Source organism: Talpa europaea (assembly GCF_964194135.1).
Source record: "Talpa europaea genome assembly, chromosome: 2".
NCBI lineage: Eukaryota > Metazoa > Chordata > Mammalia > Eulipotyphla > Talpidae > Talpa > Talpa europaea.
In genome coordinates, this window is record NC_140068.1 from 30,591,393 (window position 1) to 30,663,481 (window position 72,089).

Consider the following 72,089-nt stretch of genomic DNA (forward strand, 5'->3'; position numbering starts at 1 on the left):
GGTATTTACCCAAAGGACACAGAAACATCAATCCCTTATATTTCTTACCAGAGTCTCCACCTCCATGCCTCCACGCATACTTTGTTTCTAATCCACCTGGGACTATTCATCCTCACCTGTACTCCCCTCCAGGGGGCGCCACGGGTAACAGTCTTGGGCTTCAGCCCCTGGTCACACTGCAACATCAATTTATGAATATTTCCTATTATTTCAGCAGTATTTAAAAAGTGGTAAATAGTGGGCCTCCCTGGTGGTGCAGGGGTTAAAGTCTCAGTGCTATCAAGCAATTGCCAGTCACTGCTGCATGAATTCAATCCAGGCTAGGGAGCTAACTAACCTACATGGTGCAGCAGACCTCTCCTGTCTTGCTTGCCACTCCCCTCAGCAGTGTATTTCAGTGAATCTGTCTGTTCTGCTCCCCACTCTTGTCTCTGGTGAATTGTCTCACCTCCCCCCCACACACACACATCTCTGGTGTACACCCCAGTTCTTGTATGCATAAATAAATAAAAAAAAATCTTTAGGGCCTCCCCTGGTGGCGCAGGCAGTTGAGCCCAGCGCTGTGAAGCTGTCCGCAGCCTCTGCAGCGCCGGCCAGGCAGCGAGGGTCCCACATGGCGCAGCAGACCTCTCCTCTCACGCCCGCTGCTCCCCTCAGCAGTGTATTTTGTCAGTCTGCCTGTTCTGTTCCCCATTCTGTCTCTGTGAATACTCTCACCCTCCTGCGTGTCTAGACTGTTCCCCGGTTCTTGTATAAATAAAAATAAATAATAAAAAAAAATCTTAAAAAAATAAATCTTTTTTGGGCCTCCCCGGTGGCGCAGCGGTTGAGCGCTGGGCTGCGAGGCTGCCCGCGGCCTCTGCAGCACCGGTTCGATCCCTGGCTGCCGAACGAGGGTCCCACATGGAGCGCAGACCTCTCCTGCCGCCCGCTGCTCCCCTCAGCAGTGTACTTCGTCATTCTGCTCCCTGCTCTGGCTCTGGTGAATTCTCTCACCCTCCCACACTTCTGACTGTACTCAGTGCTTGTATAAATAAATAAATCTTTAAAAAATAAATAAATAAATCTTTTTTTAAAAAAGTGGCAAATGGTTACATTACAGGATTTCTTACATGTTAAAAATCCAGTCTAAATTGTAATGACAATTCACACTGAGATTCTCAACATTTTTTGTTGTGGTATCATTTTGTGCATAGTAATTTTGATTTGTTAGGACAAGTTTAAGTTCATCGTGTGCAAATACCTTTAAGCATGTCTGGAATACTCTGTTGTATGAAAACTGAGCCCAGCTGCACATAACAGGGAAACTCAACATCCTGTCAAGTCAGGATGAGCTGTATGTGCTGAATGAGGGAGAAACAGGCAGTTCTTGCGTGATTAGGCAGTTAGGAAATGAAATCTCTACACTGAGGCTAGCTACTTCCAAACAGCTGATTTGATTATCCTAATTAGAATGATGTGGCTTCTTCACACGCATCTTCTGACATAATGAAAAAAGACTACTCTGTCAAGGCCATTATCTTACTCTCAGATTAGACAGAATTAAAAACAACTTTCAATTAATAGAAGTGTCATGAATATAGTTTTTTAAATACTGATGTGATTAGAACGTTCGAAGAATGACAACACTCATTTTCTTGATTGTTTTCCTACTCAATTTTATTACTGTTTTCAGATCGTAGTGCTGAGACTATTGTGTACAGAGATTTGTTGGTGAATGAAGATATTTGTTTGTAGCACTGTATCTCCGCATTTTCTAATACTATGTATGCAATGTGCTTCATGTGGTCTAAAAAAAGGTGGTAGTGACATTATAAAAGACCAATTCAAATGTAGCAGGTCACCACTGGCAGGGCACAGAGATAGAGTACCTGCGTGCAGCAGTGGGCAAGCAATAGTTACCAGCCAGCTGCAAGTATAGGGCCTCAGCACAAACTTACCCAGTTCTCGATGGTGGCAGATGAGATAACAGGTCACGAAGCTCATCAATGGGGTAGGACAAGTCTTTATTACAGCAGCAGGAGATACATGGGTAGAAACAGCATTATCTGGCTGGCTGGCCTGGCAGCAGCAGCCTGGCCCAGTGGCCCAGGTGGAGGTAGCTCTCTTCTAGCCCAGTGGCAGCAGGCCCCTTGGGTCCCCTGGGCTCTTTTGACCCCCTGGGGCCCCTCACCCCCCCCCCGGGCTTTTTTGACCCCCTGGGGCCCCTCACCCCCCCCCCCCTCATCCCCAGCAGCAGCAACAGCAAAGGCAGCAACAGCAGCAGCAGTGACAGCAGCAGTAGCAATAATGGCAGCATCTAGCAGTGTCAGCCCCCTTGAGCTCCAGCCACAGCGGTGTCCCTCAGCCCAATAGTGGGCGCCCCTTGTCCCTACCCCAGGAGCCCTATAAGCTTTTACATGATTTTATAGACAAAGCTGGCACAGGGCCAAGTTTAAGCCTAGTATGTTTCCTACATGCGAACTATATATCAAGGTTACATGTTATTTACTGCTCTTTGCACATGCGGACTACATTGCAAGGCCACATGTTATTTACTAGGCCACCTGGGCTGGAAGGTCAAGGTGAAAAATAGTCTGGGAAACTGAGAAAACTGTTTTTCATGGGTCCTACAGCCAGGTTTGGCTTCAACCAACAGGCAAGAAGAATGAATTAGGGAGAATGCCTATGCTCCTACTGGCAGGGTTTTTCCACTCCATTTGCTCTCTGTGGTTCAGCTTTACACCCCATACCTATCTCTGCTAAGATCTCAGACTTCAAAGATTATGTGATTCCCAAGCAGCTTTATTTTCAGTTATGTGAATGGACTATCCTGCCAGCTTGAATAGACTTGTTTAGATTGGTTTTATTTCAGTGTCACATTTATTCATTTCTACTTCACAATAAATTTATTTTTTATTTTTATACAAAAACTGGGGTACAGGTCGGAGCACAGGAGCGTGAGAGGATTCACCAGAGACAGAGCGGGGAGCAGAACAGACAGATGGACCAAAATACATCGCTGAGCAGTGCGAGAGACAGGAGAGGTCTGCTGCGACATGTGGGCATCTCCCTGGCCGGCCAGGAATCGAACCTACATTGCAGAGGCTGAGGACAGTTTCACAGTGCTGTGTATAACCCGCTGTGCCACCGGGGAGGCCATACTTCACCATAAATTTAAAAAGAAAATTTGACATATATGTACTAAGTGGGTATAGGGTAAGTAAATGATATTAGGCTTTTCTGCTTCCCACCGTTAAGATTGATGATGGATCCCTGTGGTCCTGAATGCATGCCTGATGGCGGGCACCTGGAGTAGGGTGTGGGCTTATGTAGATGGGATTCACCTGGGCTAAGACTGGGCTTTTAAGGGCAGTGTCACGGGGACGCCAGCAGAAGCAGAGAAGAAGCAGAACCACGAAAAGAACGAAACAGAGAGCAGAGAAGCAGAACCACGAGAGGAGCAGAGAACAAGACCCCCGGAGAAGGCCGGAAAGCCCAGAAAGAGTGAAGACCTGCTGGGGGCTGGGTGGACTGGCGGGGCTGGGACCCCTGCCTGCTGTGAACCCAGGAAAATCCCAATGAAAGCCTGTAAAAGCCACTGACGGCTCCAGGACTCTCCTTTTACCCAGTCTGCTTGGGTTGTAGAGATCCTGCTGTGTCATCCTGCCCTACAGTGGGCTATATATAGTATACATATTAATTGTGGATTTCAGTTAGGTCTATTCAGTGTGCATTCAAAAATTGTACCTGTAGGTTGCATCTCTGCTACCTGCTAACAAATGTATGTTCCCATTTAGAAGAGCAGCACAGAATCCGGAAGATAAAAGTTACTGCAGAAATCTGACATAAATAGCTCTCCTACCTGCCTACGGATATGGCAGGTGTCTTTTCACAAATATTTTCCCTTTGCAAACTTGGAGCAGCAGCAATCCTGCCCACCTGTAATGATTCTGGTAACTCTTTTTCTTTTTACCTTTCCCTTATAAATCTTTTTTAATGTTAAAAAAAGAAATCTGATTATATTAGTAATTATATTAGATGCTTTTTTCATTCATGTTTACAATTTACAAATGGGAAAGGATTACAGATGCTGCTTCCCCCCGTTTTCAAGCTACCCCCTATTGCGATATCTCTTCCTTAGGTTAAATACTAGTCTATGTAGACTAGAGAGGGATTTCAGAATTGGAGATTGTTTCGGCACCCTAAGGTAACTTGGGACTATAATTACAAAAACTTTCTCATTTTCACCAGAGCAGCAGAAGTTGATTTAAAATGGCATCTGCAGAATCATGGCTATCACCCTTTAAGACAAAATTAAGAATCCAGAGTAGGGCTTCCCCGGTGGTACAGCGGTTGAGCGCTGACTTGCGAAGCTGCACGTCAGCCTCTGCAGCGCTGGTTCGATGTCTGGCTGCTCTCCGGCCACCGGAGGAGGGTCCCACATGGCGCGCAGACCTCTCCTGCCACCCGCTGCTCCCCTCAGCAGTGTACTTCGGTCCTTCTGCCTGCTCTGCTCCCTGCTCTGGCTCTGGTGAATTCTCTCACCCTCCTTGCCCTTCTGACTGTACCCAGTGCTTGTATAAATAAATAAATAAATCTTTAAAAAAATAAAAGCTGTTCAAAAGTCTCATTAAAAAAAAAAAGAATCCAGAGTCGTCATTAAAATCAGTTATTTTAATTGTTTAAGTAAACAAACATAATTGATACAAGTGAGGGAGAACACAAGCAGTTAGATGAAATTTGCAGTCATCCCATTGCCAGAGACAGCAGAAAGAGCCCCAGTCCCCTAGATCGGCTGAACTGAAAGTGGGGTTCACTCAGCCTTTGAAGACATGCATATTATAAAGGAGTCCAAGCAGAAATTAAAGCAAAATTAATAGCTTTCGTGTTTGGAAATTAATTACATGAAGGCAGGGATTTGACCCTCTGTGTTCTGAAGCTGAGGATATTTTAAATATGCTAATAGAAATATTGAAGTGTGATGGTCAAGTGGCCCATGATTAACACAAATGCAAATGGAAATTATTGTATTAAACTGTGGAGAGGGCATAAGAACAAGGTCAAGGCCTGAATCCTTCCCAGGAGGAATTTGGTCTTTACATCGGGGAGCAGGGCGGGGCAAGCTGGGCGGTGGGGGCCCCCACCCCGCGACCCTAGCACTGCAGTTCCTCTTCGGGGCGCCTGGCAGCCGCTGTACTCTGCGCACTGGCCTGCGCTGTGGAGCTGAGCACCTCTTCAAAGCTGCCTCCGCCCGGGTTCGTCCCGCCTACTTTCGTCTGAAACCGGTAGAGACACAATAAATAAAATAGTCATTTAATATTATTTTGCAGTTTTGCAGTGTTTTCACAAAAAAGCCGAAAGCTTGATTACTTTCAAGTTCGGAAATCAGTTGTTTCTTAAAGGGATGAAAAGGATGGAGAGAAGTTGTTTCCTTTAGCAGAGTGCTAGGAGGCGTTCATACTTGGGTTCTGGGAAAGTTCTGCAAAGTTTTGGTACAATTGTCTCCTCTCCAGCTAAGATTCTCAAGTCCTCCAGGGCCATATATAAAGCCACGGATCAGCTCCATCTACCCATTCACTCAGAAAACCAATTTAATCAATGGAGAACTAATTTTAGATAAAATCCCTCAATTTTACCAATGTATGGACATGTTCAGGTGACTTCAATTTAGGTTTACTACTTGAGATTTAGCAAAACAACCTTGCCTTCTGATAAATGTTTCCTGAAAAAGGCAGAGAGGACCAATTTAGCATTATTTCTGGTCTTGGCTTTGAGAGCTGGAGATCCCAAACCAAATCTTAAGCACTGTCACTTCACATCTTTCTAGACAGTTGTCTTTATAGGACTAATATGCCTTAAAATGCAAAGTGACAATACTTTACCGGGTCTCCTTTTTAGTGTTCTTGTTACTGGTAACAAATAGAATCATGGGGAAATCAATCTATAATCAAGAAATATGGTGATGTATTTTGAAAAATACAGAAAGAATATGTAGTGGTCCAAAATGCTTAATGTAAATGCTCAAACTGGCCTTAATTTAACCATTAACAATATGAAAAAACATTTTTGAGGAAAAAGAAGGTATAGAATATATCTATGTTGTGATTCCCAAATTGCTTTTTATGCTTCACTGTCTCCAAAGTGATTGCTAACAGAAGCATCACTCTTACTAGACCATTTATCCTCTCCCTGCCTCATTTGCCCTTTAAAAAACTTAGCCAGGGTTTAACAGCAGTTCATTCATTGCAAAACACACACACACTTTTCTCCAGTTGTCACTAAAATCCCTCTTTGCCTCTTTAAATTCAGTTACAAAGTTGAATTTTTTGCACTCAGCTCCAGATCAGAAAACTCGTTGTGAAATGGGTCAGTTAGTAATAGTTTAGATTTGGGAACCACATAATCTCTGTCACAAATACTCAAATCAATCACTATAGAAAGCAGCTATAGTGCGTAAGCATCGTTTGTGTTCCCAAAACACTATGTATTGACACTAAAATGTAATTTTATGTAATGTCTACATGTCACAAAATATAATTCTCCCTTTGACTTTTTTCAGCCATTAAACAAATTTAAAAGCTCTCCTTAGCCTACTAGCCATTCAGAAAAGGGTGACCAGCTGGAATTAGCCCCCAAACCTTAGTTGGCAAATCTCTTCCAGAGTAATTGATTCCTCCCCAACTCTGTCATCTTAGCACTGGGAAGAAGGGGTGATTGTTTTCAATTATGTGTTTTTCACTATGCTTATTTTTTTCCTGGGGAAATAAGATTAATTGACTGTAACATATACTCTATTACTGCTTCCCATTCCCTCCTCCTCACTTTTTTTTTTTTTTTAAATTCCCATTCTTTTTTACAATAGAAATCACACAGATGTTTGAATCAGGTGAATATCAGTTACTGACATTTTCTTCTGAGTTTTGTTTCATTCTTCTCTTCTAGCCCTAGATTTTCTCAAATCAAAATAGAATAATTGAGAACAAGGGAAGTATTTTGAAATAAAGCAATTTGGCAAAGAGGAGAGTGGAATAAAGAGGTTTTCTAACTACGTGGGTTTAATGACTACACAACAGTACTTTACGTAAGGACCTGCCAAAGCAAAGACATAAGTAATAAACCTCTCCAGAACCCTTCTCTTCACAACAGGTTTTTTATCCAAGAATCTGTCACTTTGTCCCCAAAACTATAATCGCTTCTGCACAAAAACTTAATTAAATTACTGATTTGGGCTTCCTATCTTGTATAACAAAATAGCTGGTTGAAAGGACATATAGATACAGTAAGTATAATATATCTCACATTTTTTTAAGGTTTTAATTTAGGGCATATAATATAGTCATCAAAAAGTAAGTGCTCTTAGAATATGGTCTGCTTGAGACCTGGGTGCAGAACAGTTGAAAGGAATGTACTTACTCTTGAATGACTGGAGGATGGGAAAATGTACCAAATGTGGTTTCACAGGAGCTGGTCCTGGGTCTGCTTGTTTGTTTTAGATGCCATAAGTGTGCTCATCGAGTGTATAGGTGATTTCAGTTGAGATGCCATCAAGCAATACATTGATGTATTACAAGAAAGGACTAGATTTTAAATGATTACAATGAACTGGAGAATGTTCCATCATAAAGCAAACCATCTACAGAATCAGTTATAAAGGAAGAGCAACTGATTGGGTACAAATGCCACATGGTATGTGACAGATTGTGTGAGAAGGTGGCAGGAATGAACCTTAGCTCCTAGCAGAATGTTATTTCTAATAGAACACAAATAATTGAACATGATTCTATTCAAGTGGTGTTTTAAAAATCAAGCTTAACGTCATAAAGGTGCATGGAAATACAGCACAATAGATTGCAAGGAATTTCACTCATATTTGCTGATTTATGAGTCATTTCCTCAGAAAAAAAGTCTAGATTCACAATAGAAGTTCTAGAAAATTTGGAGATTTAGAAAGTAAATCTGCAGAAAATACATGACAGGTTGAATATCTATTATTTAGTCTGAAGAGGATAAAAGGAATCAGTAATTTGTAATTATTGAGGAAGTGGGAGGTCTCACACAAAGTATAATTACTTGCTATTATCGATTGCCTGGGTAGACAGAAAAAAGAGAAACCAGGCATTGACCATGACAGAGGAGGTGAAGTGAGTCTTGTGAGTCTTGTTAGACCCATACACAATCATGTGAGTCTTGTTAGACCCATACACAATCATGCAGACATTGAATCCATTTTCAGGAGATCTTGACATTGGATAGTATTTAATCTGCAGATAAGCTAAGAAAAGCGAGAGGCTGAAAATGTGGATAAAGCACTGAAATCACATGTGAGCTGTAAGCTTACCAGTGTTTCCTAAAAGCAAATGATAATATTTGTTCTTCATTGTTCTTTTGCTTCTTCATATCTCCTTCTTCTAAAGAAAACTTAAAAAGTACAACTTCTCCTACATTAGAACTTGTCGAACAAGCAACAGGATCTCTCCTTGTTTTGTCTAAGGCTGAGAACCAAATGTTGAGAAATTGACTGCTAGATTCCTTTGACCTTTTTGTTTCATTACTAGACAGTTCAGCAAGAGATATGTCTGCAACGCTGCATGTTCCTCCCTATCAAAAGTTTTTCCTACAAATGGGAGCAATTTAATGGCGTCGACTGGTCCCTGTACACTTTAAGTGATGACGTCAAGGAGGGTAATGAAATTGCACAATAGAAGCTACTGGTTAATGAAGCCAAAGAAGGCCAGGCAAATGCTGAGTAATCATTTCCTCTTTGGTCTTAGACACCTAATCACAAGCCCAATAAAGTAGAAGACTACATGAAGACCCTCCTCTAAGGGGAATGGGCCCTCCAGGTCAAAATCAATCAGAGCATCTAGAACATCGAGTAAGGAAGAATGTATGCCCTCACAGTCCTTATCAGGAAGCTCATGACCAATAGGGGATGAGCTGCAGCTAGACACACAGCATGTGCCTGTCTCCTGGTTAAAGGTCATATGTATTCTTATTTTTCCCAGTAATAGGGAAATAGGAAATAGATTGTATGCAGAATAATGATAATGATATCACATAAAATTGTCATTATTTAAGGCAGTACCTTTAAAAAAGTAAGCTTAGCAGTTCTTGATTTTGAAAGTTCTATGCATATTAAGACTTAGACATTATTGTTGCTCTTTTTTTCCTCTGTAGACTGATTTATCCATGCTCAAACAATACATCCAATTAATTTTTTAGCACCTACCATTTAAAGCACATTTCGGTTTATAATCAGGGATCAATGCATTTTTACAAAACAATGCATTTTGTGACTTGGTTTTATTTTCCCTCAGGTAATCTTGCTAAGCTTGGGAAATTAAGTAAGCAAGTGTAGGTAACTGAAGGGTAGCGGATAGCAGGATAACATAGAGCCACACTCATTTTGTTAGTCTATTTCCAAACTGGAGAGCTTCAAGAGTGTAAGCTTTTATTTACACTCTTAATTCAGAACTCACATACCCTTTGTCCTGTCCACAATCCCTTCTCACAAATTGGCTTTGGGAGGGAGAGTATTAAGAGTTCTAACTAAATGACTTACACAAACAACTCTGTGAGGATACAACACTATTCAATACTGGTTTTATTTATAGATTGATATGTGAAGAAAAGGACTAACTGCAAGATTTGCTTTTTGGCTGCAGGGAATGCTGGGGATCCTGCCTTTGTACTAACCACAGGGATGACTAAGCTGTCCTGATTTAAAGACCCAATGACACAAAATCACTTCATCTGTACCTTGAGGCTTGTGACAGTTGTCTCAACCCTCTCCTCAAAAGATTTGAAAGTAGGAGAATTCCTAAAATAGAAAAAGAGAGGTCAGCTCCAAAGACCTACTTCTTAGCAACCACGCTGTCTGGTTTTCTGCTCTTATTTGTAAATATCACCTCTGCATCAGAGTTAGCTATTGATCTGCCACCTACTCCAAGCATGTTTTTAAAATACATTTCACTTCTGCTAGGTAAGACCCAGAAACCTCAACTTCACATAGAATTTTACAACGTAAAATACTCAACTACAGAATAAGTAATAAAACACTTGGCAAGGGTATGGCAGTAATACTACAGTGCATTGTAAATCATTTCCAATGAGTCAGAGAAGTGATAACTTAATTTTTCTTTTACTAATTAATTGTTTTTTTAAATCACAACACTCTTCTTTCCAACTCACACTTTTTGATAATCAGTGGAAAGTCTACCTGAAGAATATCTCATTTGACTTTCCCAGTTGGAATTTTAAAGTCACTTCTTTCAGTGAGTGTGAGGCAATACAGAAATAGCACAAGGACAAAAGGGTTCAGAAGTTTTTTCTTCTCCATGCCTTAAAAAGTGATCGTTTTGTTAACCTCCATGAGGTGGCATTTCTGAAAGTCAATGTTATCATTATTTAAGTTTAAATATACCCATTATTTGTCTGATTTGTGATCATGTAATGAGTGTTTTTCCTTCTCCAAGAAGGCTGTAACTATTTGTTCTCTTAGCAGACAGAAGCTTTGCAGTCCATTGGCATTTTATTTGTGACTTATTCATTGTATTAAGTAATCTATGTTCCATCTTATTATATTAAGTAGTAGACACTTCATTTGGTGCATTTTCTATATTGAATTTGGCCATATGGCATTTTGAATTAATGACATCATTGCCATTGAAAATATCACCAAGTCCAACAAAAGAAACAGGATCTGAACTAAAAACGTATCTTAAATCTTGTATCCATGTCAGCAACAACAATTACCACTATTTCAGGTTAAATAATTTAACTGAATGTGACAATATTTGATAAATATTTTGTTAATCTCTCTTGAGTGCAGAAGAAATAAAGTGATGAATGGCCTACAGAAACTTCATACAGGAGAATGAGCTAAAAATGATACATTTTTTAGTTGAGATCCTGTTTCTTTAGTTGGACTTGGTGATGTTTTTACTGATAATGAGGTCATTAATTCAAAATACCATGTGGCCAAATTCAATATAGAAAATGCACCAAATGAAGTATCTACTGCTTAATATAACAAGATGGAACACAGATTATTTAACACAATGAACAAGTCACAAATAAATATGGGCTTCATTGTAGGTTGTGGGATGAAACACGGCTCTAACACTAGCAAGAGAAACTAGCATAGAGAATAGTTTTTGAGTGAATTTGACTGTGGGATTGTCTCCTGACACACAGGCTCCAGATGACCAGATGTGCATTCGCATTAGACTATATGACTCAACAACAGTGAGTTCAAAGCATTCAAGAACAGCATCACATCTTGTATATGACTCAAACATGAGTCAACTCCCTAGGAATTCTCCATAATACCTCTGTTTCATGATGAAATATTAGTGAAGTTATATTGGAATGACAAACGTATATACTTATTAGCACATGACGTCCACTGAAGGCTTTATTTTGGCAAGCCTGCCTACATGACTGCTTATCATCCATCAGTTACATAGCACCACCATGGGGAGATGGCTCAGCCTAATGGATCATAAGCATACAGTACATGAGTATGCCTTTTCAAAATGAAAATTTAACTTCTGTTCATTAGGGCTTCATTGATGTACATGCCATTAGGTGCATTCCTGGTTCACACAACAAAACCATGTTAATTTTTTCAAAGCCTTCTCTGGACACCCAGATGTAACATTTAACAAGTAAAGAAGCTCAGAGTCATAAGTTGCACTGCTCAATTTGAGTGTCATGCTAGAGGGAGGAAGTCATTCAAACACAGACTAAGCAATCTTGAAGCTCTCTATCACCATGTAGGGAAATCAAAATATTCTGGTTAAATTTCCAAAGTAACCAAATGACCCCAGTGTAGAAGAGACATCATCAGACAAGATAAAACAGACATTCCTCAAACTAAATTATACTAGAATGCATGTTGGAGAACAGGGAGAAACTTTACTCATATTTAATCACATCATATACAACCACAAACTTTTAGCACTGCAAATGAACACAGAAGGAATTTGGCTTCAGTGGTCTCAAACTCTACAGGGTAATTGAACCTCCTCTAGGACATATTCACACCAACAACATACAATACAAAGCAGGTAGAAGAGGCACAGTTTTAACTATAGGGAGAAGGGCCTCCTAGGTTGGTACCTCCACTCTGCCCCCACCATGGCACTCCAAAGCAGCCTGAGGGCTCTAGGGAGCACAAGGCACAACCAGTAACTATGCTCCTAGCCTCTTATTTTAAACATGATGAAAATGATAATACTGAGGTGCCTTTCCAAGGCAACAAAGTTCATTCTTGATAGAGCTGGTCTATTACCGGCATCTTCTGATTCCCAATCTAACACTTATTCCTCTATTCACTACCAGTGTAATCTTATCCTATCATATCACTAAGCCATACAACTTGACAGGGAACATTGTTCTCAGAAGTTTTCAACTGGCCAGTAATTTTAATCACATATTTATTGTTTATCAGACACTATTTTAATATCTACCTTAAGAAATTCTAAAAATGTCTTTTCTAGAACTGTTGTCCTCTTAGTCTTTTATTCTGTCTTTGGTGGTGGGTTTGGTGAAATAACATATATTTGTAGAGGTGTAAACCTCTACAACACTGCCTCAATAAATATAACTTAACAAAAAAAATAAGTAAAATGAGACAAAGACAGGAAATACATAAATACATACATTCATACATACATACATACATAAGCTTTCTCCTGGGGTTGTATTTAATTATGCTGAAATAAGACGCGTATCTCCACCTTCGCAAGAGTACATGGGATATTCTGGATCCTGTACTAAGTCCTCTACACAGATTATTTTGGCTATGTGCCACAACAGCCCTGTGAAGTAGGTCTTATTTCTCCCAGTGTATGGATAAGAGAGTGGAGATTGGGATAGGTTGGGTAACTTGTCTCAGGTGACATAATTTGAAGAAAATGGATTTGAGCCAACACATCTTGTCAAAAGCCCAGGCCCGTTACACTACAGCTCTTGGGAATTGCTAGCCTTTTCTCCCAAGGACCATCAGAAAAGACAGTGAGGTAGGCCATTGCACTTCCTTTCATATAAAGGAGGAAAAAGTTCACGAAGCAAACATCAATAGCACTTTATATACATTCTATATTAATATGATGTAAAATAATTTGCACACATTACCTCATAGCAGGCATACTTATGGAATGGCGAATGGAGTAGCTTCAGGGCAAAAGCAGTTAAGGGGGAAAAAAAAGAAGACAGCACAATATAAGTACATGAGAAACTTCCCATCACAGTTTTAAAATAGCAGTTTTAACTATCTGAACCATTCCCTGCCCACCCCACCAGGATGACATTTGCTTTTTGTTGGGCAGGACAGGCCATAGTCAGCTTTCAAGGTATACAGGAAGAGTAGCTGGTTCGTGGGTGCATGTTATTTTACTCTCTGTGGGTTCCCAGAAAGCTAAGAAGAAGCTGTGGTTTCCCCAGGTAAGCCCAGCAGCCAATGGACTTATTCTGGGGTCCACCCTCCTCCCCACTCCCATTTCCTGTTCAGGAAGACAATACAGGGCAAAGGGCACTGCCCAGGGTATAGAGTCAGGCAGGTAAAAGCTAACTGTTCCCTTGAGGAGAAACTCCACAGAGGAATATATGTAGATAACAAGAAGCAGTCAAGGAAACACAGGCCAGGTGATTGCAATGGAGTCTAACTTGGAGCAGATACTATTGCATCTATTCTAGAACCTTTGGTACAAGGTTCTAGACACATTTCTGAGGATGCTGAGAACTTCAGTCTTCTCATGCTATTAATCCTATAGTAGCTGACTCATCTTCCCTCTAACTGAATGCCTGTTATGTCTCTGCAAGTTCCACTCAGGAATCAGGCTGGGCAGAGGGTGGAAGCAAAACTGGGCCTACTTTTGAGGGGCTAGTGCTCCCTGAGGTCATGAACGCTGCACTAGAACTCAAAAAAAAAAAAGGCCAAAGAAACTTAAGGGGTTCTGTGGCCTTCCCCTAGACATTCAGAAGCTATGGGCAGAATATTTCATGGGGTATTATATTTAACAAGAATTATTCAAAGTAATTCATCAGTCTTATCAAGATATTTTTCTTCAGAAAAAAATTCCCCCCAAAGGTATATAATAAAGTTCCAGTTCAAAAGAGGCTTAATTCAGAGGCCTGGGACCAGACAATTACACACTTCCTTTCTCTCTTTAACCTTTCTCTCTTTAACTTCAGAAAGTACAGAAAGTTGAAGGGGAGTCATCTGTAAAAAGAACAATCACATGAAATTCAGAAAAACATGGCAATCTAGAAAAAAAAATTATGTTGACTCTCCTCAATGTTTTATGAAATACATACAACTCTCAGTTTCCACTTCTCTCTTTTTCTTATTTCAAACCAAAGCAATTCTGTCAATGTAGGCCGGAGTGATTCCTAGGAGACAGTTCGGCCAGTGAAATTGGGGTAAATGTTTCAGAAATGAAATGAATGTGTGTGTAAATAAATTCAGATCTACTAGAAGCCCTCTAAACTGTAGCTGCCCCATCTCTCCAACACTATCCGGAAAAGAGATCTAGGTTTTTCATTGAGACACACCCACTGTGTGAAAGAAATGGTCTCTGGGAAGGAGGGGAGGGGTCAGGGAGCAGCAGGGCCCTCCCCCAAGGCTGAGCTTACCCTATGGAGTGGGACCTGCAGCCAAGGAGGCACAAGAGAGAAAGCAGGAGTAGAGTTAGCACAGCAGGATGCAAAGACATGACTGCTTGCCCATTCAAGCGCCCCACAGCAAAGATGAAGTAAGTCCATTGATTACTCTTTTTGAGTACATTCATTTTTTAACATCTTTATGTGCTTAACAATTTTCTTAAGAATTACCAATATGTTATCTAAATTGTGCTTCTAACTATTACATTCCTGGATAGAGATGGCTGGACTCTCTAATAAGATGATCTGCCTCTTCCAAACATTTCATCTCCAGGAGATCACAGTTTGAACGAATTCATGGCGAAGTTACAAGAGGACGCAAATATTATTATAATAATGATTACAACTGCTTGGGTTTCTTCAGAGTACTTTCATAAATGTGACCTCATTTTAAGTTCACAGGAAACACTTTAGTTAAGCAGCTATTAGCAATAGTACTTTACAGATGGAGAAAGAGACAGAGACTGGGCCAAGAGGAGTTAATGGAATCAGGCTGAAAATCTTAGTCTGAGAAATATTACTTATTTTTACAAAACAAATAAATCCTAACATAATATTGTTTGTTCCATTATTAAAAGCTCCAAATGTGAGGTTTTCACAATCTGTATTATTATTTTAACTACTTATTATTAATTAATATGCAATGTGGTCTATTTTCTGTAACATACATTTTTCTAATAACGTGTACACTTATGAGTATATATTTAAATATACTTTTTCTTAAAGATATCACATCTGTGAAAGAAAGTCCTGTGTTTTCATAAAAGCGTTCAGGAACAGAGAGAGAGACAGGACTCAAGGACAGAACTTTGCTGATTCCATTGTTTTTATCAGCCTGGTAAACACGAGGTCAAATATATCTGACTCTGGGCCCAGAGGCCAGATGCCATAAATGTCTTTGGCCCATAATATTTTGTTTTCCTAGTTTGTCCCCAGCCTGTGCATTCCCCAGCCTTTGCAGCTTAAGTTAACCTGTTGAAGACTGGGTCAGACTGGCACTGTGGACACAGTTTCTCTATGAATTATTCACCCATCAAAAGGTCTGCAGCCCTGCACAACCACCTAGCTTTAACTTTTTGGTGCTCACAACTGGCAACAAGATATGGATCATGCTGGGCTCAAACGCCAGCGTTAAAACCTGTATAGATGCCTAGCTTGGCACCTCCAAGAGCCTCTCTGTTTTAGGAGGTCTCTCTAGGCTCTCTTTATTGCTCTATCGCTTTTTAATAAATCTTTTCTTTAGCTGCATCTCACATTCCTCATTCTAATCTAGTCTTGAGGTACTCAAAGGTCCAGGTCTTTTGGGGATTTGTCCTGGAAAAAGGTTTCTTGGCTCCCAGAAGGCGAACCGGCAGGTGAAAACCTCACTCATGTTGCCAAGGACCTGGGTGAGACTCTCCTTTTCCAGTTATAAAAGAGAGAAAATATATTTTATATTTAAATAAAAATAACTGCAGAGATTTATCCCAAATGGTAAAAAGTACAATAGGAATAAATTTTAAAAATTGCTCACTATCAGTTTACAAATTAGCAAATCTGTAATACATATTATTAATAAAAAATCAAGACAAACTAATTTTTCTCATTTGTGAATCTAGTTGAACTTAAGCAATTTCCAAATATGACTTTTACATATATTACTTGTTTAACACAGTTTAAAATTTTCACAGGAATGTATCCTCATTTATAAACAAACGTTAGATATTAAAGCTTGAGAAAAACATAGCTCTGAATTTTGCAAACTGTACAAAATATTGTAGGACCATATTTGAGGCTCTAATTTTTATCCAGTATTTTTAGCTACAAGAAGCTACAAATTTTGCAATTTTGTTGTGGCCAATCTATAAGGCAATAAATAATGAAAAGTTTGGACCGCTTGGAAACTAGGTTATCTATTACACTAAAACAATGCTTCATTGAAACAGGAGAAAATGCAGTCAACACAATCTTGATATTATACCCAATGTGTATGGACACAAATATTTCAATAAAATACGTAAGTGAAACAGTCTTTGTTTACTAAACGAAACAAGTAGAGTCTATGAAACATGGTTCACTCCTGCATATGGACTTTTCCCTCATCTGGAGCCAATTTGTAATTGAGAGAGTTACTTAGTAAAGATTAAAAACTTGCATTTATTGAACACTTAATTCACAGCAGGCTCTTTTCTGCTACTTTTATAATAACCTGATAGGGTTGATATACTTATCCCATTTCAGAACTGAGAACATATGGGTGTAAGTAAGTTAGATCTGGTCTCCTTATAATCTGAACAACTGAAGCAGGAACTTGTTACAAATGCAGATTCCCAAGCCCTATCCTGACCTGCTGGGGCATAATCTCAGAGAGGTGGAACCTGAATTATGCATTTGGAAAAACTTCAGAGGTGTTTATAAGATCCACTAAAGTTGGAGAAACACTGTTCTAAATACTATGAGGTCCTGGCATTCAAATGAAAGACTCCAACAAAGTATGTAAAGAACAAATGTTATTAACATGAAGTATATTTTCTCAAATATAACAATATAATTATGGTTAAATATTAATCCAACTGATTTATCTGTTCTTCAGATGCTGCTTCTGAAGAATTTCAATGACTTCACTATTGCATTAGTAAAAATGAAAGATAAAACAGTGTACTCAGATTCAGGCACATGCGCTTATTTAGCTAACTTATTTAGCTCCTCATGCCATGATGCTAGTTGGTGCATAAATATGAGACAACCCAGCAGTTCTTGAAGCCAAAAATAACTGAAATATAAAGATATAGATATTTGCCTTTAAGTATCAAAGCTTCAGGGTGATAAAACAATAGCTTAAGAATTCAGTGAAATAATATGCAGTTTTTTTTTTAAGGAACAAGTTTGAAATGTACTTGAAAGCTAAAAGTATGAATTTGATTCCTAGAGAGAACAAAAATTATTTTTAAAATATTAAGCATTATCAGTCAAATTCAAATTAAATTATGATAGGCAATTAAAAAAATAGGCAATTAAAAAAATTAAAAGCAAGTAAAAAAATATGAGTAGTAACTACATAATTTCTTACTATATAATATAATATAAAAAGTAAAAAAAAAAATACTACATTGTTTTCCCAGTGCCTAGTGAGAACATCTGTTCAAAATTTACCTTGATATTCATCCTATTTTATATAATATTGAAATGCTGAAAATAACCAAAATGTGCAAGGAGATTTGTTTAAATGTTTTGCTATAGCTATGCACTGGAAGAGTAATACAATTATCAAAAATAAAGGTATAAAGACTTAAGAAATATACATTAACATATTATATGTTATAACTACTATATTCACAATATAGCAGTAAAGTAAAAAAAAAAACTGTTAGAAGTGTATGTCATATGACATCTTTTTGGGAATAAAAATATATACGTGTTTAGATAGAAAAAATATATAGTAAGTTGATATGCACAAAAATCTAGAACAATTTATCATTGAATGCATATTTTAAATTATCCTTTAAATCACAATGATTAAGTATGTGCTGCATCCTTTGAAATCTCTACTCATTACTACTGATTAAAGGCACCCTCTATTTTCTGCTTTTAGTAGGTCGGGTCTAGTGGAAAGGGCATCTTTGGGACCCACTTAGCTGACCTTCAGGCAGAAAATGTTCCAATACAGATAGTTCCTGACTTAAGATGTTTCAATTTATGATTTTTTTTAACTTTACAATGGTGTGAAAGTGCTACACATAGAGTAGAAACCATACATCAAAATTCGAGTTCTTATCTTTTCCTGGTCTAATGACATGCAGTATGATAATCTCTCTGGAAGCCACAGCTCCCAGTCAGTCAAGCAGTCACGAGGGTAAACACTGTGTCTCTACAGCATATTCTACCAGCTATTCTTGAGTGACATCAAAAGAGAGCTTGATGCATGTCCCCATTATCCAGCAATTAATGGTAGCTCAATGCTTCAAACATCCTTCAGCTTTCAGCTGTGTATGTTAATTGTGAGAGTCCAGACAATTATCTGGTTTTCACTTTTAGTAAATTACAATAAATTACATAAGCTAGTCAACACTGTATTGTAAAATAAGCTTTGTGATCAATGATTTTGCCCAACTGTGGGCTAATATAAGAGTTCTGAGCATATTTAAGGAAGGCTAGGCTGAGCTTAGATGTATAAAATGCTTCTTCAACTTACATAGAAATAAGACAGAACCCCCATCAACCTGGTTATAAGTCAAGGAAGGTCTATATAAAAATTTATCTCAGTCACACAATTTCTATCCCCCCAACGATAATACATTAGAAAGACCAGCAAATCAACAATGTTCCCCTTTCTTGGGAAAATCAAGGGCTTAGCACCACTCCCCTGGTTCTTTCCCACAGTACCTCATGTCTCCAAACTTCTTGCTGATGGCCGTCCCGACATTGCTGAAAGCCGCAGTCGCCTTCTGCCCCGCATGACTCAGAGTTTCTTGTGTCTTCTTGTAACTACGAGTAAAACAGAGTAATAGTAAGACTATTTATATATCACCACAGCCCATAAAACATTCCCTGCCCTCTCTCCTTACTCTTACTCCTTCGCTTTCCTAAGCAGAATTAGGAAAAAGATGATCTATAGACGTATTTGTGTCTATTCATTGTTTGGGGATGAAGGACTCACTGACATTCATCAGAGGGAAAGGCTCATGCAGTGGAATGTGCCTGCCTGCCATCAGAATTTCTTGTGGCCTTACATGATAGGCATTTGCAGTGAGTTAGGCTAACTTTCTTTAGCACCAGTGTTTGTGGAGCGAAATATAATTCACCTGTGGGCAATATGGGTTTGAACTGCATGGGTCCAAACATACATGCTTTTTTTCACTAAATATATTGAAATTATTTTTGGATACATGTGACAATTTGAAAAACTCACAGATGAATGATGAAGCCTAGAAATATGGAAAAAAATTAAGAAAAAAATGATTCGTTCATTAGTGTATAGGCTAAACAACCATATTGATTACACTATGGTATGCTGAAGCAATTATATTGCTGCTTCTCATTATCTGTGCGTGAACTGTTATACTGGTCAATAAATATAAATTTGTTTTTCACATTATCTTTTCACTCTTGATACCTAGTGTTAGTAAGATATATAATATCTACAGTGTGTTGTATCATAAATAAGATAATATTGATGTAAATACTGACCAAGGACTCAACTTGTAAACAATATAGAGTAAGAAAAATACACTTGAAATGCATTTTCTTTTCTTTATGATTTTATTAGTAATATTTTCTTTTCTCAAGCTCACTTTATATAAGGATACAGTATATAAAGATATATCTATAAAATGTATGTGAATCATTATATTATCAGTAAGACTTCCAATCAACAGCAGACTATTAGTAGTTAAGTTCTGTAGGTGTCAAAAGTTACACATACATTTTTGACTGTGGGAGGGGTGCAGTCTCTGGGGTGTCCCTACTCCCCACACTTTCAAGAATTGGCTGTTATATTACTGTATTTCAAGAATCCAAGATGCTCATTCCCCCTACACACAACTTTACATCTTTCCCTTAGGCTAAACTTCCCTTTCGCTTTAAAGAATTAGTAATCATTTTTTATACATTACTTAAAGACTAATAATTGAGGGAGAGAGATTTTCAGGGGGTAGGCAATGAGAGAGGGTTATATGCGAGGAAATGATTTCCAAGAACAAAGAAACCAGGACCCCATGAGAAACAGGCCACTGCACTAGGAGCACATGAAAGCTCCCAGGAGCACCACTCACACTGCTCACAGTCTAAGTGCAGGCTCCCTCTGGACTGGCGCATCACTTAGATCCTGTAACTTTCTGCGGCATCCTAATTGGGCTCAGCTTAAAATGGAAGAAGGCGCCACCCAGAGGTTAGGCGCCTGCATCATGAAGAAAAACCCTCTGTCAGGGTCCCTGGTAACTTACCAACCCAAGGAAGCTGACATAGTTGCATTTTAGCCCCTTTCACTGTGCCATGAATTTCAGTCCATACTTTGTACTACTAATGCATAAAGCTGTTTTGCAGCCCTGGTATATAAATATTCAAACAATGAAAAACAATTTAAATACCAGCCTTCTGACTGACTTTGCAACCTTGTAATTTAAATGGAAATGGTATTTAGCATTTCAGATTGCTAGCAGCATCTCTTATTTATTTTTTCCCCATTATTGGTTTACAACACTTTATATGATTTCGAGGAATAGGTTCATGCCTTCTCAGGCAGATGCTACCACCCCACCCCCACCAGTCCTTTACCGTGGATTACTCTTGCCCCTCCTCACCCTCCATCCTCCTCCAGTAGCTTCAATTCTGCAGTCCTATTTCCTAGGGTTTATTTTGTTAGTTCCTTTGTTTGTTTTCTCTGTATTCCACATAAGTGAAATCATTTGGTATTTGTCTTTCTCCTTCTGACTTATTTCATGTAAGACCCAATTCCATCCATGTTGTCACAAATGGCAATAGTTCATCTATTTTTTTAATAGCTGAGTAGTACACCATTGTGCACATATTCCACATCTTCTTAATCCACTGCTCTGTCACTGGTTGTTTGTTTCCTTAACTTGGATATTGTAAATAGTGCAATAAATGAATATAGGAGTGCAAATACCTCTTCACGTTACTAATTTTATCCTTAATTTTGTGTTCATTTGGTAGATACCTAAGAGTGGAATTGTTGGATCATATGAAAGATGTATTTTTAATAACTGGTACCTCTTATTTTAAGTTAAATATAAGTTACAACATGGTTAACCTGCATAATTGAAAAGGCAGAAAGGTAATTAATACATTTTCTTTTTTAAAAAAGCCAAAATGTTGAGATATCTTTAGGTTGCTATTAATTGTGCTTAAGAAGTCAAAAATTTGGGAATATCTGTTTTAAGAAGTGGGTGTTATGTGCCTCTCCTTTCGGTTTCTGTAAGATCTTTTCCACAGTTCTTTCCAAACATATATTCATTGTGTTGCAATTTTGGCCTTTTCCAAGTCTGGATTCTATGGGTTGGTTTTTTTGTTTGTTTGTTTGTTTGTTTTTTTCTTATGACTTCTCTGAACTTTCTGAGTGCAGGAGCCATCCCCAGGCCTGAATAAACCAGGGCAAGAACCACATGAAGGAAAGTGAATCCAGTTTAATATCCAAACTTAAGTTATATGGACAAAGTCAAGACTCTCCAGTGTGAAGTTTTTAAGTCTGGAGGAGAGCAATGGGGGTTTGAAGGAAAGTTGGTGTGATCTAAAGCGATGCTGAGACCATCAGCTCTGCAGGGATCTGCCCTTCCCAACAAAGCTCCCATCTGGTCTGGTGCTGAGGCTTTGGCAAAGATTTACCTGAGAGAGCAAGCTGCTACACATACTTACAGAGTACATTGCAAGCACTGATTAATGGAAGACTGCTTACTGGGAGATGTTTTTGTTTTGAGTACAAGCAAATTTCCTGATTCAATGAAAACCAACAGGAAAATAAACTTTTCAGAGATTCACTGGCTTGAATGGATTGGTGCTTTTTAAAGAAGCTTTACTGAGGTCTAATAGACAAAATTAAGATATTCCAAGTGCACATTGCTATGATTTGCGGTATGTACACAGCATGCAAGTATATCCCTTCCAAATAATAGTACACATCCATGAATTCACATATAAATTTAAGAGAGAATATTTATGTTCTACTCTCTTAGCAAATTTTAATTATATCGGACAGTGTTATCAACTGTAGTCACTCTATATCTTAGGCCCTCAGATCTTATTCATTTTATAATTGAAAAATTTGTACTCTACCAACCTATTTCTCCCACCATCCAGACCCCTTGCAAATCTTTCCATTCTCTGTTGAACTTGATATATTTTTTTAAGATTACACATGTCCTTCATTGTTGGGGCTGAATAATATTCTTTTGTGATCTAAAGTGTGTGTGTGAGAGAGTGTGTGCGCGCGCGCGTGCGTGCACGCATGTGTGTTCTTTAAGAAATGGATCACATTTAATGGCCAGGACAGGTTAGCTGTTTGGCTGGCATACTGAAAAATCTTCAGTAGTGTAGGGTAAGGGTTTCTGTAAGCCAAATAAAACATATTCTATTGTTTTTTCATGCAGATTCCTCTTGCTATGTCTTACTAATTTGAAAGTCAATGTTAATTATCAAAAGGAGAAAGCATGTCTTCAAAAACGTTTTGACTTAAAACATTTTTTACACACAACTACAAAAAATTTTAATTCAATGCTATTTTCACAAGAAGATACTTTATATCACAAATATATTTTCTATTAAGGGATTTAAAAGAACATTCTTTTAATGGCTTTTTAAAAAGAACATTTCCCTAAAGAAAAAAAAATTTACTTATTTTCTTCCAAGTTTTCCTAAATGTGTTATCAAAACACAGATTTACCACTTGAATCTAAAAAAGAAGAATGTGCTTCCTACCTTGTGTGATAAGAAAGGTAAGAAGAATGAACAATTGTGTGAGATTGGCTATGGTTGTCTTTTTATTTTTTTTAAGATTTATTTATTTATTTATTTATTTATTCGTTCAAGCACTGGGTACAGTCAGAAGTGCGCGAGGGTGAGAGAATTCACCAGAGCCAGAGCAGGGAGCAGAGCAGGCAGAAGGACCGAAGTACACTGCTGAGGGGAGCAGCGGGCGGCAGGAGAGGTCTGCGCGCCGTGTGGGACCCTCCTCCAGTGGCCGGGGAGCAGCCGGGGATCGAACCGGCGCTACAGAGGCTGCGGGCAGCTTCGCAACCCAGCGCTCAACTGCTGTGCCACCGGGGAGGCCCCGGGGAGGCCCCTATGGTTGTCTTTTTAAACGAGATCTTTTTAAACCTTCACTAAAACTTCTGAACCCAGTGGTGCCAAAAGAGGTTCCACATAAAAAGAAATAATAATCATTACTGATGATAACAGTCTGGAAGTTTCAGAAGCACAAAATCAAAAAGTAAATAAATAATAAACTAAACTTCAGTTTTTTGGCATTGTGCATTTTTAAAATATTAGTTTTACTCCTCTTTATATAGGATAAAGTTATTAGGCTTTCTAAAAAGATATAATGTTTTGGGGGCCTCCCTGGTGGTGCAAGGGGTTAAGAACACACTATGAAGCTGTCCACAGCCTCTGCAGCACGAGTTCGAGCCTGGCTGGCCAGGAAGCTGCCCACAAGGCAAAGCAGACCTCTCCAGTCTTGCCCGCTGCTCCCCTCAGCAGTGTTTTTCAGTCAGTTTGCCTGTTCTGCTGTTTCCCATTCTGTCTCTGGTGAATCTTCTTAACTCCCCCCGCACCAACCCCTGTTCACATCTCTGGCATGTACCCCAGCTCTTGTATGCATAAATAAATAAAATTTTAAAAAAAGATGTAATGTTTTAAAATCCTTTCCAAGGGTCTCCCTGGTGGCACTGGCAGGTGAGCACAGTGCTGTGAAGCTATCTGCTGCCTCTGCAGTGCTGGTTTGATCCCTGCTGGCTTTGGAGCAACCCACATGGCAAGCGGACCCTCTCCTGTCTCGCCCGCTGCTCCCCCAGCAGTGTATTTTGTCAGTCTGCCTGTTCTGTTCCCCGCTCTGTCTCTGGTGAATCCTCTCACCCTCCTGCGCATCTGGCCTATATCCCAGTTCTTGTATAAATAAAATAAAAATCTTTAAAAAAAATAATAAAATTCTTTCCAAAACTTCCCCTTTGTAAGTCTACCATTTGTCTGTGGTACAACTCAGAGGCTTGATTAGTAGGGAAATTTCATGGGTTAGCCAAAGTTGAACACATATTAAAATGAAGGGTATCAATTTGAATAGAATTACAGAAGAAATTTAATTTTTCCTCCAGTACCTCCTACCTTTTTACCTCAAAGCTACCCAATTTCCTCATGTCTTCTTGAAAACACAAAAAGGCAGCAGGTAACAAATTCTTTGAAATTAAAGCACATAAAATACTAACAAAAACAATGGTAACAACAAATCCTGGACATAAAAGATCTCTTGACCTGCTACTGTTAGTTCTCTCTCTACAGATTAGACAACTTTAGTCTGTGGTGTAATTATTCCTACTCATCTTGTCCTACTCCAATTTGAATCCTACACAAGCTAAAATATGCCAAGATCTTTCATTAACATACCATAGATTTCCTTTTCATTATAAATCAAACTAAATAGGTCATGATTACTTAATCAGTATGCAAAGTATTGCCTCTGGGAATCACCTGCAATCAATTCTTTGACAGCTAAAATTCTTTTCAGTGCTTTGAAATCTAATTCTACCCAACCTAACCCTACTCCAATTCCCTCACATCAAAATTTTCAGCACTGAGGTACAAAGCATGTCCCGGGATGGATATCATGAACATTAACAACAAGAATTGAATTAATCAATTCAGGGGGAAAATATATTATTTTTCCCTTCACTTGGCAGTCAAGAAAAAGGGTGGGAGGAAGATGCTCTCCAGAAATTACATAGATAAGAGAGATATTCCTCCCTTTTAAGAAAGGGATTGATTCTTTCCTACAGAGGAAAGTTCACATCTATCCTGAAGATTAGTGAGACCATAATCATCCATACTTATTAAATAATCTCTGAGGAAATCTTTTCTAGTTCTATAGCTTTTAATGACATCAGTATGCAAATGACTCCCAAATGTCCACCTCTGTCCCTGACTTTTCCTCCAAGTTGTTCTCTCAGTATATAAACTTGTTTATCTATTTGGCATTATTTCAGACTTTCCATAGCTCAAGCAGAATTTTCAGGTCTCCCTACCAAAGTTGTTTCCTGGTACAGCTAACATATCTACAAAGTGCCAGACACTGAATTGCACGTTTTACAAATATTAACTTATTGAAGTGTTACTACCTATAGGATCCCATTTCACAGGTGCAGAGGGGTCTAGAGTTGACCCAAACAATCGGAGTCTATAATGCTACACCCTAATTTCCATAAATAATCCTAATAATCAATAACTAGATCAAAGACCTCAGGCACACGTGATCCTCCCACCTCCCACTACTTTCCTCATCCTCCCACCACCAACCCATAAGGAAGTCCAATCACTACTGATGATAATGATCTGGAAGTTTAAGCAGCACAAAATCAAAGAGTAAACAAATCATAAACAACTTCAATTTTCAAGCTCTGTGCATGTTTAAAATATTGAATGTTAGAGTTTTATTTCTCTTGATACAGGATAAACATATTAGGCTTTCCAAAAAAGATGTAATGGTTTAAAATCCTTTCCAAAACCTTCCCCTCTAGTACTATCCCATCTCTGTCCACCATCAACACCCACCTGAACTACTGCAATAGTTCATAAAAAATTTTTCCAGTTTCTACTACTGCTCCTCTACTATCTCTACTTCACAAAGGATCATTTTAAAAGGTGAATCAGAACACGTCCCTGCTGCAGCAAACCCTCCAATGGCAGCCACAGCCCTTGGAATAAAATCCCCACACCCGTCCATGGTTTGGGAGTCCAAGAGGCTCTGACCTCATTGCTCACTCTTGTTCCATGCACAAAGCTTTCTTTTGGCTTCCAAAACCTGCAAAGTTAGTACCTCAGGGTTTTGGCAGTGACTTTTTCTAGGCCTGAAATCTGTCCCCGAGATCATCACAAGTCTGGATCTTGTCATTCACGTCTCAGCTCAAAGCAACCTCCCAGGACAGGATTTCATTGAAGCAGCTTCCTACCTCTCCTCCAAAATTTCACCTTAAGCTATGCAGAGTGCTTCCTGATAGTTCCTCATTTTTTTTTTCCTTTTTTTTTATAGAGGCATGCTTTATTTATTTGTTTGCTGGTTTGTTTGTTTGTTTGTTTTGTTTATACATGCACTGGGTACAGTCAGAAGCGCGGGAGGGTGAGAGAATTCACCAGAGCCAGAGCGGGGAGCAGAGCAGGCAGAAGGACCGAAGTACACTGCTGAGGGGAGCAGCGGGCGGCAGGAGAGGTCTGCGCGCCATGTGGGACCCTCCTCTGGTGACCGGGGAGCAGCCGGGGATCGAACCGGCGCCGCAGAGGCCGCGGGCAGCTTTGCAACCCAGCGCTCAACCGCTGCGCCGCTGCGCCACCGGGGAGGCCTTTTTTTTTTTTTTTTTTTGTTACTTATTTCTTGTTCTTTGCCCTGTGAACACTGAGAAAGTAGGAATCTTGTCCATCTTGTAAAATCACATATTTTAAGGACTAAGATCAGGTCCTGGGTAATAATACTTCCAAACAGATACTCATCAATACTTGTTAAATAAATGAACTGTCATGTCACTTTAATTCCTACTGCATTTGGATGAAGAATAATGTGGCTGACAGATGCCCTGAGCAGTATGGCCCCCACCCCTTGTCCCTGCTATCTCAACATTCCTAATAACTAACTGCTATCCTTTGGGAGAAGGCTTCTTTCCTCAGGGCCTTCACCAGGCTGGGTCTCCTCCAGGAAGCTCGCTCTGATTATATCCCACCTCATCCTTCAGAGCTCTGCTTAAACCTCTCTTGCCTCCGGCACCCTTCCCTGAAACATAAGCAGGCTTCATTCTCTTGCTTTGCAATCTCACAATATCCTGTGTTTTCCTTCACAGCACTTTCCACACTCATCTTTTAATAGGTTATTTGTAACAACTTACAAATCAAAAACAAAATCCTGTCTTTCTGACTGGACTATAAACTCCAGGTCCCTCAGGGAATAAACCTGTTTTATTTATCTAACACGGAAAAGCTTAATACTAAATAGTCTGCCTGACTATAAAACCAGTTTGTTTTCCAAACACAAGAAAAACACAAACTATATGCTCTCAGGCTGCACTTCATGATGTTTGGGTCAATGACAGGCCTCAGGTTCAATGTGACCCCAATAGGCTGTACCTTTTAGCTTTTTGTAATTATACTCTCTGATGTTCACAGGAGAACCAAATTGCTTTAAGACACCTTCCTCATGATGTATCCTGTTGTTAAACAAGGCATGACCTTATTCTCCCATGTGCCAAGAGGCTAAAAGCCTTCCTAGAACACGTGGGAGGAGGAATATGTATGTTTTCCCCCACTGCCCCACCTGCCACGCTGCCTGCATCAGACATTGGGCCAACCTGACACACTCACTACACATAGTCCCTGCTCCTTTCTCCCTTGAGCAGAATTAATAGCATTGCTGGCCTTCCTTTTGGCAGGCCCGTCCTTGCAGGTCAGTAGGGAGGTCAAAACAGGTTCTTATGCCCCAGAAGCAGGCTCAGATGATTATGACAGGAAATACCCTACACCTGGATTAAATACAGAGACAAACAGAACCAGGAAACTGGAGATGGTTCATTTCCCACTGTGAAGGGCCAGCATTTGGTAAGGCCACAAAACCCAAACTACTGACAGATAAGCTCAATTCATTTAGCGCCTAAAATCCAGCTATGCTTCTCAGGAGATTGTTCATACGCTCTTGCAATGTATATTTTCAATTGATAAACATGATTGTGTGGTTTCTTCTATTCTTCTATTATTCTCATCATTAGGTTGGGAGAAGTTGGTTATTCTCTGGAGGTTAACCGGTGGTGTAATCCTGTCCTGCTTGAGGCTGTACTCTGACCCTACTGTATAAGCCCTTGAGGAGGGCCAGCATGGAAGCCTATTGGATTGGTAGGTTGTTGCAGGGGGAAAGAACATTTTCCTTTCATGTGGAGACTAAGGGGACTTGAGGATCCTTTTATTTTAAATATTTATTTATTTATTTTTAATTAATTTATTTTTTAATCATTGTTCATTTTTAAACAATATTTGATTCCCCCCCACCCAGGTATAGTCCCCATAGAATTTCCTTCACTAATGCACCTGTGTACCATCACCACAATCCCCTGTGCTTGTAGAAAAACTGGGGTACAAGCCAGAGGTATGGGGCATGAGAGGATTCACCAGAGATAGAGTGGGGAACAGAACAGGCAGACTGACTGAAATACACTGCTAAGGGGAGCAACAGGCAAGACAGGAGAGGTCTGCTGTGCCATGTGGGTCGCTGCCCTGGCCAGAGATCCAACTCATGCCGCAGTGGCTAACGGTAGCTTGATAGCACTGAGACTTTATCCCCTGCGCCAGCAGGGAGGCCTGAGGCTCCTTTAGAGTCAATTCTAATACTAAGGGCATCTTCACAAAGAACAAGGTCTGAGAATTTATGAAGAGCCCCTAGTGAAACTGGGGATAATTACTGTCCACCACTGGCACCTCTTCCTACTACCAAGCTTCTCTATGCCCAAGAGAAAAGTTTCAGCAAAGAGAATAAGTGATACCCATTTAGATATTAGAAGAGAAAAATACTGCATTTCTCACATCAAGCAATTCTGTGGTATCAGTTGGATATCCAAAAATTTAACTCAATTCTGACACCGTTTTATACTGCACCAGATCGACAGGTTAGGGGCTCAAAATCACAAAAATATTCCCTGTTAACCCACTTCAGATGCCAAATGAAGTCCCAGGTTGTCAACTGTCTTTGATAGGCGGGCTATAAATTGGAGATTACCACCACCCTCTTCCTCGAATTTGATTAATTTGTTAGAGCTGCTAGATCTGCTCACAGATCTCAGGAAAATAGTTTACTTAACTGTTTACCAGTTTATTATAAAAGGATATGATAGAGTAGAGAGATGAGCATCCAGATGGAAGGGATGCACAGGCAGGGATGTGGAAGGTGCCTGGAGCTTCCATGTTCACTCCTGCCTGCCGCTCCCTCAGCATGCCCTGGCTCTCACCAAGAAGCACCAAACCCACACTTTGAGGACTTTCAAGGGGACTTCATTGCATAGGGATGATCACCAATAACTCCACTGGCAGCCCCTCTGTTGTCTCTGAGGATAGGGGAAGGGATTGAAAGTCCCAAGTTTCTACCACGGCAACCAGACCTCATTCCGGAGTCCACCAAGAGACACCTCATTAGGACATAAGATGCTCCTATCAACTACGAAATCCCAAAGGACTTAATAACCCTGTATCAGGAACCAGTAACAGGAACCCAGGTCAGAGACCAAATATTAATGATAAAACAAAATATGAGTCTAGAGCTTTTATTATTTAGGATATTAAAAGTGCTTTAGGAGCTGAGGAATTATGGGTATGTGTGTGTGTGTGTGTGTGTATATATATATATATATATAAAAACATTTTCGTTCTTCTATTATCTCACATAGTCTTAAACCATATCTAAATTTTCCTCAGAGTAGTGGGGTAGTAGGGATAAAAACACATTCCCCAAATCCCAGAGGTACAAGCTTTTCTTTTCAAATTAATAGCCAACAAGTCTGAACTAAAACTGCCAACTGTTTTTGATGGAAACTTACAATGTGTAGTGAATGTAATATTCTGAGGAAAAAGCGCCTACTCATTTACAAATTTGTGGAAAAAAACATAAAGAAAAGTTTATTTTGTAAATGTTTAAAAATATATGAGAGGAAACAAATTTAAACCATCCAACTCTAAGAAAGTACAAGTAATCTGATTAAGAACAGTTATAAGACCTAATTTCATGATCTTCTTTATAAGATCTGCTTCATAGGGGCCTCCCTGGTGGCACAAAGAGTAAAGACACAGCATTATGAAGCTATCCGCAGCCACTGCAGCACAAGTTCAATCCCCAACCAGGGAGCTACCCACCTGGCCAGGCAGACCTCTCCTGTCTTGCCCACTGCTCCCCTCAGCAGTTTATTTCAGTCAATCTGCCTGTTCTGTTCCCTACTCTGTCTTTGGTGAATCCTCTGCACACCCCCACCCCCCGCACCTCTGGCCTGTACCCCAGTTCTTGTATGCATAAATATTTTTTTTTTTTAAAAATGATCTGCTTCGGGCTTCCCTGGTGGTGCAGGCGGTTGAGCACCACACTGTGAAGCTCTCCGCAGCCTCTGCAGCACAGGTTCGATCCTGCTGGCCGGGGAGAAATCCACATGGCGCAGCAGACCTCTCATGTATTGCCTGCTGCTCCCCCCCTGCAGGGTATTTCATCAATCTGCCTGTTCTGTTCCCCGCTCTGTCTCTGGTGAATCCTCTCACCCTCCTTCACATCTGGCCTATACACCGTTTCTTGTATGCATAAATAAATAAATCTTTAAAAATAAAAGATCTGCTTCATAAAACACATATTTAATAATTACTCATATTTCTTTATTTCACTTCTAGAGGAAATTTTTTCTAAGCCACAAGTATCTAATCAGGTGGAAAAAAATAGAAGAGCGGCAAGATACCAAGCTAAGTGATTTTTAAAAATTAAGTGACTGTACTTACGCAGTAGTGGTCTGCATGTCATGCCAGCTCTTGCTGAAGTTCTGTTTTAATTCATTCATCAGGTTCATGCCGAGCTTTTGTTTTATCTCCACCAGATGCCTTTCTTTCGCTGATAAAACTTGTCTTAATGTTGTAATTTCTTCTTCAAGCTACAGATAGGGAGACAAATGATGGGGGAAATGTTAAAGCAGCTGAAACACACACATGCAAAAGAAATAGGTGCTACACACAGCCTCTGCACTCTTTTACAGGATTTCTGTGGCACCCAGGACTTTGGGATGACAATCTAATATTTAAAAAGGGATGTCTCAATGACTACAAAAGTTATCACTGCTCCTTATAAAAAATTTACATGTATGGCAAAATACAAACAAAAATAAAAATCAGATGTAATGTACTAGGAAACATCCATTGCTTAATTTTTTTGGTCTTTTCCAAATGTTTTTCTAAAATTGATTTTGAACCAAAAAATCATTTTGTACTATATCTATTTTATGAACAACTTCTTTCCAAGCACTATTAGTCAGTATTTACTTTTCCCCAACCACACAGCAGCACAGATGGAGCAGACACTGTAGTTTTTCCAATCTAGTGCCTTAGGAAGGAAAGAACAAGGGATTAGTAGATGTATGTGAGGGAGAGATTTGTGTTGCTTTTCTTTTCAACAATTTTATTGATATGTAATTAGCATACATAAATTGCACACACTTGAAGTGTTCAGCACAATCAAGATGGTGCACATATCCATCATCTCCAAAAGTTTCTAGTTTTTTCTAAGTCCTCTTCCCTCTTCATCCCCTCTCCCAGACAGCCACTGGTCTTTCTTTCACTAGTTCAGTTCACATTTTTCTAGAAATTTATATAAACTGAATCACATGGTTTATACATGTTGTTTGACCTCTTTCACTAACCTAATTTTTGAGATTCATCCATGTTGTTGCATAAAAGATGGTTCTTCCCTTTTTTGTTGTAGAGTAATACTCCATGGTATCGATATATCATAGTTTATCTATTGAACATTTGGGTTTGGCTGATGCAAATAAAGCTGCTTTGACCATTCATGTACAAGGCTTTGTATGATATATTTCCTCTTTGCCCATGCTTCAAAGAGGCAAATCTCCTAGGCATTATACAATTATTCTTACAAATATAATTTCTAATAAAGCAGTTACAAGGGCAGAGAGTATTGCTATAGCCTGTGAAAGTAAATGCCAGATCTCCACAAAATCTCCAATTCTCATTGCTTGTCATTTTATAATGTAATTCTCTGATAATATTGCTTAAACGTACATCTTTGTTTTCTGAAAGATGTAATACTTGTAAATTTTCTTTGTGATGCCATAGGTGAATCATTAGCCCTCCCTTAGTTTCCCACATGTAGGTGGATAATAAAAAGCCTCTACTTCACTAGATATATTTTTTAATGGAATTATGTCTCATTTGCATTCAATGTGTCACTCTACCTCTGACTACAAACTGCACCACTCATCCTGCCAATCATCTGCAAATGTGTTCCTTGGGTCACCAGAAACATAGATGCTAGAAAAACACCATGAGAAAGACATCTAGCTTTATAAACTAGACATTTAACTTTATAAACTATTTTAACTAGAGCAAGGGAGATTTTACCTCATTGGTGAACAGCGAGGAATATTGTTGTTAACCTTCATAAACATAAATGATGACTTTAAAAAAGGCAGGAATACTGAATCAGATGCAACTGAAGTACTACAGCAGAAAACAATAAAACCTTGAGATTTTCAGTACCAGCAAAATGCTTTAGTAATCGAACATCATCCATTTTTCACACTCATGGAAATCTCTCTAAAATATTTTGTAAATGGATCACACATTCCACAAACATGTTATAATCAACAGAACCTTGTCTCTCTCTTTTTTTTTTTTTGATGAACAAGAGTCTTTAGTATGCAGACATATGCTCATTACTGCAAAAGGCGTGTGCTCAGGGGCCCCATGGGGATAATGCACTCAATTTCTCCATTAAGCAAGAGCAGACTGGAATTTAAAATTCAAACCCTTCTATCCTTTTGTTATCATATCATATTCCACTTTTTTCACCTCTATCAGTGTATACACCTGCATCTAATCTGCTGCCTAATATTTCTCAAAGTTGTATCTCTAGCTCTCTTACCACAGAAAATGCTTGAGTTTCATGTCAGCCTTTCATTTGCTATTGGAAAGAGCTTTTCTGCTTTCTTTTAGATAAATAATATGTTTTGAGTGAAATTTCTGAAATTACTAGAAGTCTGGATTCCTGATATATCGGGTGTTACTGTAGTTTTCACTGCATAATAAAAATAAAAGGAACATTTTACCTTACAGGAAGAAATTACAAATGAAGAAAAGGAGAAAGAGGTTTCCACGTCTTGATATTCTCAACCTCACATGCTCCAGGAATTTATTCAAAGGGATAGGGCAATACGGTACTCATTAGTTATTTGGTGGGGGGAAGTCAGTAAAAGTTTCATAGCTTTCCAAAAAAGAGTGAGAGCAAGAAGCCAAGTATGCTAAAGAAAGAAATATAAAAAGTTCCACAGCTAATCATTTTAAAGTTGAAGCACAAATTAAAATGCATTTGTGGTAAAGGGATTTCAAATGATGGAGACATGAATTTGGCCACTTAGCTGGCTAGTCTCAGACTCTATAATGAAATTCTTACCATTTCAATTACAAACTTCAAAGCTTCCAGTATACTTCTAGGTGACCTAAGTATTTGTCAAAAGAATATTAAGCAAATATCAAACATTGGAGAAAAACATAATCCTAAAGTATAAGTTATAAGACTGAAAATGGCCAGCCACATCCCTCCACAGAGCAGTGTCCAGCCACGGTAAGGAGGTCTCAACCACAAACGCTTTAATCATTATGGTGAGACGTAAGTTCTCCTTTGACTACAGAGGATTTTTTTTTTTTTTGATCTAATTACGCCAGTGATTCTCAACTTCAGTTTACATAAAAGTCACTCAGAGGCATATTTAAAATACAGATCCAGATGACTAGCACTTTGAATGCACTGACATTCTGATGTGTTAAAGTTAGTGGGGTCAAACTATAACCGTTATATAACAAAAACATGCAGGTATTCTGATGCAGGTAGTATAAAAACTGAAAGCCCCTCCATGAATCACACCAAATTTCTTTTGAAATGAGGCGCAGTGCAGATATATTTATTAAACAATTAAAGCATTTAATATGTCCTTTCCCTTCAACTTTAAACTAGTCATTTTTTCCCCTTAGAAACTAATAATCTGGGGCCTGCTGGGTGGTGCAGCGGTTGAGCGCTGGGTTGCAAAGCTGCCCACAGCCTCTGCGGTGCCTGTTCGATCCCCGGCTGCTCCCCGGCCACCGGAGGAGGGTCCTGCGTGGCGCGCAGACCTCTCCTGCCGCCCGCTGCTCCCCTCAGCAGTGTACTTCGGTCCCTCTGCCTGCTCTGCTCCCCGCTCTGGCTCTGGTGAATTCTCTCACCCTCCCGCGCTTCTGACTGTACCCAGTGCTTCTATAAATAAATAAATAAATAAATAAATAAATTTTTTTTAAAAAAAGAAACTAATATTCTGGTTCTTTGGTTTCTTAACACCCTAGACGATCTCCTTATAGGATATTTATATGCTCAGAAAAGTAGTATGTTTTGGCAAGGATGTGGAGAAATTGGCCCCTTGTGGGTGGGAATATAAAATGGTACAGTGACTGTGGAAAACAGTCTGCAGTTACTCAAAAAGCTAAACATAGAATTATCATACAGCTCTACCCAACTAGGTATATTCCCCAAAGAACTGAGAATAGGTACTCAAACAAACTCACACATGCTCATGGTTATAAAAGCAATGCTCACAATAGCTAAAAGGTAAAGCAACCCAAATGTCCATCAAAGGATGAATGGATAAAAAAAAAAAATCAGTGCATACATAAAATGAAATATAATTCAACCATCAAAAGTTATGTGATACTGAGACATGATACAACATGGATGAACCTCAAAAACATTAAGCTAAATGAAAAAGCCAGACACAAAAGCTCATATATTGTATGTGGAAAATATCCAACATAGGCAAATTCATAGAAACCGAACTCAGATTAGTGGTTGCTGGTGAGAAGAAACGAGAAATAACTGCTTAATGGTGTGGGGTTTCTTTCTGGGGTGATGATAATATGTTGGACCTAGAGAGAGGTGGTGGTTACATAACATTGCAAGAGTGCTAAATGCCACTGAATCATTCACTTTAAAAAAGTTAAATTTGTGTTCTATCAATGTACCACAATAAAAAAATGCAGAAAATACATAAATCAATATGAATTAGCTGGTGAATTAGCTTCATATGAAATTTATGGTAGAAGACTTGGAAATTTATTTTTCTACTTTATTTGCTAATATTACATGAACATCTATCTAAACCCCCACCCCAGCAAAGAAACACTTTCCTAAGCCGCTAATCATCAGTGTGATGCTAGAATAAAAGCATTTGGTCTCTTGTACACACTACTTCATGACCCATCTCCTAACTGCTTCTATCTTTGGGTAGGAGTTCAGTAGAGCTAAGATTAAAATGCAGGTACAATGGCCTCCCAGGTCGCGCAAGGGGTTAAGCACAGTACTATGAAGCTATCTGCAGCCTCTGCAGCAGGAGTTTGATCCCCGGCTTGTCAGGGAGCTACCCACGTGGTGCAGCAGACCTCTCCAGACTTGCCTGCTGCTCCCCTCAGTAGTGTATTTCAGGAAATCTGCCTGTTCTCCTCTGTCTCTGGTGAATCCTCTCACCCCCTACACCTCTGACCTGTACTCCAGTTCTTGTATGCATAAATAAATAAGGTACAATCTGGAAGGATGCAAAGGTTAGTTTTATGTGACCACTTGACTGGGTCATGAGGTGTCTAGATATTTGGTCAAATACTATCTTGGGTATATGTGTATAAGGGTGTTTCTCATGAGACTGACATTGGAATTGAACATTGACAGTAGAGCATCTTGCCCTCTGGTGGGGCCTCTTCCAGTCAGTTGAAAGACTCAGCAGAATAAAAAGTCCAAGTAAGAAAGAACTTTTTTTGTGTGACTGCATTTGAACATTGTTTTCCCTGCCTTTGGATTCAAACAGTAATATCTGCTCTTCTAGGGTTAAGCCCACTAGTCTTCAGACTGAAGTTATATTTTCATTTCCCCTGGAGATCCAGCTTCAGATTGCTGATTGCTACCTAGACACTTGTCAGCCTCCATAATCATATTATCCTATTCCTTATAATAAATCTTTTTCTATATATTCTTTACTTCACTCTATACATACACACACACGCATGCACACACATGCACACACAACTGGACAACCCTGGCTAATACAGGGGGACATTAAAATCAGACAGTAGTGCTATGAACACTTTAGTTGTTCCTTACCCCAGTCCAGAAAGAATGAAGGTCTTGAAGGAAGGAACTGGGAGAGAAAGGTCAAGAGCCTAAGGCAATTTCTTTTAAGTTTTAAAAGATGGGTAGTTTAAGGACACTGTGTGTTCTTCTTGAGGAGTCACACCCCAAAGGAAGAGAGAAGAGACAAAAGGGAGACTAGAGGGGTCTGGAAATAGGCCTTGCATACTTGATAATGTTGTCTGGTATTTTTCCTACTCTTATTAATGCCTATTTTTCTTAAATCATTTTATCTAGGGGACATTGGCAGTATGAGATTATTATATAACCACATAGTTATAGTACTAATGCCAACACTTCATCCTTTTCAAAAACCAAATCACATTATGGAATACTAAGCATAAAATGCAGCTCACTGAAATGCTATTATCACAGAAATACTGAGCAAGGTTATTTAAAAAGAGAAGGGAGGGGGAAATCTCACAGATATATGTTTATAGACCCAAGAAAAGATGTCAGAAACAGCTAATAAAACTAATGAAAACAAATACCTGAAACAAATGATCCTTTTTATATATCCATAAGGCTTGTAAAAAAAAAACATAATCTACTTCTGATATTCATAAATATAAATATATGCTGAAGTTATAAAATGCATTAATTATAAATCAAGTTAATTTAAATATTAATCATACACCTCCTATCCACAAACCAAGGCAACAGATCAGAGGTGACTTTGGCTTCTGTTCAAGGAACTTTTAAGAACACATATATTACATGATCATAAGGATAAACTGGGTTGGCAACGGATTCCTCTTTTAAAATGCAAACTTCATCCACAATGTCAGCCTTTTGGATAATATTGGATTATTTTGTGGCTCCCACCCCAAGGACAGGTCTTCCCCACTGCAGCACTGGCAAGCACACAGAAATATGAAGGCTCTGTGGGTGAATGGAGTTGTGAGATTGCCCAAAGTCTAATGGAATTTCCATGGGAAGTTTATAAGCAAATAGGATAAGAGAGGGGACAGATGTGGCATAACTGAAGCCACTAGGAGAGCCTGAGGAAACCAGGGAGGAGTGAATTGAAAAGGACCCCTTATACACCCCAAGATCCTTGTTAAGCAAAAATGATCAGAGATAAGTTCTCATCCGCAAAGATTTTCCTCTGGATCATGGCCACAGCTGTCTGACTCAAAGGCAGGATCTACTAGACTGCTCTGTGGGATGTCCTGTTATCCAAGGGGCTACTAGACCCAGCAGGATCTTCCCTTAGACACAGAGAGGGAGGTTCCTGACAACCAGGACCCAGGAAGAGTTGAGGCAGAGAAGCTGAGATGTCTAAAAGATGTCTCAGTTCTCTCTGAGAACAGTGTGGGACTGCTAAGATGTCTCTCTGTGTCCTTGTCACTATTAAAACCCTAACTTCTACAGCAGTCTGAATGCATCTGTGATCTGAAAGAACCTGACTTGGGGTGTGTGCATTTGGTTGTGCTCATGTATACACACAGGCACTTGTAGAAAAAGGGTGGGGAAAACAGATTTATGAAAAGAATAAGCAGAGGTGACCTGAGGTGGAGGGACATGGAGAAAAACAGTGAAGACACGCTCTCTTTGCTTCTCACTGGGCCTGGAACATACAGCTGTGCGCCCCTTGCCTCTGGAACTCAAGATGTCATCTTTGCAAGAAGCAACTGTCTCTAGTTCCAAAATACTTTCATTATCCCAAAAGGAAACCCCAAACCCATAAAGCAGATGCTTCTGCCTTCCCTTCTCCCCAGCAATCACCAACTGGCATTCTGTCCCAGTAAATTTGCCTATTTTGGATATTTTCTTTAACTGTATCATACAATATGTGACCTTTTGTTTCTGGCTTCCTCATCTCTAATGAATCCAGAGATAAGAGGAGCAAGAGAGGCTAATGCATTCTAAAGGATGAAAGCAGGAATCCTGGTCATTTGAGCACTTAACCAGGAGTCTGGCATTATTTTCAGAAATTGCACTTCAAAAGCATCAGGTGTGAGATGTGGAAGTTATTAACATGACCAAATGAGACAGGAATTTCTGAAAACACTGATAGCTTTTTATATTCATGGTACTATTTAAAAACCAATGCCTATTTTTTTCTTGACTGCATCACAATGTGGTACAGGCACATTGTCCAGCATTTAGAAAACACAGAAAGCAGGTCCTCCCGGGCGGTACAAGAGGTTAAAGCACAGCACTATGAAGCAATCCACAGCCTCTGCAGCATGAGTTCGATCCCCAGCCTGCCAGGGAGCTACCCACATGGTGCAGCAGACCTATCCTGTTGTGCCCGCTGCTGCCCTCAGCAGTATGTTTCAGTCAGCCTGCCTGTTCTGTTCCCCACTCTGTCTCTGGTGAATCCTCTCACCACCCACACTTCTGGCCTATACCCAGCTTTTATATACATAAATAAATAAATCTTAAAAAAAAGAAAGCACAAAAACATAAAGCATACATTGTTATATGTATGTATGCATAGCTCAGTAATCCCAGAACCTAGAAAAATCAAGATATTTTATAAAAGTTGGTCTGTTAGAGTTTGTGTCTCAACTTAAACTGGGACTATAACAGTGAAGAGGTTAAATTTTAGCTTAAAATCTGTTTGCACCAATCTGCAGAATATAACTTTTGGATACTGCATGTGAAACGCACAGGTCATGAACTAGAATTCCAGGCCTTAAGAAAATGTGCAGGGGGCCTCCCCTGGTGGCGCAGGCAGCTGAGCACAGCACTGTGAAGCTGTCCGCAGCCTCTGCAGTACCAGTTCGATCCCCGCTGGCAGCGGAGATACCCGCATGGCAGCAGACCTCTCCTGTCTCACCCACTGCTCTCTTCAGCAGTGTATTTTGTCAGTCTGCTTGTTCTGTTCCCTGCTCTGTCTTTGGTGAATTCTCTCACGCTCCTGCACATCTGGCCTGTACCCCAGTTTTTGTATGCATGAATAAATAAATCTGTAAAAAAAAAAAAAAGACAATGTGCAGGTAGAACATTCTCTGTAAGGTTGACTCTGTCCACCGAGAAGACCATATATTTGATTTGGCGCATTGTGCTTAATGAAATAATTTCTGAAGTACTGGAGTTACAAGCTGTTCTTTTATTTTTATAATGAAGTCATTCTAAGGTATATCTTGTGAAATTGCCTGAAAAGTCTTTGTATTTTTATGCACTGTCATAAATACACATTATCAGTACGTTAGCATGTGAAAATGGGTGTGAGGGTTGAGAAGGGAAGCCCAAGGCTGTGTCCCTTCCTTTGGAAGAGGCCAGAGCAAGAAGGCAAAGCCTGGCTTCCAGCTGGACCTGGAGCTTCCTGACCTGGAGCCAGGGATTCAGAATGGGGAGGAATGTAGGACTCTTTCCCTCTTGCCCAGCTGCTTATTCCACAAGAAGCTCCCTTTCTCCAGCTATTTCCTCCAATAATGTAAATGCTCCTTAGCAAAGCGTTTTAAGTGTAGTGGGTGCTGCAAACCAAAGCTTGGACAAGGAGTTGTATCACAACGAACCTGGCCTCCTCCTCACCTGCAACTTTAGATGCCCACAGCAACTACACAAGATTTAATTCAGCCAAAGTAATCAAAGTTTTCCTCTCTTCTTCTGGAGCTTTATTCTGCTGCAGAAGAGTACACAGTTTAATATACCCAGGTGCTTCTATGATTGACTTATCATGACAAAAATAAGACATTTCGAAGCATGTGTTAAGCCAAGTTGCTGAGGTAAAATAAGGACTGCTCTTAAAAGCAGTTTGCACTTGTACCTAGGTCTTGAGGAAATTTCATCATTTGTAAGTGATATATCATTCTCATAGTATTGGGATACTCTAAGGAATAAGAGGAACAAATTTATATTTAATTCTCATTGCTGCATAACCATTCATTTTAACACTCACCAACAAGTAATGGGCAATTAGCATTACAGAGATACCCCTACAAGTGAGTCATCTTACAATTTATCATTTATTAATTTTTATTAAATGAATTGCAGAATAATTATAATATGGGATGTATACAAACTAGCAGTAACTCTCAAGATCCAGAGGTAGAAATAGCAGTAAGAAGACTACTAAACATACCTGAACCAATTCTGCCCTTAGTTCTTCTTTTTCCTCCTCAGAGAGCATGCTAGAGAAGTCAGCGTTGGCTACTGCATCTTCATCTCTTCCATGCAATGGTTCAGTCTCCAACAAACCTTTAGCAAGGTGGAGAAAACATAACGCAATTTTTCAAAATGAATTGGACAATTTCTGCTTCCATAGTCAAGAGAAGTAGTTATACTGACAGACCTTTCCACTGAAAAACAAATAAAAAGTACAGAAAAAAAAAGCTAAATATGAGATGGCTGACAAGAAAGACAATAATACTAAGAAGCCAAAAATTTAAGTGAAAGCGCAAAGCCAGACACCCAAACAAAAACAAGTCTTCATCAGTTCCACATTTGCCACCCAGATGAATCCTAGCTTCAGATGTCACTGTCTTATAGGGGGCAAGGAAAGCCCAGTGTCACCCAAGGAGAGGCGTTAAAGGTGAGACTCCCACATAAATCAGCATCCCACAGGGCTACATCCTGAGAGTAAGGTCAACAAGAACCTCCACTCTCCACAGACACCAGCCTGGCAGATGGCCTATCTCCATACTCAGCACTGAACAAACAGACCAAAGAGCCTCCCCTGAGAATTATAAACCTCAGGGGACTGCTAGTGACTTCTAAATTCTTATCTCAAGATTGTTCTGGACTATCCAGGTAGTGGACATCCAGAACAATCTTGAGATAAGAATTTAGAGTTCTAAGACCTTTCTTCACTTTGGCTGCGTTCATATCTGGATATAGAACCAGAGAGGAAATGCCACTGATAAACTGACTCTGGCAGAGGAAGGATGGAGCCCCTGGGCTCTCGAAGGCATCGATGTGGCACAAACACAGACATGCACGTGGGAAAGCTCAACTTCTAATTTGCTGTGTGAGAGAAATGCCTTATTATTAAAATCCATAAAGAAGTTTCCTAGTTGAACCCCTTGACATTAGGCCCATTTAAATGCCTGTATTTTCTGGGTGATCCAGGAATTAGGCCCACACATAGATAGAAACTCCATTCATGACATGAGTTATGAAAGATATGGCATTTAGATGTCTTTGGGCAAATGAATCTCTTTTAATAAATTGTCCTGGAACAAAGAGTTACCCATGTAGAAAAAAAAGCAACTGGATATCTTCGCCAGCCACAGAGATAAAAGTATAAACATTTTAGCAATTTATATTAATGAACCTCTGGACAAGAAGGGATTTTCTAATCCAGACACGCTAAAGGGCAAACTAAGAAAGAAAACATGGATACCTCCCACATATATAAATAACAAGATTAGTTCTAAGACTAAGCAGAATTCCTATAAAACAATTTTAAAACTGAAATAACCCAATCAAATCTGGGTCAAAAGATGCAAACAACTTTCTTATATAGAGAAATTAAAATAGGTTAAATCTGAGAAATCATGCTCAATCTCATTGATGCTCAGAGAAAAACAAATTAAATCATTTCACATCTATTAGATTAACAAAAAAGTTATGTCAAACATCATGAATGTTGGTGACTTATGTGGAAGATAGAAACTCTCACATACTGCTGTCAAGAATATAAATACATACAAATAACTACCATTTTCATGGTAGTAAGAAACTGTATGTCATACAAAAAAGGCCATAAATAGGAAAAGACATACATACACGGTGTGTTTGCACAAGAAAGACTTGACAATAAAATTACATGCACTGCTTAGATGAGACTCAGAAATAAGACACTGAGTGAAAAACACAAGTTGCTGCATAATAAAGTATAATCCCATATATACAAAGTCCAAGCACATGCAAAATTAAATGAAATTGGTGTTTAGGAATAAACCTACATAGAAAGGCAAGGCAAAGCTAAAGAATTCAGGACCATGGGTTTCTCTGAGGAGGCAGGGAATGGCAGAACCTGGAAGGGGAATCCCAATCGCATTAGCAGTGCTGCTCCATGTCTAGAACACGGAATTTCTATGCACCAGTATTTTCTGTACTTTAATATTATTTTTAAGTATTTTTTTTCATTTACCATTTGATAAAGCAATTAAAATAGAAGTTGTCTAAAGCCAAAAGAGAAATGTTAACAATTATGGTACAAAATTAGGACACTCTAGGTGAAGAGTAAAACTAAGGCACAATTTGCAAAGTTTTCCTCCAGCTGGCCCCACTCCAGTTCCTGCTACCCACATCCTTTGGTTTGAGTCAAGTGTTCCATCAGTGAAGGGTTAGACCTTGAGGGACTGGGGGCCTGGAAGACACGGGACCCCCGGGAGACCTAACAAGAGAGAAAAGTCAATAACCAGAGAAAAGTCTATGACACTATCACTGGTTAATCTATGTTAGGGCATTGACCAAGGTTGACCAGTCAATAAACTGCATGATCACCACAGCTCATCCCTTAGAACTAAAACATGAGCTTCACTATAAAAACCCTGAGGTTGGACCTCCCTGGTGGCACAGTGGGTTGAGCGCAGCGCTGTGAAGCTGTCTGCAGCCTCTGCAGCGCGGGTTCGATTCCCAGTCGGCCATGGAGCTGCCCATGTGGTGCGGCAGGCCTCTCCTGTCTCACCCACTGCTCCCCTCAGCAGTGTTTGCGGTCCATCTGCCTGTTCTGATCCCCGCTCTGTCTCTGGTGAGTTCTCTCACCCTCCCACACCTCTGGCCTGTGCCCCAGTTCTTGTATAAATAAATAAATCTTAAAAAAAAATAAAAAAAAAACAAAACCCTAAGGTTGACCCCTCTCTGGTGGATGCACTGGAGGCAGGAACTTGTTTTTGCTTATCTGTCCTTGCATAAATCTTCTCAGGCCTGCTTGCTGCTGCTGGCAGGAGTTAGCCTGCTTCTTTAACCCTTGTGGCTTTGCTCCAGGAGCTGGCCTTGTGTGTGGTGTTTCAATTCTTTATTATACCGGCCTTGGTTCCTGCGTCAGCATATCATATCACTTTCCTCACATAAGTACCTGTCACACTGCGAACACACTAACACACATCAGGGAAAATGGCATCTTGCTGATGCAAGTTCATCAGATTCTTGTCCTCTCTATCTACTCTGGAGGCCAGTTTCAATCCTAAAAAAGAGTTCATTTTCAGGAGTAATACTGTTCATTGTAGAAATTCATAAAATAAAATTATGCATTATTTCCATAAAGGTACTACTAATCATCCTACCCAGAAATAATTACATTTTGGCCCATCCTGACCATTAATTTTTCTATACATAGAATATACACATATTAAAAAATATTTTATATATATTGATACACATATTTTATATATGTTTATTGTTTTGACCTTGATTTATTATTCAATAGGATATCTTGAATATCCTTTATCTCTAAAACCACATATCTACATGTATATATTTTTGATGGATGTACAGTACTTTATCTCATGTATGATCAATAATTTTACCTTATCTATTGGGGAGCTATAGTAAATATCTCCTAGTCAAATCAATAGGCAAAATCTTGATAATTTTCTGTATGTTGTATTACTGACTAGAAGGGCACACACATTTTGAAAACTACTGCAAAATCATCCCCCAAAAAGACTGTGCCAATATCAAGCAAACATCAGCAACCCATAAGAATATCTCTAGACTCTCTACATTTCTCATTTATATTAGAAATGTAGATGGAAACACATTCTCATTTATTTCTGCTAGTAAATATTTATGTTTACATGTGGCCAATTTATTACAGCAGCACTGTTCAAGCTACTGATGTGACTATAGCTATCAGCTATTGATCTAGTTGGATCCTCAAGTCAGTGTTCTAGAATAACTATGTAAATCAGAAATCAGCAGTGATTCTAAGCACAGACTAAAGAGCTAGATCCAGAGATGCCCCTGCACTGGTGGTAGGAAGAGCATGGCAGGACACTCCGATTTTCTCCCCAGCTCAACCTGACCTTCACCCCTGATCTGTCACAAGTCATGCTACTCAGAAGCATAGTGCATCTTTCAAAGTCTCACTCCTAGAAACCATACATTCAGGAAATATGTTGGAAGGCTGGGCTGTGAGTTAGTTCAGGTCTACAGATCTTCCTTAACTTGTGACATGGTTGTGTCTCAATAAACTCATCATATGTTTAAAATGTGTCAACCCATCATAACTCAGGGACCAAATGTATCCGAGAAAATACCAGCAACACAGTACACTAGAATATCAGTTATTTACCCTCTTGATTGTATAGCTGATCGGAAGCTATGACTCCTTGCCACTGCCCTGCACAGTGAGAGTGAGTGTCCTACCACCTATCGCCAAGCTGGGATCAAATCAAAACTCAATGTGGGGCCTCCCTGGTGGCGCAGCGGTTGAGCGCTGGGTTATGAGGCTGCCCGCAGCCTCTGCACAGCTAGTTCAATCCCTGGCTGCTCCCCGGCCACTGGAGGAGGGTCCCACATGGCGCGCAGACCTCTCCTGCCGCCCGCTGCTCCCCTCAGCAGTGTACTTCGGTCCTTCTGCCTGCTCTGCTCCTGGCTCTGGCTCTGGTGAATTCTCTCACCCTCCTGCCCTTCTGACTGTACCCAGTGCTTGTATAAATAAATAAATAAATAAATAAATAAATAAATAAATAAATAAATAAATAAATAATCTTTAAAAAAAAAAAACTCAATGTGCATGGTTTCTTCTGAGCCCATCACTTCCGCACCATCCTAAGTTGAACCATCCTCACTGGAGGCCATCTGTACCTGCAGTTGACCAGTAATAACTCATTAAGTCCAAGATGTGGGAATGAATGATCCAATAAATTGAACAAGCTTCACCTGAGAAGTTATTGTGGGCCAGTTCCACCTCTGCAGATGGGGACTCTCTCATGTGACCTGAGTTCAAGGTCTCAATCAGAAGTTGTCAGGCTCTCTCAGGCTAGTCTGATTCCAAAGTCTATGCCCTTCCTGCCTTACAGTCATTTGAACTGTAGTAAAAAAAAATGTTGCCAATCAAGAGATGAGCTTTGGATTTAAGTGCTTCTTTATGCCCTGAAACAAAATCAGTCATCAGTATAAACACAGACCTCTAATGCATTGTGTCAGTCACACTAATGGTCATACTTCATGCATATGACTGCAATAGCACAGACAGCTATGAGCTAAAATGGTTATGAACTATAATAATTTCAGATATGCATTATTGGCAAATAGTAAAATAACCTTGCATTCATGTGTATATATACCATATTCAGGTACTAATAAATTTGTCTGTGTAACAAAGCAAAAGAAAACAAGCATATATTTTCTAAAAGAATACAAAGTTATCCCCCAAGACTTAATAAAAGAAAGACTACAATAAAATAGCTTACATGAAAATTTACTATGTTGAACATAATAAATTTATGATTGTAATATTTATTACTTAATTATATTTTCTTCATGATGCTTGGTAAAAATAATAATTTGGTAAAAGAGCCGCAGGTATTCTTTAACATAAAATTTCAAAATATCTACATTTATTCCTCAAGGGAAACACTATTGAACTAATCTCACTATTGTTGGATTTATGGTGATCTTTAAGTGAAAAAAAAATAGTATGTGTTACTTCTAGAAGAGTGGAAGTTAGATATAAAGCAAGTTTTCTTATTTATTAGAATCCATTTACTAAATCTACTGCAAAAGCCTAAATATTATTTCACATGCACCTCGAGTATTAAACTGCTTTTCATTTATTTACCAATAACTTGTATCTAGTCTATTATTGAATACATAGGGCATTAAATGTGTTTTGGCAGAGACCTCAAATACTAAGAACAATACAATGGAAGCTTTACAACCCAATTTTTAAATCCTAATGCATGATGTGCCAATAGATTTATAACTGGTTCTGCTGGTTCTGAGGATTACCTGTCTGTAGTTTTTGAGAGTAGGTAACAGTCAATCAAGCAGAATAAGAGTAGCATTGTAGAAAATCTGCATACACAGACAAGCAATAATTAAAAATAAGCCACATTCCCATCTTCCAGAACTCTCCACTATAAAACCTTCATGTACATCTTTCCAGATCTTTCCTACATACTACAGCATACATCCTCCCTTCTGCCCCCAACACATCTAAACATCTCTGAAATCAGGAAAACTTTTATAATCAATAGTGTCCTACAATTAATTAGCAGCATTAATTGTGGTATATAAAACAGTGGTATATAAAAACAATGCCTATGTAAAAATCTTCAGCATCTTAGATTTGAAAAATATGTAGATAGATATAAAATGTAATATATATATTGACTTATATGTATCCAACAAATATATGCATGTTATATATATATACATATATATATATATATATATCTCCACACATCTAAAAATGACCACAGTTTTATAACTTGATTTTTTTTCAGACATTTCTCCCCTCTCATCTTTTTTCACGGCATCTGAAACAGAACTGTCAAAGGTCTCCAATTAACCCATAAGGTATCTACAGTCGTTTTGCCCAAACTGATATTCAATCCACAAGTGCGTATTTGCTTGGTTGTTATGCCCCTTACATCCCTTTTCCCTAGCTGACTAATGATTCATGGCAGACTGGGCTCTGTCTAGCAGAATTCATCTCAATATTCTGATTAATGATTCATCAGGTGATTGCAGTACAGCACAGTACTAAAGAGGATAGCTTTTGGGACAAACAAATCTTAGGAAGAATTCTGGCTTCATCTCTTTCCGGCTTTTAACTATGCTAGTTTGAAATTCAGTCTTTTTATCCGTAAAATGGAATTAATAATAATGACCCTCAAAAGTAGGTTGTCATAAGTTACAGTTTTGCAAAATGCCTCACAGTATCTAGTATAGTCCCCAGTCTGGTAATGCTTGAGTGACATTTCTCCTTGACCAGAATTATTCATGGAACTATGACAATCAAAGAAATTGAAGCAATTATTCTGTCCTTAGGGAGCTAAAAAAATTCCACGGTAAAGACAAGCCACTCACACATAGAGTTTAAGTAACTCCTAATACATGCTAGCATATAAATACACACAAAATGAATGCCCTACAGAAATATAAACCTACATGCCATGCTCTGCTTATCCTGTTAGGTTAAACTGCCTGGTTTCTAGAAGGGAACCCCACATTCCACCATATGGACTAGCAGCATAGCCCACTCTTTCTGGCTATTACTTAATGGACCAGGAAGGACACCTAATCCAGGGGCAGCCTCTGGAGTCATCTCTTGAAATTTTAAACTAAGTACAGATAAGTAGAAAAAGGCTAATTAGCTACTGGCAGAAGAACAGAGTGTAGCACTAAATGTTCGTCAGAGATGCCTTAGCCCATAGGTCTGTTCATTTGTTCAACAAATGTTACTAAACATCTACTTAGTGCTATATAGGTCTCTACTCTCATGAAATTTATAATCCTGCCTGTCCTGAGGCAAGATCACATGACTTCTCTTAAACTCTGTGAGATTTTTCTTTATCCTTAAAATAAACCTCATTTTTCATTTGAGCACATCAGAATATCTTCCTCCCACCCCCCCTCAAACAGAAACAATAATATTCTAGAATTCAGGTAAAAGAGAGCATTGTGAACTCTCTGCCAAGCTTTACTTCCATGATTTCAATGGCTTGCCATGACCTAAAATGATCTTGTCGTGACTTAAAAATTTCAATCATGTTTGCTCTGAACTGGCTCTCTCTAAACCTATAGAAGTCACTGTAGAAGTGACCTGTAGAAGTGACCTGTAAAAGTCATGTACAGTCTTTTAAGATCTCCTCTGAGGGCCTCCCTGGTGGTGCAGGGGTTAAAGTCTCAGTACTATCAAGCTACCGTAGCCAGCCACTGCAGCATGAGTTCGATCCCAGCCAGGGAGCTAACCCACATGGTGCAGCAGACCTCTCCTGTCTCGCCCGCTGCTCCCCTCAGCAGTGTATCTCAGTCGATCTGCCTGTTTTTCTCCCCATTGTCTCTGGTGAATCCTCTCACCCACTCCCCCCAACACACACCTCTGGCCTACACCCCAGTTCTTACATGCATAAATTTAAAAAAAAAAAAAAAGGTCTTCTCTGATATAAATAGTGTAGGGGGCTACACCACACTAAACCATAAATGATGATGTCCTTTGCTTTCCGGAGTCCATCCCCCTTCACTCTTTGAGAAGAAGTGAGACAATATTCACCTGTCATACCATCCTCCAGTACTCGTGGACACGGCAGCACTGTTCAAGCTACTGATGAGACTATAGCTACCAGTTGTTGATCTAGTTGGATCTTTTAGGCAGATATGATCATTAAATTTTGAGTTTTTCATACTTGCACTAGAAACATTTTTGTACATGCAAAGAGCAGAGCCCAGAAATCTTGGCTAAATCAGAAGAGCAGGAGACATTTCTGAAACTATAATGAGCATCTGTATAAAAGTCAACCAGAAATTTCCTGGAGATGAGGATATAATGCTGGGTCCTGGAGTTCACTGCAAACTCTAGGAGGCTCCATGTTCTATATTTGCAAAGTGTATATTTGGGGAGATAGGTGTTGTATTCTTTTTTACCTGTCTTGAGAAAGGACAGATGAGGGTTCTCTACTCCAATGTTTAGGGGTGGGCTCAAGATGCCTGGTCATCATTTCAGTCCAGACCAAGGCAGAACCCATGATTCCATCTGGATCATATGGCCATAAGTGACAGTTGAGGGGTATCTGTCTTCAAGATGATGATCGGGGTCACTAGGAGATGACACCAAGTATGTAAAAGAGATTGGGCTATTTTCCAAGATATCTGACATAGTTAAAGTCCAGTCTCAACAGTCAAGGTTGTAGCTTGGAAATAAGTGACACAACAGAGTCTGGATTCTGAGACTGTGGAGGAAGAACACCTATTAGCTTAGAGCTACCACCTAGGGTCTGCCTATTCATTTTTACCCTCTGGATTTAAAGGTTCTCTTCACCAGCAAAACACCTTCTTAGTAAGAGGGACGAGCCTTCAGTGAGGGAGGGGATCTGAGACTAGGGTGGCTCTGGGTCAGGCCCCTCTTTCAGCAATGCCGTCAGCACTCCATCAGCGCCTGCCACTCTCAGTCACTTCTTTCTCCCGTGTTTTGTCTCTTTGCCTCCAAGTCTTATCTCCTATACTGGAATGTAAGCCACTGAATGACAGAAAGTCAGTTTAGTTTCCCTTGAAATTCTTGCATTTCCCAGCATGATGATTTTTCCTAGCACAATAAGAGGCTGATCACAGATAAGAGCAAAATGTGACAGCTGTACCTAGAGCCACTGACCAGAAAATGTCTCACAAAACAGCTCAGGATCAGACACCTGAATGTCACATGCAGAAAGTTAGACATCTTGTCCAAGCTCACAGGGTTAATCAGAGTTGAACTTGAAATGCAAATGCAAATCTATCAGGATGCAGAGTTCATCCTCCTCTCACACATAGGACTATAATATCTCCCTACCCTTCTGAGAACCCCATAAACCTGCTTAAAAAGCAGGTTACTGAAGGCTAACCAAAGGTCAAGGTCTGTAGCTCTAATATCAGCAGCCTCCCCACCACTGAGCACTGAGAAGAGTCTAGAGTGGATTCTCACCCCCCAAACCTTCATGCATAGGACTTGTTCAACCATTGTTTGTTGAATTCATCCCCTAAAACAGGAAACCAAACTATCAAGTCTTCTTGATGCCCTTTACATGATAGCTGTCATTTATGCCTCTCCCTTTTCATTTCCATTGCTATGATAGTGATTTTGACTTTCATCACAACACACTCATACTACTTAAATCTTCACTAAATTTTATTTCCTTGTTTGCACTCTTTCTTCACCACCCAATCTACACACACTCAACTTAATATTTTTAACACATTACTTTTATCATATCAAAACCCATTTCATGAAACATTAAATGGGTAGGATCACTTCGAGCCTAAATTTGAAAATTCTTCTACTAGCAATCAAAACCTTTCATGGCTGGCTATTTGTAAAATGGTGATTACAAGTTGCCTGCCTGTGATTTTCCCATTAATGCCTTGAATACAGTCTGGGAGTCATATGCAGGGTCTCCCAGTCATGTTCTATTCAATCCTATGCTTTGTGCTACTCCAACACTTGCAAGAGGCTTCTCTCCTCTTTAGTTTCTCTCCTACCAAAAGGCCAAAAATACTAGAATAACAAGTAACATTTTGTTGGGTGCTTTAATTTGATCTAAAATGTTTTTTTGCTTCATGTCTGCATTACTATATATAACTACTAAATATTATTTACAGCAGAAGCTACATTACAACTTGCACTATAAAATGCATTAGGACAGAATACTACATGTTACTATAATTATAGTTAAAAGAGGTTATAAAGAAATATTTCAGACACTTCCCTATAAAAGTTTATTGACCTTCTTAAAATATGAAGAAAACATGAGTCACCACTATTAATAGCATTGTTTTTGAGAGCTTTGGCTTCATTTAACCAATGTAGCTTTTAAAAATGTCATATCTGTAATGCTCAGCCTGAAAGTACATTAATTAGTTGAATAAAGAAAGATGTAATTTTTTTTTTACCAAGTATTTTATCTGGAGTTATTTCTGAAGTAGTCACAGATTAAACTAAAAGAAATTTTATATTTCATCTATTTTGGGCTAATATGTAGTATCTATAATCCTAACAGTTGCTGAATAAAATTGACTCTAGTCGCTAGTGAAAAATTTGTAATTGACCAAAAGCTAACTGACCAAAGATAGAAATGACATGTTATTCCAGACAGAGATCAACAAATACATGGAAATATTTCCTTCCATTTCTTAGTCATCCATTTGTATAAAAAATTGACTATCTTCTGAGTGCAAGAAGAAACACATCTTTAATATAAATTTCTTAGGTTCATTAATATTATAGGACTCGCCAAAATTCAACAGAATATTAATGATAGCAAAAAGATAATAACACCTAACAGTTAAAGACGTACTGTGTGACCCTAAAGGGTCACCATCCTTCAAGGAGCTAAACAATTAGGGATGCACATAAACCAAAATGATCTTTTCTTAGCTAAGGTGTGACCAGGACTCCTCCTCACCTCCAGGGATGAATCACAGAGAGTCTTAATCTCAGAGAGGGCTGGTTCCATTGTCTAACACATACCTTAGGGGTGCTTCTGAAGGCATTAAGAATTTGGGGCAATGGATTAAACCTATTTACCCTTTGGCTATAGTGACATTGTCCAAGGTCATGGTTGTAGCTTACTACATCAACTTTACTATATTCACAGTATTTACAGAAAATGCATTAAGGCACAGCTCACACAATTTCTGTTAAAACCAGCTGGCCATTCAAGCTGGGATGCCGAAGTGGTTGCATATTCCAAGCTGTTGTCTGTAGTTAGGTCCAGAAATTTTATTTCACCAATTCACACTGTGGTGATCAACTTCTTAAGTGATAGTTTCTACAAACAGTTCTTCTGACAGACTGATTTGATTTTTAGGCCAAATATTTTATGGCAAATTCTATGCTCTTTACTTCCTCAGATCAAAATTGACTTGAGAAGCCAAAAGAACAACAAAAGATTATTTGGCAAGCACTAGGAAGAATAAAGAGTTAGCTGACTTGAAGAAAGTGCAGCTTAAGTGCTTTATTTGTCTCTGCAATGCATTGTCTTTCTCCTCCTTTAGATTAGGAACTGTATTCTGTTAATACTAGGTGCACAACAAATATACATGAGATAATTTAGTCGACTACTATGAACTTATATAAATGTCCATACAGTAAGTCTAATATTCAAACCAGAAAGGCATCTCTCCTCTTGTGGTCCTGAAGCTAACATGACCAAAACTTACAACCAATGTAATGGCCACTGACAGAGAAGCAAATAGCATGTGCTAGAGAAGCAATGACCAGCACACATCAGTGTATCAGCTGTCCCCAAAGCACTATTTCATTTTGTTACTGCATCTAGTCCCTTCAAGGAGTGTATTAAGCCAGTCACTAGCTTTTATTCTATCAGTGTTCTGCCAGAGTTTATATCTTTATATTTCCAGATAAAACAAATTCTAAATCTCTACTGCCTTAGACAAGTAACAAGTAAAATGAGAAAAGATTTAGGATAAATGAGGATTTTAGGACATAATGAGGGAGCCTAGGATACTAATTCTATTTGGTAACAGAAGGCAACTACTGACTGCAAGATCTTATGTGACACTCCGATAAGGCAAAAATTGATAAATCCTAGGACTAACTGTGATAGAAAAGTGTCCTTTCGGGTCACCAGGACATAGCTGTGTTACATTTCCAATCTCCATGTTATTACAATTTATGTTGTTTAGAATATATCAATAAAAGAAAACTTTAGTTGCCCTTGAATGTCAACTAAATTGCTTTACAAGTATGTCAAAGGAACAATTATAGAAAACATCAGGTTTTCTAAAATGAAAGCCCAGAAAGAAAGAAGCTTAAGTTCCTTACAGATGATGTGGTAGATGTATTCCTCCGGAGGTTGCTTCTGAATGTCACTCTTGAGGACCAAAAGTCACACCAAACTGAGGCACTCAGACTTGAGTTTTTATTCCTGACATGAGATCACATGGCCTGATTCACACCAATGGCTTCTGCTGCTTATGGGCATTTCAGTGAACACACCCCAAACCACAGAGAAAAACACTAAGTCAGTTTCCAATTAAACATGTAAAATATGTATCCCAAGACTCTTCAGCTGCTTCAGTCACCTCCACTGAAAAATTACAAGGTTAAGACAAATGGGATAGTCTTCCCATTTCAAGTCATTATTTGCTACTCTTGAAAGATACGATGTGACATATATACAAAAGAGATGCACACTGGAAAAACTGCAACTCATAACCAAAACAACCCCCGAGAAAAGTCATCAGAACACAGTATCCACAAATATGTGCATCATAAACAAATATGGAAAAACAAAAAATAGCTAATGTTCCTGATAGACAGACACTAGGAACTTCCTTTCCTGAATAAACTCCTACATAGAATGAGGAAACATGAAACTATTGCAGGAATGTGCAATAGACAAACCAAAAACAGCAGATCATCTAGATACAGGGCAGCAAGGGGCACTAAAACTGGTCAAGGACAGTGCCCAAATAGTTTATCGGTCACTGTCTGAGTTCTTTACCAGCGCACACAATTGCAAGACTACTCAGGTTCAGAGAACAACTATGGAATTTATTTAACAAACCAGGGGGAAAAATTGTTACTCAGGCCAAACATGGCCATTTACCTCACCCAAAGCAGTGTCCAGTGTTTTATTTATTTATTTTTCTTCTCTTCCTCACTTTTACCCTCTCCTACTTCTTCCTCCTACTTCTTCCGAAACAATCCAATGCAGATCCAACGTAGGCATTTCACCTGATGCTCACAACCACATGCACGTGCACAATCACAACTGCACAAAACAACCAAAGAAAAATGTCCCCATGCCGGAAGAAAAGCTCTTTTGTTACAGCTACTGAGAAACTGTTATTGTCAAAACTGCACAAGAATGACCATAAGGTCTTTTAAATGGTAAGAAATTGTTCTTATAAATTATATTCCCGAGATGTGAATACACTGTGTTTTACTGAGGACAACTTCTGTCAGAGCAGGGGTGCTAAGAAGACAAAGATTTATTTAAAGATTTATTTTTTTATTTAAAGATTTATTTATTTATGCATACAAGAACTGGGGTACAGGCCAGAGGTGGGGGGGGTGAGAGGATTCACCAGAGACAGAGTGGGGAGCAGAATGTGTCCAGTGTTTTTAAAGTCCCAAACACAAACACACCAAAGGTGGCATCTTCCTGCTATTGAGGATACAGAGCTCTTCTCCCAAACAATAGGCCATGCTCCCAAGATGGCATCTTCCCACCACTGCAGACCTGTAGCACATGGCAGCCAGATTACAGAACAAGTTCCAACTCACTAAGACAACAGGAGATGCTCCCTGGAGCTGCTGAGATGCCCCAGCACTCAAAATAGCAGCTGCAGTGGCTGAATGACCCAACAAATGGCCGCACTCACGCAGCTCAGCGAGGGGCCTGCTCAGGGTCTTTACCTTCCCTGCCAGGCTGTAACAGCAGCAAAACCAGGAACAGTTTTAGTCACTTGGCTACCTGCAAAGCCTCCAAACTTTTTCTTTCTGGGGTTGGCTTTTGGGAGCCTCTCAGTTCTTCAGAGACCTGCACCAACCTTCTGGAAGATCATTATGGTGAAATCACTGCGCCCGGAATCCCTAAAGATCTGAAAACTGCTGAATCCTGAACAGTCAATCCTCAGAGCTGCCTTTTTTTTTTTTTTTATTTGTTTGTTTGTTTGTTTTTTGTTTATACATGCACTGGGTACAGTCAGAAGCGCGGGAGGGTGAGAGAATTCACCAGAGCCAGAGCGGGGAGCAGAGCAGGCAGAAGGACCGAAGTACACTGCTGAGGGGAGCAGCGGGCGGCAGGAGAGGTCTGCGCACCATGTGGGACCCTTCTCCGGTGGCCGGGGATCGAACCGCTGCCGCAGAGGCTGTGGCAGCTTTGCAACCCAGCGCTCAACCGCTGCGCCACCGGGGAGGCCCCTCAGAGCTGCTTTTGCAGCCCCTTATATTTCTTATCAGAGTCTCTACCCCAAAATGCGAAGCTTTGTTAGCATTTTCCCTGGGGTTCACTATTCTCACCAGCAACCCCCTCTCCAGTGGGCACCACCTGTAAGTCTTTGGATTCAGCCACTAGTTAGCATCTGAACCTTTAAATCATCTTTTTCTCTGTATCTCCACCTCATTTCACACCCTCCCGACCATTCCCCTCCCCCACCGGCCACATGTACACATAAAAAAAAAAAAAAGATTTCTCAAGGCACTCATAGAAGGAAGCCAATCCTGACAGAAGATAAACCCACACATTTAACACCTAGTCTCAGATTTCTGTCTTGATCAAGAGGGGAGACAGTCTTATATTCCAAGTAAACAGTGTAATAAATTATTCTGAATTCACACTCATTTTTAAAAAGTAGCACCCATTTAAAAGCAAAAGAAACTCCTTGTCCTTCTCCCTCCAGTTCCCCTCTTTCCTTCTAACAACATCAGAAATAAACTTTAAATTGGATTTTGCATTCATTTATTTGGTAAGCTGTGGTCCTGAGTCTCACAGTTGCTCTCTTATCCCTGAAGGAGGGAGATAGACACAGCGGTGCTGCACTGGGCACACTCCCCCCCTCCCACCTTTGGCCCTTTCTTAAGTGCTTACCTGTCTGTGTAGCATGCTGGTCATCCTTTAGGGTGAACTCAGATAAAAAAGTAAAACCATGTCCTTTGCAATGAAAGCTATCCCCCCAAACACTCTAAGCTGGACGAATAAAACCTTCCCCCCACAAGGCACATTTAAAGAAAAGTGTAGGTGTTAGTGGGTAGAATGAGGAGCCCCCCCAGGACCCCCAAAACCTGCCTGCTATAAATGTGCTCTGCCATGCACCTCCTAAAAACAAACACATTCTTAGTGCATAAGATCTTTATCAGAAAGAATTAAAGGGTGACTCTCTACTGGTATGCAACAGAGAGAAGAAAAAGAATAAATGAAGCATCAAAAGTCACCCATCCCCGTGAGGATAAATGCCCAACCAAACAGGCTTAGCCCAAAGCAGGGACACTGAGGTACAAAAATTTGCCACACGTGGGGACCCATGGGAAATGGGGCAGAAAAGGCCAGGGAAGTCTGAGGGAAAAGAACAAAATCAAAATATAAAAGGCCATTGTCAGCCTCCCCGGGGGTTGCTCACCTACATCTCTTTCGTTTCTTCCTTATCGCCCAAGTTCCTGCCACAAGTCCAAGGCGGAGAAGCAAGCGCAGCTTCATGTATCTCTGCTCCATACGCCTCCTCCAGGTCTCCTCCTAGTCTTCTTCCCCCAACCTTCCCCTCATCTGGCCCTTTCTAGCTACTCCTTGATGCTCAGCTCCGCCCTTCAAGAGGTGGGGCAGGGAACGTGGCGCCTCCCCTTTCCATGGGGATTACATGGGTCATATTATGAAAACCTGCTCAGACAGATTGAGTTGTAGGTGCTCCAGTCCTTCTGGTGCCATCGTGAAGAGGTGTGGGGTTTGGTAAGTGGGGTCCTTGGGGTTCTCTGAGAAAAGTTTACCAGAGTTCTCCTGTCAGTGGCACAAGGTGAGTTTCCCTGCGAGGCAAAGACTTTTGGTTATATCCAAAAGGACAGGTTTATTAGGAAAAGGAGAAATAAAAAAGACCGGTACCTGCATAGTCACAGGTAGGCAGAAAACTGCCTCTTGCCAGTGCGGAAATTGCACTGACAAAGTGTTCTTTTTGGGAGGGGTTCATTCCTTTGTGGAACTGCTATCTATTGTTAAGCTAATTACTTCTAGGGTGTGACTAGGTGCATTTGTAAGGACTGGAGATTCTCTACAAGGCCCTCCATCTTTGTATCAGTCTGCACCTCTTGACATTTCCATAGCAGTCTGATACTTGCTATGGCAGTTGGTGCCCAAGGGTTTTTCATTCCTATAGCCGGTTTAACAAGTATGTTCATCATTTATATCCCAGCTCCAGTTTCTTTCCTTTTCTTTTTTTTTTTTAAAGATTTATTGATTTATGCATAGAAGAACTGGGGTGTAGGCCAGAGATGTAGGGGGTGAGAGGATTCACCAGAGACAGAGTGGGGAGAAGAACAAGCAGACTGACTGAAATACACTGCTGAGGGGAGCAGCGGATGAGACAGGAGAGGTCTGCTGTGGCATATGTGGGTTAGGTCCCTGGTGGAAGGGACAGCGCTGAGCCTTAACCCCTAGGCCACCAAGGAGGCCCAAGTTTCTGATTTTGTAACACCTCTATCCTAAATTTTCTCCTCTTAGCCTCCATCACTTCTACAGCATCAAATCTACAGTGATGTTTAGAAGGTGAAACCTGCATGCACCCACCTGCATGTCAAGCCTGGACATGCCCATGGATACTGCAGCCAGACTCAGAAAAAAGCACTGATCAGAGGTATAGATAGTCTTTCCCTTTATTTGAGCCAGCAGCTTTGTAGCTGTCACATTTCTCCAGTTTGTATAATCAAATCTCAGCATTTCAAATAGCTGCTCTTGATAATGTCTGGAAGAAAATATCTTTTTCTCTTGAAATACAGGTAGAAAGTAAATGCTTAAAGAGATGGGAAGATATGTTTATGAATTTTAAAATGGTCAGAAAAAATAAAATATACAAGTTGCTGAGTCATGTTTGCACATGATCCATTTGGGGACAGGAATAAAAACTGTTGGGAAAAGGCAGTCTCCTGCATGTGCTCTTGGCTGAACAGGAATGAGTCTTGGACCTGGAGCATTTCCTTAGCAAGATAAAGAGCCACCACAGCCTGTACAGAGGGGATAGTGAGGGGTTACTTTAGATCTCAGCCTCAGGGAGTGCTCTTCAGTGAGTGCGCTAGTATTCTATGTACATGAGCACATCAGCACAATACCACCGCCCCCCCCCCCACCCCTTTTGCTTTGGTATTTCTGATTCCTTGGGAAGGGGAGGGTTTTTTCTGACTCCATGGTTGGTAGTGGTGGGAATGATAGGAATGAAGACATAAGAGGGGAGCTCACAGACCAATCCCCCTGCCTGAGCATACACAGAGTAGAGGGAGAGATGAGGGGTGTTGGAGAGGGTTATGTGCTGCTAGCCAGGAGGGACCCCCCACACTGATGATCTCATTCTGTCTTTTGTTGCATCTAGTGCTTGATTTCTGCTGTTTTTCTTGGCAACTCCAATACCAAGAGGCAATGGGCAGAAAGTGTTTGGAGTCCTCCCCTGGGATTGCAACATGGTGCTGCTCCCTTGGGATAAAAAAAAAAAAAAAAAAAAAAAAACCAGTACACAGCTGTCTGCTCAACAAAATTACCTTTCTGTGTGAACATAAAAACATATTTAGGGCTGTATTATTGGTAAAAATTAAAATCAACAAAATCCAGTGAATCCCATCAACACATAGTTCATTAATGTTTGTATGAGTGCTGAGAAAGGTGAGACAAGTTAGACACCAAATTTTTAAAGTTGGTGACTATAAAAGGCTAAGTTTGGGTAAGGAAAATAGATATAAAACTCTGGTTTATATAGTTCTGTATTACTTGGCTGGTTACAGTAAATAAGTATGTGAAGGATTGAATGTCTGTGTCACCCCAAATTCAAATGCTGACATTGTAATTCCCAAGGTGATGGTAATAGAGAACACCAGTTCCAAGGCTCCAAGGCTCCCTTGCTGCGTGTCTCTCACACAGTGCCCGTCCCTGTTGTAGCTGCTGGAGGGTCCACACTGGGTTCACACTGGGTTCATTCTAGAGATTAAATGACTTATTTTTTTTTTAATTTTTTTTCTTTTATAGAGGCATGTTTTATTTATTTATTTGCTCGTTTGTTTCGTTTATACATGCACTGGGAACAGTCAGAAGCGCGGGAGGGTGAGAGAATTCACCAGAGCCAGAGCAGGGAGCAGAACAGGCGGCAGGAGAGGTCTGCGCGCCATGTGGGACCCTCCTCTGGTGGCCGGGGAGCAGCCGGGGATCGAACCGGCGCCGCAGAGTCGGCAGGCAGCTTCGCAACCCAGCGCTCAACCGCTGCGCCACCGGGGAGGCCCGAGATTAAATGACTTCTGAGGAGCATTTAAAAACTAGGTCATGATGAAATATTGAAAGACTGTAGATATCTTTTCCCTCTACTTTCTGAAAATATTTCTGATATTTTGAATACAATTTTTTCTAAGAAATTTGTATTAAAATGCATTTGTGGCCAGTACAATTTTGTACACTGTGGAACCAAGCATAAGTATTCTTAGCCATTGCTTTGTGTAACTGCCATTTTAGAATTTTAGGTTTTGCTGGGAAAAGACTGCATTCCAGAGATAGTTTGAACCCTCACTCCACCCTTTCTCTCAGGTCACCAATGAGGGCGAACTTGCTGTAATTGGAGCTGCATCTTGGCCTGGCCAGTCAGCTTAGAATGATAGCCGGGCAAAGTTGGCGAAGCATCCTTGTAGCCAATGAGTAACTGCCAGCATAATTTAACCTTATTAAAAGACCCCTGCTTCCTTTGTTTGGGGCTCTCCGTATCTGCCACTGCGTTGGTAGGTGCCCTGAACCCGGACTGGAGTCTGAAATAAACTCCCTTTTGTGTTTGCATCAGCTGTCTTTGGGTTCTTGGAGGCTACGCCCGCCGAGTCTGCTGACCTTGGGCACAACATACACATCATTAATTTTCCACACATTTTCAACACATGACTAAATCTAGCACTATTTAAAAAAAATAGGTCAAATGATCTTAAAAAATTATTAATGGAATCTATGGCATACTAAATATAGAAGGAAGACGTCCTCCCAGGTACAAACAAAACTAAAACATGAAAACCTCAAATAAGATGACTTATTTTAAGGATGTGAATAATAATCAATGGTTTTGAGAATGTACATGCTGTTTAAAAAAACGCCACCTCCAAAATTTAACACAGACCAGCCATAAAAACCGTGTGGTGACTGCAGGTTTTCCTCCCACGCAGGGAGTATGGTGGTGCCCACCCAAGATGGGACTTTACCTAACAATGGAACAAGAGAAAACAGCAAAGTTGAGCCTTAACAACCAACCTGCAAATCTACAGCATTCTTATATATTGTCATTTAAAATTTTTCATTTAACTTTGAAGTGTCTATACACAGAATTTAACTCATGACTTTTTCTTAATACTACACATCATGCAAATATTGGCAAATATTTAGTAAATCACACTAATCTAGCAAAACATATTTAGGGCTGTATTCTTGGTAAAAATTTGGGGTCTCCCTGGTGGCGCAGCGGTTAAGTCTCAGCGCTATCAAGCTATTGCCAGCCACTGCAACATGAGTTTGATCCCGGCCAGGGAGCTAACCCACATGTGCAGCAGACCTCTCCTGTCTTGCCTGCTGCTCCCCTCAGCAGTGTATTTCAGTACATCTTTCTGTTCTGCTCCCCACTCTGTCTCTGGTGAATCCTCTCCCCCCCCAACACACACACCTCTGGCCTACACCCCAGTTCTCTTATGCATAAATAAATCTTTAAAAAAAATTAAAATCAACAAAATCCAATGAATCCCATCAATACATAGTTCAATAAATTAATGAGCATTTAGACTTGCTTTTTTAATTAAAAAAAAAACACTTTCTCTTTGGAATCAAGGAAGAGTTTTCCATCATCAGAATCAGATTTAGTTTTGCAACAGTGTCTAATTCTCAGGTGTCTGTCTCTTTAACTGACAGAAGAGGTTGGTAGTGTTAGCATTTTTTTCCCTAAGAATGAAGGAAAATCTGCCAAGCTTTCGCTATGAGTGTTTGGTTGGACAGGTTCTCAACCCCAGCACTATTGATATTTTGGGATAGTGGGGGACTGTCTAGGCACTGAGGATGTGCAGCAGTGTACATATGTCTCTGCCAGCTTTCCCCCAGTTGTGACATCACAACTGTCTCCAGACACTGCCTAATGCCCACGGAGGGGCAACACCCCACCCAACTGAGAGCCATTGAGGAGGCTGTGCTTGGATCTGAAGACAGTCTCCACATCCATGACCATGGCTGCTGACCGGAGCTGACACTTGTGTTCCCAAATGTGCAGCACTATCCCTAATTTTTTTTTCCAAAGATATTTATTTTTTTAAAGATTTATTTATTTATGCATGCAAGAGCTGGGGTACAGGCCAGAGGTGCAGGTGGCGGAGTGAGAGGATTCACCAGAGACAGAGTGGGGAAGAGGACAGGCAGACTGACTGAAATACACTGCTGAGGGGAGCAGCAGGCAAGACAGGAGAGGTCTGCTGCATATGTGGGTTAGCTCCCTGGCCAGGGATCAAACTCGTGCTGCAGTGGCTGCTGATAGCTTCATGGTGCTGAGAATTAACACCTTGCGCCACCTGGGAGGGCCCAATCCCTAATTTGTATGAGAAAATTGATATTCAAGAAAGTGATCAGCTGGATTCATTTTGTTCTGTCTATCTTCTGGCAACCTATCTATACATCAGGTGGGCCCCTTGAACTCCCAGCTTTGGAGGCTGGTCAAGTGTTTGTGAATAAATTTCCTTTACCCCAGGCATCCAAGCACGTGTTTGTAGGGATAGAATTGGGGCAGCCATTATAAATGAACAGAGATGGGAAATACAGGAGGGGAACTTTGTAATTTTTCTATCTTCAGTGAATAGCTAAAAAGAAACCATTATCAACCCAGTCTACAATATTTGTAGGTTTCAAATACTATATCAGATGCTTATGATGACGACAGACACAGAAGACTGGAACTGCTGTTAAAGCTTTGAAGCACTGTAAACACCTCGTAGCAGCTCTAAGCTCCCAGCAGCTGCCTCCACTATAATCAGCATTCATGGAAACTAACTACAGACCTTCTGTCCTTGAAGTAAGACAAAATTTGGGTTCCTTCTCTGCTCTTGAGGAACCAAGATCTTAAAATACGCAGAGTTCAAGATCACATTCAGGGGCCTCCCCAGTGGCGCAGAGGTTGAGCGCTGGGTTGCGAAGCTGCCCGCAGGCTCTGCAGTGCTGGTTCGATCCCCGGCCGCTGGGTGAGGGTCCCACATGGTGCACAGACCTCTCCTGCCGCCCGTTGCTCCCCCCAGCAGTGTACTTCGGTCCTTCTGCCTGCTCTGCTCTCTGCTCTGCTCTCTGCTCTGACTCTGGTGAATTTGCTCACCCTCCCGTGCTTCTGACTGCACCCAGTGCTTGTATAAATAAAGTATAAATAAATAAATCTTTAAAAAAAAAAAAAGGATCACATTCAGATCAAGCAAAGACCCAGCGTCCAGGCCACTAGTAGGGCTGTGGCCTCTGCGTGTTTAATTGGAGTCACATGCTCACTCCGAAGTCTCAAGGCTACCAGCATTCTTGGCATTTCCCCAGATCCACCCATTTGGACTCCTACAGTGAGTTGTGATGGACCACATCCTGTTGAGACATTCATTCTCTATCTCTCCTCTTTATTTCCTTTTCTTTGGAGATACTAGTGACTCTACTATCTCAGGCAAAGGACACCCAATGTCTCTCTTCAACACCCTCATAATTGGGTGCAACTCCTTACTACTGAGGTTTAGGGGGCTTCAATTCCCTTCAGACTCTTTCACTTTGCCAGTGATATACACTTCTGCTTGCTCAGTTAGTGTCAGCCAGCTGTATTCTCAGCACTGAAATGAAAGAAAGAGCAACTTGGCAAGTGGAGTACATTTTAGTTGAGAGAAATCATTGAAGAGGTGCTTTTACGTTCAAAGTGTAACCTAACTTTAAGAAAAAGTAGTTACATATTATTTTACAAATAGCATGTTTGCATATCTGATTAGTATTTTATGTTGCATTCAATTTTGGGTAGAAAATAGATTTTACCTTTTAAAAGTACTTTAAACTTTTCTACCTCAGCGTTCTGGACCTTATACTCAACACGCTTTACTTTGAGGTCGGACAAGGAGAAAAGACACAGTATCTCTTGATTTTAAGGACAAGCAGCTCTGAATTCTCCATGGTAGAAAAAGGAACTCAAAATGAGTTTCAGAAAAATAAGAAAAGTTACATTTCTTGCAGTTTTGAGCTTGTGAAAGTGATTCATGTCACTGCATACTGAATGTGCTTCACATCACTGTATATGGAAGTGGATCAGGTGGTGGATATGGGCTGTTAGAACTAATTAAAGATCATGAAAAAGAACAATATATCAAGAACAAGTAAAATAACTCAAGGGGTCTGGAGGTCAAAACAATAACACACACATACATACACATACACACACACAGAGTTTATTCTGGAAAAGGGCCATCTCTAGAGACTTTTTTCAGGAGGCGAGTTACAGGGAAGAGGAGCTATTCTTTTCTCAGCAAGCAAGAAGAAGGATGATACAAACAGTTTTCAGCAAGCATGACTATGAGTCTGGTCTAGGAAATATTTTCAAATTACAAATTCATTGTAATGCCTCATGATCTAGAAAAGTTTGGTGAAATCTCTTTGGGAGATCCCCAATGAGAGATTCAACATACGATTGCTCTGATTAAAAACACAGACTTGGCCAGATATATCTTCAGACTGGTCTTAAGGTTGTTTTTATTTTCCTGTCCAATGATTTAGGAATATGACTACACCTTTGATAATAAAGGGAAGGAATAAAATAAGGTCAGGAGGGAAGTGGCACTCTACTTATAAATCTGTTTAGGTAACACGGTGATGAGGAAGGTTTAAGAACAAAAGCTGCTATCAAATATACAAACATCAGGAAAAAAGGGAAGTTCTATTTCATGGCAATTGGTTGAACGATTTTAATGGAATCTGGTAAACACCAAAGTACAGATTATGCAAGAATATAAGGATTTATTTCAAGTTATTCAATACCATGGACTTTATATATGCTAACAGAAAAATAACAGGTGTACATTTTTAAAAAGTATTTTGGCGTCTGTTGACCTTACATTGAGACAGAAGCCAGATGATAATTATTTACATTTCCTTTATTGGCAGGGTAACATATTAAAATGTGTTTATACATCAAAACTATAATTAAGCTCTCACACTACTGAAACAGTAATTAAAACTTTGGTACTGCCCCAGATGTTTCTGTGGATAATGTACGTTTGTGTTTGATCTTACTATCTCTCTGGGACTGTCACAAGGATTAAGCACATGAGCTGAGAATTTAAAGTAAAATTTAGAAAGTCTTAAAAAAAAGCAGAGCTTTGTAAGCTATGGAAAATTTATCTCTCCTTGTTTTCCTGAGCCTTTAATGATTCTTGTATTTATAGCCAAAGTTAAGGGCACCATTCCAGAACAACTGAATTGGAATATTTGAGATCAGCCTTGCTTACTTGTTTCTAAGCCCTGCAGGTGACACTGATGGGCAGTCAATGCTGAAAACTACTATTTTAAATAATATAAGATGATATAAGTAGTGCCATAGTGAGCCTGGCATTGTTCTATGTCCTGAAAATACAGTGATAATAGAGCAGACAGCACATCTGCTCTCGTGAAGTCTCGTGAAGCTTAGGAGACACATGATGAGCAGACCAGCAACAACTTCCCAGCTCTAGCAGCACTAGGGTACATGGCGCACCGAGACAGAAGGACGAAGGGCTTCTGTGTCAGCACAAGACTAACAAAGGTTTGAGAAGATAGAAAAACTGAAGAAGGGTAGCCTGTGGTGGCCCTAAGGAGGAGTTGCCATGGAAAACTAGAAAAGAGATCTTCAGAGAGAGGTAACAACTAGTTCAATGTTAACAGCTAGGTCAAGGTTAACAGCTAGTTCAAGCCCTAAGGTTAAAATCAGCCTAGTACATGAAAGGATCAAAATGTGCAAGCGTTGATTAGAGCAACTGCAGCAACAACAATGCCCAAGACTACCAGGGAGTTGCACATAAGTGTCTTTTCCATTAAGTCTATTTAATGTTAAACTATTTAAAAACTACTAATTTTATATAAAATCTTCCTCTCAGGGCAAGATGATAAAAAATGTCAGACATCTTCTTATCCTCAGGGAATAGAGATCTGAAATGTACCCAGCTAACTATAAATGCAGGAAGACTGCATTAAACACTTTAGCCAAGGCCTAAACAATGGACTGCCTGCACAAATAAGGACTGTTTAATTCCTATAGCTAATCCTGAAGTTCGGCATAGAAATAATGTTGTTTGCATTTGGTCTTACAAAATAAGAGGATTTTGACAGATGGCAAGGGCAGGGGATCTTTTTGTAGGGCAGAACATTGGCAAAGTATCAGAATAAAGAAAGTTCAGGTATGATAAAAGAATGAAGAGTTGCTTGACTAGCTGGGTTTAGGATTCCTGGGGAAGACAGTAGGAAATATTCCAAATATGGTCCAGATCACTGGGCACCTTCAGTCCCATGGAAAGGAGACTGGAGGCAGTGGAGAGACACAGATGTTGAGCACAAGAATGAGCGGTAAGAGATCAGCCACATGCTTAAGGAAGTGAAATACTACTTTCTCGGGCTATGATGTACTTTAGGGATGGCCTCAGACCCTGAGTTATAAACAGCTCTTGCAATTTAAACAGAGAGCTCAGAAATGCTAAAGTTGGTGTTTCTCTCAGATCTTTCTCACTGTCAGATACCATTTCAAATTGATTGTAAACAAGATGTTGTCAAGGTGAATGAAAAATTCACACTTAGTATTATTCTTTTAATTCAGTAAATAAGCTTGAAATCCCAAGGTGGCCCCCTATAGTTCTAAGGACTACAAAGCATGGGGCTTTGCATCAGATTTTCTTTTTTACTTTTCAGAAACTTTTCCATAGAATTGTCTGGCTTTCTGAATCATGATGATCGAGGAGAACTGTTCTATAAATTGCACTCAAGGAAAACCAAAGAACTTTGGGCCATGACTTTCTTAAATGCCTAGGCATGGCCTTCATCTGCAGCAACCGCTCCCTAGCTCACTCTGCAAGGCTCAAGGAAGAGTTGTTGCATAATGAATGTACAACAGCTTTGCACCCCTACTCACACTGATGCTGAATGTGGGAAAGAAGGAAACATACTTGGAATCTAATAGGCAGACAGATAGATGATAGAGATACATATATCTCTCTCATGTGTTTTGCATATTTTCCACGTATATCTTATTTTTATACACATATTTCATATTTGTATGTATCTGTGTGTATGTATATATGTATGTATATATAATATATATATGTTATATGTCCTGTTCTCTGTCCTTCCTCAGCACTCTGCAGCTTGTGTGTCACCTGAAGCTGCGCCATCAGAGAGGAAACTCCTCACACAGGAAATCACAAAAATATCATTAGGGGACTTGTCAATCATTCTTCAGCTCACTGGTTCTCAGCTATTTTTCCATCAGTACACTTGATAACTACGGCACCTGCCCTCAGGAACAGTGACTCATGGTAGTAGAGACCTTCAAAGGTGAGGGCAGGCACTGCCCCCACCCCGCAGATCAGAATGGGGGAGGGAATGAGAATGAAAAGGGAAAAATACAGGCCAAAGTTGTTTTTAAAAAAATCCCTAAGTTCTTCTGCCATACCCCATCAGGGGACAGATCTTAGACCCAACTCCTACCTCCTTACAAAGAATCAAAATGTAATTTAGGAATATGGCCTTCGGCAGAAGGTGGGCCTGAATCTGGTCCTGCAACAGAGTCAGGAGCTGAATGCTCCTAGCCATATATCTCTTTTAGTTTCTCTAAGCTTCATTTCATCTTTAAAATAGAGAAAATAATACTCTCTCAAATAGTTGTGTGGAGAATTAAATGAGATTAAATTATATAACCTATTTGGTACAATGTCTAACACATAAGGATAATGAATAAATAGATGTAAGCTGTGATTATTATAAACAACCAGCTAGGCAGAGCTGTACTGCACCATCAGTTCCCTTATAATTAAACATTTGTCACAGAGCACATGGATAGTAATAAAATCTTAGGAGAAATCAGGTGAAACACTTGTGATAGACTCACTTTCAGTGGAGTGTGGCCACGTGTGGGCCCGGCTTTATCAACAAGGTATGTGTGGGAGTCAGAAGCAGGGCACAAGGCAAGCCCACGAAGGTCAATGCAGACTCAGGTCCACCAGCAAAGCAGACCACAGCAAAGTGCTGGTTGGTGTTTGGAACCCTGGCTAATATTCTCTTTTCTCTCTGGATTCTTATTAACTCTCAGAAAAGTAGACTCAATCCTTCCAGGCAAATAAACAAAGTGGTGGGGGCGGGGGGTGGTTGGAGATCAAATCTTATTTCCTTAGAAAACAGGATGTGCAGCAGGATTCACTGTTAGGTGCTACTGCACAAAAACCCACCCCTTTCTTCAAGCCCCAAGAGGGATGAAATGCCAGGAGATGAAGAGGTCTCTGGCAACAGCACGTCCCCTAGTGGCTAGATGATGTCACAGCAGGTTTTTTTTTCGCTAAAGGATTAAAAGTCTGAATGAGTCAAATCATATCAGCTCGTCCATTTCTCCTCCCATTCATAGATTGTATTTCAAGTTATTTGCAAGTGCATTTTGGGGTCCTGTTGAGGCACTAACAGATATGGAAAAGGTGATGTTCTTTTCTTCTCAAATTTTTGATTTCTACAGATTAACTCCAAAGAACTTCAGGCTGCTAGGATGAGCTGGAATCTGAAATCCTTGGCACAGGGCAGGTGTCAGTGTGACTGACTGGCAGTCACATGCCAAGGGCTTAATATCTGGTGTCCTGAGCCCTAGCCAGGTCTGTGAGGAAGATAAAAAATTTCCACTTGAAGTCAAAACCGTCCTCAACCCTCCCAGTACGCTCCCACAACAAAGGCCCTGAGGGAACACAATGACAGGACACAATTTTCCTCCAACAGCACATTACAGAAGCACTCAGGAAAGCTATGTAATGGCTGATGGGTCCTTCATGCATAATTTTGTTCAAACCTTTGGTTCCACTTCAATGATTCTACTATAATCAATGATTCTATTTCGATTCTGCCTTAGAATAGCAAGTTTTATCTACTACCACAAAGTGCGAATATTTTTTTTTCCTTTATCTTACCTTGATGAAAAAATAGTAATAGGTCATCATAATAAAGTATTTTTGTGTCTAATGAACAAAAGCAGGAGAAAAAAACAGGTATCCTGAGGCTGCTAAGTATGGATAAATCCCCCAGTTTTTGTTTTCTTCCTTTGCTCCCAACTCTTTCCTCAGATGGCTGGGACAGAAACATGCTCTGTTTGGTCTTATGCTTAGAATATCTACCGTTTGCCTCTCTGTTTTGACAAGTGACATGTGAGGGTAGCCAGCCAAGTGCTGTTCTCGGGCATTTAAATGCTGCACCAGGGATACTGAATATTTGTAGAGGGCAGTTCCCGCTACACTTTTCAGTTGGAAGGAATAATACCATTCACCCAATTTTGAACATATCATCATCCCTTCCTTTTGAAATTAAGAATTAAATCCCTATTTTGATGATACCCAGAAAAGAGGTCTCTCTCTCTCTCTCTCTCTCTCTCTCTCTCTCTCTCTCTCTCTCTCTCTCTCTCTCTCTCTCTCTTCCTTCTATGTTTAGGGAAAAAAACTAGAGAAGCTGCTGCTTATGTCACAGGAACACACAGAGCAAGTGGACAGTGGGTAAGATAAAAATGTTGAGGAACAGTTTGCTCTTTTGCAAAGTCATCCACAAGGAAAGAAGACTAGGAATTATCATAGCAAATAAAGAAATGAGAGAAATATAATTTGCACAAACTAATCAAACAAACATCAAGAACAAAACAAAATTTCAAGGCAAGCGAGAAATATTCAAGTTTTAAAAAAATGTTACTTTGAACAACAACTGAATTTAACATCATATCAAGATTCCATGTACCATCATATGATAGAACACAAGTCACTGCAATTGATGGGAGAGTGAAAACTTCAGTCACACATGGTCCCAACTGTTTCCCTGGTAGAGCAGAAGAGACAGTATTGAGCACATCCCATAAACCAGAAAGCACACTGCTGCTATGCTGATGGCTCTCATCGCATCGATTTTCTATCATCAGTTTGGTTGTCGTGGTGACTCCCACACGCCACCTACTAAAGTCCTGTTTGCAAAGGTAATGAACTAGACTTGCTCTGAAATTGGAACATCAGAGATAGTAGTCTGCTTCACTTGGGACTGATTAAAAGTTTGGAGTCATATTTTGCCAATTCTACAAGCTAAGAAAGGCATATTAATTCTTGCCATTCATAAGGTCACTCCTGGTAGAAGGAACTCAAATTATGACCAACACAGCTGAGAAGAAACTATTTCCAGTCTGTCACTGTCAGGTTAGTTGTCTTCAGCTGTAGAAAGAAGTGACAGATGTCTTAGGAGCAGAGAGCTCTATATTTCCTTTCTATTCTAACCCCCAATACATCAACGTTGGTAGAGAATTCTAGTAAAGGGTGAATATTAGGAGGACCTAAAAGTTATTGCCACTATTGCTTCCACTTTACATTCTTCTTGCTGTGATGCTTTTGAAATAACTGGAGATCAAAAATGGCTCAATTAATTTCATACAGTATTTCAAATACTCCTGAGGTCAGGAAATAAAATCAAGTTCTACTTATCAGATTTGGAATGACTTCAGAGTTAAAAGGGAAATAACTATGAGCTTGGTAAAAGGAGTCATATGGAAAAGTACCAACCAGAGAGAGAGGTTGCCAATCCTTAGCTCTCCTTTTTCCCCTTAAGACTGGCTCTCCTTTGACAACACCCACAAAATCAAAGGCATCCATGTTAGTCACTAGGAAAAAAGTAAGTTACATTCAAAAAAATAAAGCTAGTGGTTGAATATAACAGTCTTTGTTCCCTAATAACTACAAATGTTCCTTATACAGATCTTTAATTAGGTTATGATAAAGAATGCCCCAGGCAAAATCCATGTTCCCCTTCTTTTTAAAATGTTTTGCTCTCAAATCTAGTTAGGTATAACGCACATCCTTTTCCTGTGAGGTCAAAGCATGAGTCAGATTTTTAAAACACTTCTACTTTAATGCCTACACAGAATCATCTCTGTGGTCGTGACCCACACAAATCCTGTATTTGGAATGGCATGTCCCCACTGATCTCTACTGGGTCTAAAAAGCATTAGTTTAGCAGTTGGCCCAACTGGGGTACTTATAAAAGAATATAGTTGGCTGCCACTTACTTTGGTATGGAAATTCTTTTTTCCAACTTGAGTATATAATTTTAAAGTCTAAGTGGAAAAAAATAATCCAAGAATGCTTAGGGCAGTGGTGAACTGAACTGAGATGCCTTCTATTTATACCAAGCTGACCAGGCTTTCCATGACCAACTGTTGGAGAAAAATCATCACTTAAGTCACCTAATACAACAGGAAAAGGGTATTTGTCCTCAGTTTAAGCAGCTGTCTAAACGTATCACCATGCTTAGGTACTTAAGTCTTTAGGTAACTAAGACTTAAACTACCTCAAGGTACCCACTATCAGAATGTCATGCACACAAGTTGGCCTTAATGGCAAATACAAAAAGAAGCAAAACCTGCCTAGGCCTGAATTTGACTCAGTGAGTAACTGTCTTGCCAGTGCAGTGGAAATTCTGACCGTGGAATGCCAAGCATGCAGTTTTGATGGGTGTCCTTTGCCAAAGTATTTTTTTTAAACTGCAGGTCACTAACACATTTAGTGGGTCACTCAGTTAACTTAATGGGCCATGACCAGCATTTTTCAGTGAAATAAAATAGACTGGAAAAGAGTAGAAAATACTACAAATGCATATAGTCACAGCAGGTAATATTTTAGTTATTGTCATTATTTTATACACATACACAACCACACATGTGTACACACCTCCAACATAACACACTTTAATACAAAATGTATTTGTACAAGTATCAAGTCTTGAAAAGTTTGAAAAACACTTCTAAGGCAGATTAATTCATTTTGTAATTAATATCTCAATTTTCCTACACTATCACTATAATTCCCTTTCTCCAACAAGGTAAGGGTAGGAGTAAACAGGATGAAGAGGTCACTCTTAGCTATGCTCAGAACCCAGCTGTGAGAAGAAGAATCAGTCCTTTTTACATGAAGAAGACAACCACGGAAGGAAAAAAAATATGCCTTTCCACTTAGACCACTAGTTGGCCTAAGAGCACATGAACATCTTAACAAAGGAGAGAAGTACTGTAAAGCTTCCACTGGCGTCTTTGGTTTTCTCATACACAACAACTTGTTCTGAAATCTAACTGTGAGGGCTTTGGGAAAAGAACAATATGCTTGGATAGCTTTGGGGAATCTTATTCAATAGGTGAGCCCACAAAACCTGGTCACTTTCTCAACAGAAACTTTCAAAGAAAAATCTTTACCAATTATTCTTAAATATGAAATATTACCCTTATTCCTCCCTCCAATTCCCAGCTAAGAGTAGTTGTAACAGAGACCATGTGACCTGCAAAGCCTAATCTTTGTACAAATAGTTTACAGATCCCTGCTCTAGGTTTAAAAATTAGTCTCTATAAAGTTAAACATGGCATGTTCCGATTTCTAAAATGTCTCATTATTTTAGTTCTGTTTCTTTTTTCATTTCTGACTTTGTTCTCTTGTTTCTGGTTTACCAGGGGTTTGTATCTTTCCAAGTTTGGAATTATCTATTCTTTCTACTCTCTTTTATTTCTATTTTTGATTTTGTTAATTTCTACTTTCATCTTTTAAAATTCTCCCTTCTTTACATGATTTTTTTTTCTAATTTCCCAATTAAATTCTTAATTATTTGTAGATACTCTGTGCCTCATAGATTTTGGAGTGTTCTCACTGACATTGTTTTCTAGATAGCTTAGAATTTGCACTTTGATTTTAGTGTTGGCCTGAGTGTATTTCTTAATTTCCAAGTTGTTAAAATTTTTTGGTTCTATTTTACCATTGAGTTTTGATTTTGTAGGCAATAATTAAAGAATGTGGTCTGTATCGGCTCTTCTGAATTTTAAAGCTATTATTTGGGCCAAGTACTTAGCTAATTTTTCTAAGTGTTTCATGGCACTAAGAGAGTTCGGGAAATAACATGAAGTTTATAGAAAATTCTGTAATAGATCCTATCAAGACAATTTAATTGCAGTTTTCATAGCTTCTCTATCCCTATCTATTATCGACAATCTACTATCTGTTCATTACAAAATTGCATTTAAACAGTTCTGCTAGTAATTTTGATAGCTTTTGATTATGCTATGCCATTTGGGCATAGAAATTCATTACTTCTCAAACTGTGCCTATTTCTTCCTGTTTTGGTCTTTCTTTCCAACAGAATTACTGTTCTTCATGCTTTTATTTGATTTACTCTTTTTCTTGTGTGTTTTTTGCATATCCATCTCTTTCCTTAACCTTTAAAAAATATTGCTTAAGGATATTTCTTGTAATAACGCTCATCTATGTTTT

The 72,089-nt window shown here is 39.7% G+C and overlaps 1 protein-coding gene across 3 annotated transcripts; it reads right to left on the reverse strand.

Moving 5' to 3' along the window:
- Window positions 1–5,135: 5,135 nt before the first annotated feature.
- On the reverse strand, window positions 5,136–40,436 carry TPD52L1 (TPD52 like 1; the record flags this gene model as incomplete). 3 transcript variants are annotated; one of them, XM_084229070.1, is made up of 7 exons in its annotated part: window positions 40,311–40,436; window positions 30,844–30,992; window positions 19,012–19,113; window positions 14,623–14,637; window positions 13,123–13,161; window positions 9,742–9,802; window positions 5,136–5,258 (listed from the first exon to the last, which is right to left on the reverse strand). In XM_084229070.1, the coding sequence occupies exons 1-7, from the start codon at window positions 40,356–40,358 to the stop codon at window positions 5,136–5,138; spliced, it is 537 nt and encodes a 178-aa protein (XP_084085196.1). In that variant the 5' UTR covers window positions 40,359–40,436. The 3 variants fall into 3 exon arrangements, with proteins under 3 accessions (XP_084085196.1, XP_084085197.1, XP_084085198.1); XM_084229071.1 differs by lacking the exons at window positions 13,123–13,161; window positions 14,623–14,637 and having other exon boundaries at window positions 40,311–40,421; XM_084229072.1 differs by lacking the exons at window positions 5,136–5,258; window positions 9,742–9,802; window positions 14,623–14,637 and having other exon boundaries at window positions 13,119–13,161; window positions 40,311–40,421.
- Window positions 40,437–72,089: the final 31,653 nt, after the last annotated feature.